General features: G+C 37.9%; 5 protein-coding genes and 1 long non-coding RNA gene across 6 annotated transcripts; 4 read left to right on the top strand and 2 right to left on the bottom strand.

The window, feature by feature from the left end:
• Positions 1-8818: 8818 nt before the first annotated feature.
• LOC126587076 (uncharacterized) lies at positions 8819-9565 on the bottom strand. Its single transcript, XR_007610981.1, has 2 exons — positions 9345-9565; positions 8819-9237 (listed from the first exon to the last, which is right to left on the bottom strand). It is a non-coding gene; the product is annotated as an uncharacterized LOC126587076 (long non-coding RNA).
• A 1645-nt stretch (positions 9566-11210) lies between these two features.
• On the top strand, positions 11211-12944 carry LOC126587031 (AAA-ATPase At2g18193-like). Its single transcript, XM_050252011.1, has one exon. The coding sequence runs from the start codon at positions 11330-11332 to the stop codon at positions 12818-12820; it is 1491 nt and encodes a 496-aa protein (XP_050107968.1). The 5' UTR covers positions 11211-11329; the 3' UTR covers positions 12821-12944.
• Positions 12945-27096: 14152 nt separating this feature from the next.
• On the top strand, positions 27097-28971 carry LOC126587049 (AAA-ATPase At2g18193-like). The gene is made up of 2 exons (XM_050252031.1): positions 27097-28133; positions 28323-28971. The coding sequence occupies exons 1-2, from the start codon at positions 27144-27146 to the stop codon at positions 28773-28775; spliced, it is 1443 nt and encodes a 480-aa protein (XP_050107988.1). The 5' UTR covers positions 27097-27143; the 3' UTR covers positions 28776-28971.
• A 3533-nt stretch (positions 28972-32504) lies between these two features.
• LOC126587059 (AAA-ATPase At2g18193-like) lies at positions 32505-36759 on the bottom strand. Its single transcript, XM_050252039.1, has 4 exons — positions 36289-36759; positions 35751-36040; positions 33644-35434; positions 32505-33105 (listed from the first exon to the last, which is right to left on the bottom strand). The coding sequence occupies exons 3-4, from the start codon at positions 34643-34645 to the stop codon at positions 32947-32949; spliced, it is 1161 nt and encodes a 386-aa protein (XP_050107996.1). The 5' UTR covers positions 34646-35434; positions 35751-36040; positions 36289-36759; the 3' UTR covers positions 32505-32946.
• A 3302-nt stretch (positions 36760-40061) lies between these two features.
• Positions 40062-44056, top strand: LOC126587024 (disease resistance RPP13-like protein 4). Its single transcript, XM_050251998.1, has 3 exons — positions 40062-40291; positions 40801-43380; positions 43921-44056. The coding sequence occupies exon 2, from the start codon at positions 40812-40814 to the stop codon at positions 43356-43358; it is 2547 nt and encodes an 848-aa protein (XP_050107955.1). The 5' UTR covers positions 40062-40291; positions 40801-40811; the 3' UTR covers positions 43359-43380; positions 43921-44056.
• A 599-nt stretch (positions 44057-44655) lies between these two features.
• On the top strand, positions 44656-50373 carry LOC126587068 (thioredoxin domain-containing protein PLP3A-like). Its single transcript, XM_050252048.1, has 7 exons — positions 44656-44962; positions 45071-45118; positions 45218-45360; positions 45440-45512; positions 49608-49669; positions 49920-50017; positions 50089-50373. Exons 1-7 carry the CDS (start codon positions 44804-44806, stop codon positions 50193-50195), a joined length of 690 nt encoding a protein of 229 aa, XP_050108005.1. The 5' UTR covers positions 44656-44803; the 3' UTR covers positions 50196-50373.
• Positions 50374-51039: the final 666 nt, after the last annotated feature.

Below are 51039 nucleotides of genomic sequence, written 5' to 3'. Positions count from 1 at the left end.
TTTGCTTTCATGTACTTCTGTCTCTTCAGGGGTATGTGTCTCATCAATGACATTTTCTTTTCTGAAAGTACAGAATCATGAATTGTGGATTTGTCATTCATTTTCTCTTCCTGAATGATTTCATTTGGATTCAGTTGTGCCCCGTCTTTCTCTTTCAAGGGGCTGAATCTTTTGAACCTGGGGGTTTACCATGCTTTAGGCGTGCACCAGATGAATCATTCGCTGCCACTTTATTTTGTCCAACAGGGACATCAATTCTTGCAAACTCATTTGCAGCTGGTATATGTGAATTTGTCACTTTTGTGGCATCATTAAATGCATCTGGCATTTGATTAGCAATACTTTTAAGATGAACAATCATTTTCACTTCATTTTCACATTGAATGCTTCATGGATCAAAATGAGATAAGGTGGATACAACCCATGTTAGCTCTTGCCGTTCTTCTGGAACGGTTTTTTCTCCTCCTAATGATGGGAAGACTGTCCCATCAAAGTGACAATTCACAAAACAAGCTGTAAACATATCACTTGTCAAGGGTTCTAAATATCTATAGATAGTGAATCAAAACCCACATAAATTCCCAGTTTGCATTGAGGTCCCATTTTAGTGCGTTGTGGCGGTGCAATAGGCACCTAAACAGCACAACCAAAAACTCGTAAATGTGAAATGTTTGGCTGATGCCCAAACACGAGTTGTACTGAGGAGTATTGGTGGTTGGCTATAGATCTCAATCGAACCAATGATGCAGCATGTAAGATGGCATGTCGCTATGCAAAGACTGACAATTTTGTTTTCATGAGTAGAGTGCGAGCTATTAATTGGAGCAGCTTGATAAACGTTTCTGCTAGACCATTTTGAGTATGGACATGAGAAACAGGGTGTTCAACATCAATGCCTAGTGTCATGCAGTAATCATCAAAGGTTTGAGACGTAAATTCACCAACGTTATCAAGTCGGATTGACTTAATGGGGTAATATGGGAACTGTGCTTGCAACTTAATTATCTGAGCAAGAAGTCTCGCAGAAGCTACATTTCGAGCAGAAAAGAGGCAAACATGTGACCATCAAGTAAATGCATCAACCAAAACCATAAAATATCAAAATGGTCCACAAGGTGGTTGAATAGGCCCACAAATATCCTCTTGAATTCTTTGCAAAAATGATGGGGATGCAACATCAATCTTTAGTTGTGATGGTCTAATTACCAACTTCCCTTGAGAACAAGCCTTGCGAGGGTTATCATTTGAGATAGTAATGTGTCTGCTCAATAATGGATGTTCATTAGAGTTAGTGATGATTCTATGCATCATGGTGGATCCTGGATGACCCAGATGGTTATGTTAAAGCATGTAAACTTTTGGTTCATGACAGTATATGCTTCAATTGTCTATGTATGTATAATACAATTCATTCGATAAACCATGTAACTTCTCCAATATACGCTTCTGGGTATCATTAGAGGTAATGCAATATTCCACATTTTCTGCATTTTTCATTTCAATGTGGTGTCCATTTAAACGTATGTCTTTAAAACTCAACAAATTTTGAGTAGATCGAGTAGCGTCAACGCATTTTGTATGGACAATATTGTTCCATTTGGTAACATGATTTGGGTTTTGCCTGAGCCTTCAATTATATCTGATTGGCCTGATATTGTCGTTACCTTTACTTTTGTAAGCATCAAGCTTCAGAAATATTTTCGATCTCGAAGTATTATATGCGTGGTTACGCTGTCTACAAAACAAATATCTCCGTCTTTGCTCTTGTTTTAAGAATAACCATAGTTTTTATCCATGCTCTCTGAGTAAGGGAATCACAGTTAAAAACAGTTTATTCATAATAAAATGAAATTTAAATGCTAATTTTATTGAATTAAAATGCAAGCGTTAGACTACAAGTTCAGAGTAATAAGAGTACATCAAACAAAAATGATTTTATCGAACCGATATACTTCATTCCCTCTTTCCATAATGAAGTCTGAGACATCGAGGTGGGTTGTGTTCAATTGCCCTGATAAATCGAACACTGGATCAGGTATATCCATTAGTTTAGCGTGGTCGAGGAAATTGGTTTCTACACCTTTCTCCTTGAGGGAGGCTTGATATAGGTCCACCAGATGTTTTGGGGTATGACATGTACGCGCCTAGTGTCCATTGCCACCATACATATGGCAAACTCCATCAGGATTTCTATGAGCGTTATTCATATGAGCTTTACCCTTGTGGCGATTTGCATTCTTGAACCTCATGCCTGAATTATGCCTTGGAACCTAGTTGTGAAACTGGACACCATTATTCTTGCCTTTCCTGTTCTACCAGTCTCACTTGTGACCACTTCCTCATTTGTAATTATTTCCACGAGATGATGTGGTGTTCACTTCAAGGGAAGCAGCATTCACTTCTAGGAATAGTGGCAATCCAGTAGTCGGGACTGATGATTCTTCATCAGAAGCTCATTGTTTTGTTCAACCACAAATAACATATATATTAGCTGGTTGTACTCAGTAAAACCTCACTCTCTATACTACTGCTGCAAGAGCACGTTAGAGGCATAAAAGGTGTTGAAAGTCTTTTCCAGCATATCTTCCTCAGTGATGGTCTCCCTACAAAACTTCATCTGGGAGCTAATTCTAAACATTGCAGAATTGTACTCAGCCACCGACTTTAAATCTTGGATCCTTATGTGTGTCCACTCATAATGAGCCCTTGGAAGAATCACCATTTTCTGGTGATTGTATCTATTTCTCAATGCCTTCTAGATAGCTAATGGATCTTCAATTGTTAGGTACTCGCTTTCAGTGCTTTATCAAGGTGGCGACGAATAAAGATCATGGCCTTCGTCTGATCTTGAGAGGATGCACTATTTTCCTCCTTGATGGTTTCTCCAAGATTATCTACCTCTAGATGAATCTTGGTGTCCACTACCCAGGTAAGGTAGTTCCAGGGCAACAAAATCAAGTTTTGTCAAGTTCGCCATTTTCTTTTCTAAAAGAAAAATGAGATGTGTAAGAACTTGCAATAATATGTATTCTGGAGGAATGTAGTGTTAGAACATCTGGTTCTTACAAATTTTTCATTTTGATCTTCAAGCCAAAATGATAAACACTCGAAACGTCAAGCTCAAGATTTACATAATTAATGAGGATGGCGATTGTACCATACCACTCTCATTGAAACAATATAGCATAGGATGAGCAATTCTTCCGCACCAGTCAAGCAGCATGAAAATTTAAATATGCAGAGCATGGTGGGTGATTATACAACACCACCTAAAGTTGCAGTAAAATTAAATCTGCAATTCAAGATGGGCGATGATACCACACCATCTTCTATTGCAGTAAGATTAACATAAATAAACACTAGGTTTGTAATCAGGAGTTACACCAAACAAGAAATCAAAGATATAAGTAATTGTTATATTGAGAACTAGAAGCAGGCATGGTGCTTGCAATTCTTCGCAAGGGCACATCAAGCAGAGGAGGAAGAATAACAAGAAAATCCTAGGAGGAAGCATTTTTCGGTGAAGGGAGATGATAATTGGTTAAGGTTAGAGAGTCGTGGTGATAACGTGTTATAAATATGCAAAAATTAGATAAATAACCTTTGCTGAGGATAGGAGCGAAACGGGTGTAAAATATCATACTATTTAGTTTCGTAACTATAACACAAAAGAATTGCAAGTAAAAAAGGAAGGGAGGGATACTGATGTTATTGCTTTCAGTTTTTTCTTTTGCAGTGTGTATTGATCACACACGGAGTACTCTATTTATAGAGCCACATTCGTGACAAACAAAAATGAGAAATCATTGCTCCTTTTGAAAACACCGCACCACCACTATTAATCTATTATTCTCAAGTCTCACTTACTGTGGGCATTCATTCATCCTCACAATTTTACAACACAAACAAACTTCAATACTCTAAAGTGAAAAGGAAATAACCCCCGAAAACTTCAAGGTGGACAAAAGACACAAGCGACAAGTCATGTGAATGACCATGTTGGGAGGGGTAAGGGAGAGAGAGATATATACGAGTTGTATTTCTCTATATGCTAACCTGAACAAGTCTGCTGGCTCGCCAACTTGCAGGCTAGTGGAAACATTACATTTAAACAATCGAACTCCACCATCTACAAGTGCACTACCGTTATCACAACAGTAAGCTCCAATAATTGATGAGCATTGAGGGCAGAAAAATTCAACCTACTCAACATCTACTGAAAGATTGGAGGACCTAACCATGAAATGGTTTTCAAGAAACCCATTCAGGAAAGATTTGTGGTGTTTCAGAATCTCAGTAATTTCAGTAGGTTTTTATGCTCTATAAAAGTTTCAGAAAAACGAAATCTGCAGCTGTCACCATCGTAATTTTGAACATGGCTTCCAGTATGATCACAACATTTTTAAAGAGTAATCTGATCCTGAGCAAATATCAGGTACATCTTCACTGTTACTTTCATCCTTAGTAACTTCACATTTAGAACCGGCAGCAATTTCTTTATGACTTTATCCTTAATTTCTGTGAACCTCAGTATCTCATTGCATGCAAGATTCCAAGATTAAGTTCTGACTCGGTAAAACCATTGTCACCACTTCCATCTGATTCACTATCGTATCTTTGACATTCACCCAAGTCAGGAATTCAAATCCAACAAGATCATTCTTTCATAGTGTGATACTTGGAGAGTTCACCAGGCAGACACCCTTTGCGCACGCGCGAGAATTTGCATACCTAGCAACCATCTTCTCACTAGTGCCTCCAAGTAAGTAGCAGCGAGCCCCAGCCCATTTATCAGCCACCTCTCGCCACCTGATTGAAGGCCTTTCCACAAACTGGCTACTGTTTGGACCTAAAGTGAACAGTCGGGCCTGACCAAGGTCCAACACTGTTTTAAACCTTGTTTTGCTCAATGGTCTTTGTTTGTGGCAGAAATGAACAGTGACTGGCCCAAGATTTAAAAGCACTCTTGACTTGGTAAAGTGGGCAGCAAGATTGCCTACGTTCACACTGGATGGAGCTTACTCAGCAAGTTTTTGCAGAAGAAAAGTGTTTTTCCGTGGCAAAACACTTAGAATTTTACGGCTTAAAAAACATTGTATTGCATAATAGACAATATATACAAGATACAATTCTTGTTCTATAAAGAAATAATAAGGACACACAACTATCCTTCTTAATAAAGATTTTTAATATTTACAATAGATTTACATACCCTTTTTAATACCAGTCACGTTAACACTCTCCCTCAAGTTGGAGCATAAATATCACACATGCCCAACTTGACAAGTGAGTCACCAAAAAATCTACTACACACGGCATGTGTGAGGATATCCGCAAGTTGCTCTTCCGAGTTCACAAACGGTATCGAAACAATTTTCTTCTCAAGCTTCTCCTTAATAAAATGACGATCAACTTCCACATGCTTTGTTCTGTCATGTTGTACCGGATTCTCTGCAATCTCCCGTGCGGATTTATTATCACAATACAAACTTGTCGCCTCTTTTGCTTTGAAACCTAGACCATCAAGTAACTTACGTAACCAAAGGACTTCACATATTCCATGTGCCATACCTCTGAATTCGGCCTCAGCTGACGATCTTGACACCACGTTTTGCTTCTTGCTCCTCCAAGTAACTAGATTTCCCCCAACAAACGTAAAGTATCCAGAAGTAGAGCGTCTATCAATTACATCACATGCCCAATCAACATCAGTAAATCCTTCAATCCTCAGATGACCAGAATTTTTATACAAAATTCCTTTTCCTGGAGCTGACTTCAAATAAGCTAAAATCCGCATAACAACTGTCATATGATCCACACTTGGCGAGTGCATAAATTGACTCACCACACTCACTGCATAGGCTATATTTGGACGGGTATGAGCTAAATAAATTAGTTTTCCTACCAGTCTCTGATATCTGCCTTTATCCACTGGTTCTTGATCCGGATAAATTCCTAAATAATGTTTCTCCACAATGGGAGTATCCACGAGTTTACACCCAAGCATCCCTGTTTCCTTCAATAAATCCAGGACATATTTACGTTGAGACAAGAAAATACCTCTAGATGACCGAGCAACTTCCACGCCAATAAAATATTTCAAATCTCCCAAATTCTTCATCTCGAACTCGGTGGCAAGGTGTTGTTCTAGCTTCGTCATCTCTTCCGAATCATCACCTGTTATTATCATGTCATCCATATAAATAATTAAGGCTATCACTTTACCACTTCCTCGTTTCACAAATAATGTATGATCTGAGTGACTTTGATAATACCCAATCCGCCTCATAACTTAGGTAAATCTACCAAACCACGCACGAGGTGATTGCTTAAGTCCATAGAGTGACTTTTGCAACCTACATACTCTGGTTTTCCTTCCGGCATCGTACCCTGGAAGAAAATCCATATATACCTCTTTTTTCAAGTGCCCATGAAGAAAAGCATTTTTCACATCAAACTGTTTTAGTGGCCAATTCAAATTTGCAGCTAAAGAAATCAGAACTCGTACTGTATTCATCTTCGCTACTAGAGAAAATGTCTCTTGATAATCAACACCATAAGTTTGAGTATAACCTTTTGCTACTAACCTTGCTTTATACCTGTCTACCGATCCGTCTGCCTTGTATTTGATCGTAAAGACCCATCTACACCCAACTGGTTTCTTTCCTTTAGGTAGCTCTATTACCTCCCATGTATCATTCTTATGTAATGCCATCATTTCCTCATCCATCGCAGTAGCCCATTTAGGATCCTTTAAGGCCTCCTCAACTCGGGTTGGTGCTTGGATTGCTTCCACATTGCTTACCCAGGCTTGACGTTCTGGTGTAAGGTTTGAGCATGACACATAATTAGCTATTGGATACTTCACTTTTCCTTCAGGAGAAAACCTGTCAGGAGGAACACCACGATTTTGCCTTGGCGGCAACTCATATGTACTCATAACATTATCTAGATTAGTTACATGAGTATCAGTAGTACTTATCTCAGGAATATTCAGAGAAGACATATTGGGTGACACTATTGAGCTTGAGAGAGAGGGGGTTGCAGGTTCGGTAGCTAATGGTTACTGGAACAGTGAAACTGGTTCGGCAACTCCCTGCTGACACTCTGCATCACACTCGACAACACATTGCAGAAGACTTAACTGGTTCAGTGCTACTTGGCTTACTGATACTCACATTCTCGGTAGTGTCTTGCCGAGATTCACTGTCTCCATTCTCGGCAGTGTCTTGCCGAGAGCTTTCACCATTTTTTTTTTCAATAAATACTCCCCCTGAGCTAAATTCACTGTCTCCATTCTTGGCAGTGTCTTGCCGAGAGCTTTCACAAATTTTTTTGTCAATAAATTCTTAGCAGTGTCTTGCCGGCAGTATCTATTCCTTAAATTTCAGGTAGACGGGCCATGGGCCCACTCCAACAACACCGATATTGTCCCCACTTGGCCACCTGCTCAATCAGTCAGGTGTGGGGTTTTAATACAAAGGGCCTCAGTATTAGTTGGAGTGGGATTAGGGTATTTAAACTCTTCTTTTTGTCATTGATACGGTCGATGTGGGACATTTTAATACGCCCCCTCACGTGGGACCCAATTAGCAAGTCACACATGGGAGATTCACACATCGACAACCACGTGGAGCCAAGGGGACTCACCCTACACGCGGGGCCAATGGACCCACCATCATCCGCGGGGCCAAGGGGACCCACCCATCAGTTGGCAATACGGTAAGGGCCTGCTCCCTGGCTCTAATACCAACTTGAATTTTACGGCTTAAAAAACATTGTATTGCATAATAGACAATATATACAAGATACAATCCTTGTTCTATAAGGAAACAATAAGGACACACAACTATCCTTCCTAATAAAGAATTTTAATATTTACAATATATTTACATATCCTTTTTAATACCAGTCACGTCAACAAAAACTTGTAACTCGGAGAGGATTTGAGTTTGAGTATCCAAGTAGGGGCTAATCCTCTGACAGACATCACATCACATCACATCACATCACATTGGAGGAGAGGGAATGAACCGAGTTTGAAGGACTTAATTCACAAGAAAAAAAAGCTTCTATAAAAGGCAGTAGAGGGATTAGAGAAAGGGACACTCAACTCAAACCAAGAGACTTCTTAAAAGCTATGCAGCTTACTTTTCAATTATTCCCCTTGTATCTCAAAAACTCCCTTGTATTTATAGATTTATTACTTCCTTTTATAGTATCAATTTCTGTTGTAGCCTTCAATAGAACATTACCCGCAATTGTAAGAACTTGTCCGACTAGGTCAAAACTTACCCGATGGCTTGTATTTGTCATTTATTTTCATATTACTATTGTTATGCTTTGATTATTAGTCATGTTATTAATGTTTCTTGAACATTTGCAAGTGTATTCCTTCGTTTATTCACTTTGCTTCACTTCCCTACATTTTCCCTTTACTCAAAGATTGCTGACTAGTTCAAAATCTCTTTTGATTAGTTTGTGATCCTTATTTTTGGTATTTAACACAAGAAAATTATAAAGTCCTTGTCTTCAAGGCATAGAAAAGAACCCAAGTGTGGATTTAACCCCTTCCAAAATAACAATCATTTGAGAAGAAGGCCAGTTTCTTGTCATGCAAGCAAATGGCTTATTAACAAGGGCGGAGCTACCTAAGGCCTAGAGGGGGCATCCGCCCCCACTCAGATTTTTGGGCGATGAAAAAAATTGTCATGACAATTAAAACAACAATTAAATTTTTGATTTTGGTTCCGAATATTCCACGTTTTCTAACTTAAATCAAACTCGATTGAACTGGGGGTTTCATAAATAGATTGGATTCAATCGATGAAGTATCATAACTTGATATAAAAAATTTACTCTGCAAAGTATTTTATATGAATTTACTTCATCCATTTGTTTGTGGCATTACAATTTAAAATTTAACTTTTTAATTTAGAGATTTTTCATTGTACCTGACCCTCAACAACTTAACACCCATTATTTTACTCGGTTGTTTTAGGACGCCCCCAGTCAAAAACATTTCTAGCTCCGTCCTTGCTTATTAAACAACTTAAAAGTTAAAACAAACAATATGTTGGCCTTGGACAATAGTGGCACGGCTGAACAAAATCACCATTTTTACAAGAGAGCCTAAGAGCCTATTCAAGGCTTGACGAAGGCACCTTGTGCTAACAAGAGTTCACCATTCGCTTTCATTTCAGGGGGAGGTTGTGAGAGGATCATGCATCCCAACAGCTACATTCATAAATAAAGATTGAAATTAATATCACAAAGAAACATGAAACTTTCAATAGTTAGGCAAGTACAATTTAACTAGCTCAAACAAGAAAACAAATTCTTACCTCAGGGGACTTGCAGTCAACTTGAATCAGCAATTTCTGCAGTAAAAGTGAACTCCTCTACACGATGACAGACTCTTTGCAGCAATTTTGTTTATAAAAACCACAAGAAAAGAAACTAACAGTCCCGGTTGACAAAAACAGAGGCACATCATTATACAGAAACCCAAAGAAAAGGCATTAACATAACAAAATGTGCACACTTTCCACATGATAATTCATGTACAATGGCCACCAACAATGTATTCGTCAACACTCACCAACAATGGCCAACTCATGAAGCACCGAAAAGACCACAACTTTGATACGACTTTGTTCAATCACTCCATAACTTTTGGCACTTGTGCTGTCTGCTGATAACTTTGGGCACCTATATATGCTGTGCTGTCTTCTGATAACTTTCGGCACCTGTGCTGTCCGCCGTGTATCTTCTCCTTTTGAGATAAATTTGAAGCTTCATCTCTTCCAGTTAGTGTTTTTGGTCCCATATAAGGGTAGTCTATTATATTATGTGTTAATGACTTAGAGAAGTTGGTTTATGATATTAAGTTCTATTATTTAATTAATCTATCATCTTATAAAGAATATTGCAATTATCAACCAAGAGCATCTCCATCGACGTGCTCAATCTAGCTATATATCTACACTTTCTTAACCATAATTCACAATTTCTATGCTCCAAGAGAAACAAATTAACCTTACGTGCCAGACCGACGTGCACAAGCTCTCTTTTTTGGGCTTTATGAAATTTAACCCACTTGAGTGAGGAAATAAATTGATATCGAATTTGTTATCCAAGAAATTTGCATTAAGTCATCTCACTTAAAATAAAAAATGAATATTACTATACTGTAATACTAAACGACCACTCGAGAGTAGTTGGACTTGGAGCATTTCTCAACTAGTCTTGAGAGGGATCAACTCTTTTTCTTTTTATGAAGGAAATGATTATGATATGTCAATTTCTTCCTTCTACACACTCATGTTTAATTTAATATGATGGTCAGAAATACAAACTTGTGGACGTATAAGAGAGGGAAAAAAAAGAAGCATGTGTGGCCATCATTTCCCGTTCTTTAAACTTTAAATTTTTTTATTTTTGGTTAAAACAACAATATTCTACTCTAGGATACTGGATTGTGCCAAGTCACATAATGAGCCATGGAATTCAACAAAAATATTTATGTTATGGTCATTGCCATATGTACACATCTAGTGGCTATATATCATATTCATAGATTGGACAAGTTGACCTTAGTTTTTGCTTTCGAGTTCTTTTGGTTTGAGGACCCATCAAATTTAAATGAATAGATTCTCTTTGAAGCTTGTATTTTTTTCTTAATGTTCTAATAAAATCATATTTGAATGTTAAAGAAACAAAATGCAAGCTTCAAAGAGAACATTATTGATTTAAATCTCAAGGGTCCTTAAACCAAATGGAAAAAGGAATATAATTATTAATTAGGTTATAATTATTTGAAATTATTCCTTAGTTTTGATTAATTAGAGAATAATTGAAAAATGTTATAATTAGTGTGATTGTGTAACCCTAAATAGAGATTGCAAGTAAGTTGTAGTTCAGTTGGTCTAATGCAATTGAGGCCGCAACCGAAATAATACATCACACGAGCCTTCTCTCTCTCTGCCGTCCTTCCTCTCTCTCTCTAAAATCTAGGCCGCAAAAGAAATACTACATCACACGAGTCACACCCATACCTTGTTTGTCCAGTCTAGGCTATAAACAATATTAGGGCAAATTGAGGAGGAGAAAGTAATCAGAAGAGTGAAATTGCTTCTAAACTAAGCAACTAGAGAACTTAGCCGCGTCTAAATAATCAGAAGAGAGAAATTGCTTCGAAACTAAGCAAAAAAAGGTGCAGACTTTTTTCCATATTTGCTTCACAAAATTTAATTTTGTCTCTCATACTTCTCACTACAAATTAAAACGCCTCATTACTTCAATTTTCTGCACATCTTGGAAAAACAAAATGTTTACATCTCTCAATCTCAAAGAAATGCCAACAAACGCGTCCTCCTTGTTCTCAGCCTATGCCTCCTTCGCTGCATTCATGATGTTGGTCCGCACCGCGGCCAACGAACTCATGAACCTTGTACCCGACAGGGTCCGGGCGTACATAGAATCGGTCCTTCTCCATCTAGTCACCCCTCTCTCGGCTTCCCATGATCTAACTCTGGTCATTGACGAGAACGCCGGCATGACAAGAAACCAAATCTATGAGGCCGCGGACGTCTACCTTCAAACCAAGATCAGTCCCTTAAACGAACGTCTTCGGGTCAGCAAAACACCACGACAGAAAACCATCAGCCTCGCCATCGAAAAAGGCCAAGAAGTCATCGATACCTTCGATAACATTGTCCTAAAATGGCGTTACGTCTGCATTGAATCCGATAATAATCCTGGTCGTGATCAAAAGCGTCAATTCGAGGTAATATTCCACAAGAGGCACAAGGACAAAGTTGTCCTCTCCTACTTGCCTTACGTGCTTGATCGAGCCAATGCAATTAAAGAACAAGACAGAGTTGTGAAAATTTATACACGAAATTCATATCCGAACTACGATGATGATGACAATCATGATTGGGGTTCGATAAGTCTGGAGCACCCGGCTACGTTTGAAACAATGGCAATGGACCCCGAGCTTAAGACCATGATGAAAAATGATTTGGACAGGTTTGTGAGACGGAGGGAGTTCTATAAGAAGGTGGGGAAGGCTTGGAAAAGAGGCTACTTGCTGTACGGTCCTCCCGGCACTGGAAAATCTAGCTTGATCGCGGCCATGGCAAATTATCTTCATTTCAACATTTATGATTTGGAGCTTTCTAGTATTTACAGAGACTCGGAATTGAAGAGGGTATTGTTGTCTACTACAAATCGTTCGATTTTAGTAATTGAGGACATTGATTGCAGCATTGATGTCGAAAATCGTGAATCGGAAGAGCAGCAACAATCATCTCAAACCAAATTGACGCTTTCGGGCCTATTGAACTTTATTGATGGTTTGTGGTCAAGCTGCGGTGACGAGAGAATTATCGTGTTCACTACCAACCACAAGGATCGATTAGACCCTGCATTGTTGCGTCCAGGACGAATGGACGTGCACATTCACTTATCGTACTGCACTGCAAGTGGATTCAAGGTCTTGGCCTCGAACTACCTTGGCATTGGTGACGAAAACCATCATCGGCTTTATGGGGAAATTGAAGGGTTGATAGAGAGCGCGGAGGTGACCCCTGCAGAGGTTGCTGAGGAGCTCATGAAGAGCGATGACGCTGATGTGGTGCTCGTAGGACTTGTTGATTTCCTCAAATGTAAGAAGGCCGAGAGGCAACGAAAAAAGGAGGAAGAGAGTAACCAAATTAAAGATCAGGAAGCAGCAATGCAGAAAACGGATGTTGAGGACAATATTAACGACGAAGGCAAGGGCTCGCTGCATTCGAAAACCTTGAATATGATGTAATGGCTTGCTTAACTTGAATGATACAGAATATGTTAGGTTTTGTTCTGCCCTCTTTGGCCAAATGAATGACTTATGCCGGACAATGAATCTGTCTTCTTATGAGAATTTTTAGAGATTCAAATTACTCAACTGGTTTTCTAAACTAGACAGATGAATAATTTCATTCGCATTTTGATTTTCAGCAGCTCAAGTGATAAGAGTTTTTACTCCTGCACATCATTTCCATTTCTTTTTTAGGGAACTTTAACGAAAAACTCCCGCTACTGTTCATTTTAACGAAAAACCATATTTTTACACTAAAAAGTTAACTCTGATACTATTCACTTTACCCTTTATTTTGTCTTTATCGTTAAAATTCAAAGTTTTCAAGTCTTTTTCATTAGTTTTCTTTTTTTTTATTATTATTATCTATCCTATCAAACAATAGAAAAATAAAACAAGCCTCAATCTACTTAGTATCGTCGACTGATATTTCTTTTCATTTATAAGTTAGATGTTAAGTTCAGATATCATCAACAGTGAGTTTGTAACCAATTTATTCGGCTCATATAAACTTAAAAATCTTTGATAGGAAATAGGTTATTGGGGATTTGGGCTTTCTTATTGTCCCTATCCTGTTTACATTTTGGGCCTCACCCTCATTGATTCGAACGACCCCGCATTAACCACACACGTAAATCACGGCTATCGGCCCCTCATCAACCATAAGCGTTCAAAGGCTCAATACATCTTCCATTTTACATCTCAATTGTACTTAAGAAAATAACCACACACTTATCTTTTATAAGGTTCTAAAAGACGTTAGATGCTAGTAGGACGATGGTATGGGGCTTAACGCTTAGGTGATTAGGCAGGGTCTAGGCATATTTAAGTAAATTTAATAGATATCGTATATATAAATATCTGCTTGTACTTTCTAATTGCACTGTGATACATAAATTAAAAAGTAGAATGACATATAGTTTATAAGGTATTAGAACATAATAGAAAGTGAAAGTTATCTATTTTCTGTCTAAGTGAGAGTCGTGATCTAGGAGACTGTCATTTCTTAATTTTCAAATGCTTATGAACTAATCGGAGGCAATTATATTGAATAAATCAAATTCAAACTACGAACATGATAAAGGGAGAAAAACAACGCATTGTTATCGTTTTCCTTGTACATATACCCTAATTTTCATTTCATACCTAACTGGTCTTCATTCATATAAGAAATGCTAATATTAATTGTGCGTAAGTTGATCATAACTATTCTTGCTTGGAGGACCTACAAAACCATGAACGAATTGAATCGACCCACATCCACCCTAAACCTGCTGACTAGTTATATATGTGATCATACTTCATAAACAAGTTTAATGTGTCTTCAACAAAATTGACACAACTCAAATTAAGTGCGACAAAAATTGATATTCATATATTAGGTGAAATAAATTCAGTTTTGAGCGAAAACTAAAACTAAAATCATGTTTGAAGAAAATAGTAAAAGATTAAGGCTATACATAATATTAGTAACCCTTGGGTTCACAGCTAGCATGAGGTGAAGGAGAGACTTTTTAATGTGGTTGGAACATAGAATGGTACACTACATGTCACTATACAAATGGTATGATATGTGCGTTAAAATGTTAATAACTTAAAAAAATAAAAACTTTCACTACTTACATAAAAAGACATTGTATACCACTCATATTCCTGTTACAATACAAAATACTGAGATGAAGGTGACAGTCTGATAGGTGCATCAAAATTTAGAGGGTCCCAAATCAAACTTCTAAGGCCATCTCCAACCGATCCGGCTAGAGGGTCATATGGTCGAAAATAGCCCGAAAGGACACGAAAACCATCTCCAACCGAAGGCTAGGCCAAAGGGCTCGTGGGTCCCATCGGGCCATAATTGGAGAATCGGGCCAACCGGTTGGCCCATAACAGCCAACCCTGGCCAGTCCAGCATTTTGAATCCCAACAACTACTTGCTGATGTCAACTAGCCATTAAATTTGTTTTTTTTTTTTTACAATTTTTTTTTACAAAATTAAAAAATAAAAAATCTATTTTTTTCCTATAACTACTTAAGCATTAAACAACATTAAATAACATTAAGTTACATTAAACAACATTAAACAATATTAAATAACATTAAACAACATTAAAAAACGTTTAACAACATGAAACTTAAACAACATTAAAAAAAAACATTTAACAACATAAAACTTAAACGCCTATTCCATGCTTCTTTTGGCCCAAAGATGTACAACAAGATCCTATTGTAGGTACTTGTTTGTGGCGCATAAACTTATCATCCAATGGCGCCTCATGTACTCATTTAAAGAGATATTACCAGTTCTTGAATTCAAAGGCAAATTAGGCTCATCGTATATTTTTGCACGAGCCCTTCTTGACCTATTTGGATCCTCTTAGTCGTCATCAAACTCTCCATCAATATACCCATCTCGCTCATCTTCCACAATCATGTTGTGTAATATGATGCACAACATCATGATGGAGTTCAAATTTTCTCGACTCATCATTTTGCCGGTTCCTTAATGATCTTCCATCGTGCTTATAGAATACCGAAAGCTCTCTCAACATCTTTTCAGTATGCCTCTTGGTGTAAGGTAAACCACCTTTCGACGTCATCCACATGGTTTGCAATTGCTTGGACAAGTGTCACCCACTTTGGGTAGATGTCATCTGCCAAGTAATACCCCATGTTGTACTGACGCCCGTTGACGTAGTAGTCCAGTTGAGGTGATTTACCCTCCGTCAGGTTATTGAAGAGGGGTGAACGCCCAAGAACTGTAATATCATTTTGGGATCTTGAGACTCCAAAGAAAGCATGTCAGATCCATGTGTCAAATGATGCAACCGCCCCTAGCATAATAATTGGTTTTCTTGATCTTCCGCTAAAGCCTTCTTGCCATTCGGTGTGACACGCCCCGACCCTGATATTCCCCGAATACCAGGATAGACACGTGCTAAGTGACGAAAACCATTAGTTGATACAAAAGCTAAGAATAAGAAATAAATAAGGGTTATGAATTTAAAATACAATGAATTAATAAATTAGGAACGTGTTCAGAGCATACAACTAACTAGAGTTCTAAAAGAATTAATGTATAAATTAATAAATAAAAGGATGTGGGTCCTACACCGAGAGGACTCGAATATGCCAATGTGAAAGCGTTGACGTCGGGATCGTATGCCTCGATTCTAAATCCTGAAAAGGGGTGCAAAACAAGGGTGAGTGGACCAAGTTCATATATATATATATATATATATATATATATATATATATATATATACACACATACATAATACGAAAACAGTTATGAACATACTAACCCTCAGGTTTATATATAATGAAAACTACTAGCATAATAAGTGATAGGTTTTTTTATACTCTAGCATGCCATAAAACATCTCAACAGGTATAATGCGGAAAAACATCATGTAAATCATCGCGTGTATCGTCTCGTAAGCATGGTGTACTGTTAGTAAAATCACTAAAATAATTATAACTCCCGACCCTATGCCAGCATCATGGTAGAATTATTGAGATTTTAACTTGAAAAATTATTGAGGTAGTTTAATTTAAGTAACCATATTAATTTAATTAAAATAATAAATTATGTTTGACCCTACGGCCCTTTGGCCCCCTCATTTGGAGATGATTTTTTGTCACAAGGCTATGTTTGGCCTATGGCCATCTGGCCTTTCGGTTAGAGATGGTAAGAAATATGGTCTAACATTGTTCATTAAAATATTAATTTCTTAGAAGACTATAGGGCTAAAATGAGTCATTTAGCCATTCTTCGGTTGGAGATGGCCTAAGAACATGACAGTGACCGTTTTACTTTTACTCCACATTTCCTTTGGCCATAAGAAACCGCAGCTACAACATCAGCCCAATAACCCAACTTAATTACAAAACAGTCCATACCATTCTTCTCTTAGCGAAAAAATCATCACATATATAAAAAATTTTAAAACTCTACATCGAATCCGGATTCTCACCAAATCCTCTTTGTGAGGATCTTGAAGATCCGTAAATCATATTCGTTCATCGTATATTGTGCGGTCAAAATTTATTTTAAATATTTTTATTTTAAATTAAATACAAACAGTACCTAACAAAAACTAACCGCACAATATACGATGAACGAACACGATTTATGAATTCTCAAGATCCTCACCAAAATGATCCTGAGAGGATCCTGTTGGCTCTGCATCAAAGCACCTGTCTCAAATTCTGAAAACAAACTTTCCCTCTGCTTCCATACCTAGCTCCATAAATTACAAAATGTTGTGGTATATTTTATCTGACAAGGAGAGAGAAGGCCTGCGGCAAAAAGAATAGAGAGAGATATATGTTTTTGTAGAATTGTAGAGGAATGTGTGTTGTTATCCCTCCTACATTATGCCTTTATTTATAGTAGTAAAATGAGATAAGATATTCCTTCATCCCCAAGGAATACATGATACAATAGGAAATGATAACTAGATTAAATCTAATCTAGGATTTACACAATCACACTTAAACTAGGAATGTTTACAACACTCCCCTTTAAGTGTGTAAATACTCAAGGTAGATTTAGCATTATGCAGAAGTTGAGGAAGTCGACTCATTGGCACTGATTCTACGGAACAACGCTTATTCTCAATAAGGTAGGAACTTGCATAAGTAGTAAGTCTCACTAAAAAAACCCTAAGGCTATGGCAAAAATCTGAGTATGGACAAAATCCATAGTCTAAGGAAAAATGCATGAGAATTGCAAAGTCAAAAGAAACGTCTACAGGACGTCATCAGGGATATGACCAACCCAAGGTGGGTGCCTCGTTAAAACCTATTTAGGTAACAAAAACCCAATGGAAAAAATGCTCCTAATCATAGGAAAAAAAAGTACATTAAGATCAAACAAGTATTTACAGGATACTCCCCCTGAGTTTGACATAATTCTAAAGAGAAATAGCAAAGTTACAACTCAAAAAGTTTACGCATACCAATTCCATGAACAAGCTTCTGAAACATCGTCTTCGACAGTGATTTGGTGAAGAGGTTGGCCAGATTGTCTTGTGAACGGATTTGCGTGACTTTAATCTTCCGATGCTCTTATTGTTGATGTGAAAAGAAAAACTTCGACGTAATGTGCTTGGTATTGTCTCCTTTGATATAACCATTTTTGAGTTGTTCGATGCATGCTGCATTGTCTTCAAAGATCGTCGTCGGGACATCAACGGCGGGATAAAGATAGCAGGAGCTTCGAATATGGCCCACTACTACTTTCAACCAAAAGCATTCCCGAGTTGCTTCATGTAAGGTGAGAATTTCAGCATGGTTAGACAAAGTGGCAACTAAGCTCTGTTTAGTTGACCTCCAAGAGATTGCGATGCCTCAAACGGTAAAGACATAACCCGTTTGAGAATGTACCTTATGCGGATTAGACAAGTATCCTGCGTCGGCATAACCAACAAGGCAAGAATCAACTCGAAGAGCATAGGGTATGGCATCATTCGAGGATTCGTAAGGATAGGACAAGCCCAAATCCGTAGTATCCTTAAGGTAACAAAAGATGTCTTTCACGCTAGTCTAGTGTCTGTGTGTAGGTGCATTATTGTATCTTGCCAAAAGATTAACAGCGAAAGAGATGTCAAGTCTAATGCATTGAGCTCAGTACAATAAAACGCCTATCACACTTAGATAAGGAACTTCAGGCTCCAAAATCTCTTCATCATCCTTCTTCGAACATAAGGGATCTCGTTTTGCATCTAGCGATTGAATGACCATAGGAATATTTGAAAGCTTCGCTTTATCCTCATTAAAATGACGCAACACTTTCTGGGTATAGTTCGATTGATGTACTAGGATTCCATCTGAACAATGCTCTATCTCGAGACCGAGACAATATCAAGTTTTACCTAGATCTTTCATCTCAAATTCTGACTTCAGGTGTGCGGCAATTCTCGCAAGCTCTTCAGGAGTTCCGATAAAGTGCATGTCATCAACATATACTGCAACAATCGCAAATCCAGAATGTGACTTCTTAATGAACACACAAGGGCATAGTTTATTGTTCACATAGCCCTGACTAGTCAAATACTCATTCGAACAGTTATACCACATTCTTCTGGATTGTTTCAAACCGTAGAGTGAATGCCTCAGCCTAATTGAGAGCGTGTTCCGGGGTTTAGAAATATTTGAACCAATCAATGTAAGTCATTCGGGAACTTTCATATAAATTTTCGTATCAAGATCCTCATAAAGATACGCGGTTACTACGTCCATCAGCTACATATCCAGTTTTTCGAAAACTACCAAACTGATAAGGTAGCGAAAAGTAATCACATCCATAATGGGTGAGTAAGTTTCGTCATAGTCAATCACGGGGCATTGTTAGAAGCCTCGTGTAACAAGACGAGCTTTGTAACGCACAATTTCATTATTCTCATTACGCTTCCGAACGAAAACTCATTTGTAGCCAACGGGCTTCACATGTGGAGGAGTAGGAGCTACATGTCCAAACACCTTACGTTTCGCAAGCGAATCGAGTTCGACTTAGATTGCTTGTTTCCAGTTTAACCAATCAGTTCTACGTTAACATTCATGATCTTAGTAGCTACTGCATATGTTAATGCATAATAGAATTTCTATGCCACACATCATCTAAGCTAGCATAATAGACCGAAATCTCTCGATTCTCATTAGGAAGATTCACCTTTTCAAGGACGCTTCCATAATCTAGAATTTTCTCATGAGTTGGATAGAATGAGTAAGTGATATTCAAATTCACAGTAAGCTCTACAGGACCTTGTGTCGTGGGTTTCCGCTTCTGGGGGTGTAAATCATTTAAACCAAGAGGTCTGCCGTGCTTTTGTGTAAGGGGCAGATGATTGGTTAGCCGCTAATGTACGTGAATCACCAGATTTGGCGTCCCGAGCCTCCAGGAGGGAAGTATATCGTACATTTAATACATCCATCTTTGTAGGCATATTCGCAGCTGGAATGTGTGATCTTGTCACGCGCGTTATATCGGTGAAAACATCTGGCATGCTCTGAGCTATGCTCTGGAGATCTAATATGCGCTGCACTTCAGTTTCAGACTGAGCGGTGCGGGGATCTAAATGAGACAAAGTGGGAGTCGTCCACGATAATTCGCGTCATTCTTCAGAAACGTTGATGTTTTTATCTCCCACTAATGACGGAAAGACTGTCTCATAGAAGTGATAATCCACAAAACGAATGGTAAACAGATCACCTGTCAAAGGTTCTAAGTAACGAATGATCAAAAGAGAATCATATCCGACATAGATTCTCATCCTTCGCTGATGCTCTAATTTTGTACGTAAGGACAGCTAAATCGGCAAATATACCACATAACAAAAAAGGCACAGATGCAATATGTCGGGTTCGTATCCGATAACCAATTGAAGGGCACTAAATGGTTGTGTCGCAATAGGCTCCAAGCAGACCAACTTTGCTGCGTGCAATATTGCATGGCCCCTAACAGCGATCGGGAGTTTGGTATGTATAACCAAAGATCGAGCAATCATTTATAAACGCTTAATGAAAGCCTCTGCCAGGCCATTCTGGGTGTGAACATGGGGTACAAGATGTTCATCTTTAACCCCAACCGACATGCAATAGTCATCAAAAGATTTGGATGTGAATTCTCCAACATTATCCAATCGAATAGATTTGATCAGATAATCAGGGTGGTGAGCCCTGAGCTTGATAACCTGAGCCAATAGTTTGGAGAATGCAATGTTCCTTGTGGACAACAAGCACACGTGTGATAAGATTTCTCAAGGATGGTGAATCGGTCCACAAATGTCCCCCTAAATTCGTTGTAGAAAAATGGGAGGATTCGAACGAATCTTGCCATAAGAAGGCTTAGTAATAAGATTTCTCATTGAACATGTTTGACATGCGATTCCATAGATCGAACCTAAGCTTCGGGTTAGTGGATACCCGTGTGATGATTTGAGGATACGACGCATCGCTATTCGTCCAGGATATCTCAAATGATCATACCAAAGTGTAATTTCGTGCGCAGTCCCAGTAGTAGGATTGGCCACATAATGGCATTTTATGGGGCGTATGGTCGTAGTATATAGACCACTCGGGATAAGCTCCATCTTCTCTAGAATACGCTTCTGGCCATATTCGTAGGAAGTTATGCACATAAATTCAACTTCATTTTCTGCGTGGGTTTCAACATGGTAATTGTTATCTCTAATGTCCTTGAAACTCAACAACATTCTTCCGGAACGTGGAGAATAGAGTGCCTTAGAAATGATCAAGATTGTACCATTAGACAACATAATATGTGTCTTACTGTATCCTTCTATCAGGTTGGATGGGCCTGATAAGGTTGTTAGAGGTGCATTCTTAGGTATGAAGTTAGTGAAATATATGCGTTCACGCAAAACTGTGTGCGTAGTTGCACTATCTGCCAGACAACTAACTTTCCCACTAGTCATACCTAGAATGAAAAATTAATTTGAATTGGTCACATGCATAAAAGTTTTGAAAAACAAATATCAATTCAAAATAATTTCATTTATTCAAGGATAGTAATTAATTAAAGGGTAAATTACATTGTACCCCCTTAGGTTTGGGGTCTATTACAATCGCATACAACATCTTCAAAACATTTCACTTTCATACCTCAACTACTATTTTATTTCTGTTGGTACCACACATAATGGGCCTTAGACTTTGATACATTGGGCCTCATTACCCAGCCCATGTGATTATGTAAAAGGCTATAAAAGAGGACTCCTCCCCCCTCACAAATCGGACTCAAGGAACCCAACAGAGGGCAATACCCTCACAGACACAACAACACTCTCTTTCTCTGGGGACTCCTCCTCACCCTTGTAATCCATACATACAGTCAGAGAAATACAATCAGTGTGGACGTAGCCCAAACATTGGGGTGAACCACGATACATCTTGTGTTATTTACTTTCTTGCAGATTCACGGTCGGATTTACGTTGTTCCAAGACCTCTGGTTTTGTGCATCAACAATTTCAATATAGTACCTCCATTACATTTCTCATCCATTGATCCGCTAAAAGCTGACGTGGCTGCCAAATGTGTGCCATGTGGCAAAAAAAAATTTTTATTCATTTAAAATATTATAATAATCTACCTTTAAAAAAAAAAAACCAAATTAAAACCTACCTCCGCGCAACCCCCTCCACCCCTGCAAACAAACCCAGAAACATTCCCCCCTCGACCCACCACCCTCTCCTCCCATCACCACCATAGCCTTTCCCTATCACCATCGCAACCCCCAGACCACTCATCCCTCTTCACCTTCCCGACCCACCTTCTCCCTCCTCCACTCTCTTCATCTCCCCTTATCTGGTCGAGACCCACTGCCGAAGGCGACGCCGAACCGGAACCCAAATCCTTCTGTCCGAACCATTTATGGAGGTGGGTTTCAATTTGGATTTATTATTATTATTATTATTATTATTATTAAGGTAAATTATTATAATATTTTAAATGAATTAAAAAAAATTGCCATGTGGCACACATTTGGCAGCCACGTGGCACAACTGTGGGCGCCAAGTCAACTCTTAACGGATCAATGGATGGAAAATGTAATGGATGTACTATATTGAAATAAAATAGTAGGTAAGGTATGAAAGTGAAATGTTTTGAAGATGTTACATGCGATTGTAGTATACCTCAAACTTGAGGGAGTACAATGTAATTTACCCTTAATTAAAACTTAATATCCAAAAAACAAATCACCAACAAATAATCCAAGCATAAAGGAAAATTTGTTCAAAAATCAACCAAAAACAAAGGGGGTTCGGCCTAGGGGTGCGCACAGGCCGGGCCGGGCCCAATTTTGGAGGAACCGGACCTTACCCGTTTTAAATAGTAACGGGGTGGGACGGGCCAGGTAGAGGGATTTTGAGTTTAGGAACCGGACCTAACCCGGCCCGTTTGAAACGAGCTGATTCGGGACAGGTCCACAAGTCCAACTCTTTTTTTTTTTTTTTTTTTTTTTGTAATTTATATACTGCCCAGCAATAGAGACATGTTTTAGAAGATTACAAGATCTGTTTCACAAGCTTCTACACACATGAGCTGTTTTTTAAAATTAAGGATGTGCTGCACATCAATTCTTATATATTCTTATACACACACACATATTAATAAACCAGATATGGGAACTCGGCAAGTATCATTATCAGTCACCAATAAGGCACTGAACTCAAGACTATATAAATCCTTATGTAATGGACTGTACAAATTCACTGAATTTCTAAATCCTTAGCAACTTCATCTTTTCAACTAGTGAAAGAGTACAACCATACTATTGTTTGGCATCATATAGAGACTAAGAAAAGAGGAAAAAAATGAAAACAAAACATTTTCCTTTAATAATAACAATATTTGGTATTACAATAGCACGAGGTTTAACCCCTTGCAATTTCTCTGAAACCTTGCCCAATTTTTGGTCACCTCCTCGAAGCAAACTCCGACAAGTTTGTGGGTTCTAGAGCTCTTACTCAATTCGGCAATGCGGTGGTGGTCACGAGGAGGAGGGATTGGGGAGAGTCGTCATCGCCGCCGCCCATCCACCGTGAGACGACGATGTCATTCAAGAACCATGAAGGTTGAGAGAGAGAAAGGGAAGTCCCGTCCACCACGTGGCAGATGTCACCGTCGCCCTAACGTCAGCCCACGTCAGACTGCCTTCAGGCGCTCAGGCAGGCACGAATCGATGGGAAGAGCAGTGCCCTACCTACTCTGTACTCAAGTTCAAATCCTCTTCTTTGTAGTTTAGCGTACCGTCTTAAAACTTTGTGGTAGGTTGATTAGAAAACACTATTTATAAGGAAAATTCTTCTTATTGGAGGTGGCTTTAGGACAAAGTGGGTGTTGGTGAATGTTTTATCGTCTAATAGGAGACCAGTTATTAATACAGTCTAGTAGTATTTTTCTTTTGCCTTCTCAAGTTCGATTCACACGAATGGACTAAGACGTGTAATATTTATTGGTCAATGTCAATGGATGTGCAAATTTCTCATGGAGTGTATTTGGGTGTCCTTTGCACTCACGGTGGCCGCTGATTAGGTTGCTTAATAAGCAGATGATTTATTTTATTTGTTTGTTGTGACGAGGGATCAAATAAAATTTATAGAATAAAATTTATTTTATTTTTAGGTTGCTTAATAATCATCTGCTTATTCACAAATTCTATAGAATAAAATTTCATTATTTAAATTTCCGTCATTTTAAAATTCCTTAGTAATTTTAAATTTCTTCATCCAAACAAAGTGTTACACCCAAATAAATAAAATAAATCATCTGCTTATTAAGCAACCTAATCATCTTGCATAAAATCTAATTTGTTGCTTGATGAGTAAATAACCTTTCATTGGTGTCATCATCCATCTACCTAACACACCAATCTGAAATTACCAAAATGTTTTTGTTTGATCTAAAAAATCTGCACACAGTAGCATTCTCCCTGTTCTCAGCCTATGTCTGCGTTGCAGGATGTTGGATATTTATCACCAAGAAGAAAAAGAAGTCCGGCGAAAGTTCGAAGCGCCAGTTCTTTGAGCTGACATTTCACAAAAAACACAAAGTGACGGACACCTTCTTGCCTTCGGGCGAATGCCATTAAAGAAGGTTGTGAAGGTTTGCTCTCGTCATTTATGTTCGTACGATGATGGCGACAATGGTACATGGGGCTCGATAAACCTAGAGCACCCGGACATGAAGAAAATGATTGTTGAGGATTTGCATTTGTGAGGAGGCCGGAGGGAGTTTTATAAGAAGGTGGGGAAGCCTTGGAAAAGAGACTACTTGTATTTGTAAAACTTTGCTTGAATGACAATGAGATTACAACTGGACTACTTGGGTGGCGCTTAACTAGTTATACTGGTTATGTGAAACACAAGGAGTCTGAGGGTCTTAGTACGATAAGAGTCGTGGAGTTTTATATATTGTAGCTGTTCTATTTTGATCCTTATCAAATATATATACTAGTATATAGAGTCATGATGGGACTAAAACTTATTAAGAGATAGAGATCATCACTCTTTCTGATAATAGGCTGGACCGAGTGAATCTCTAGCCATATGAATGGTTGTATAAATAGTTGAAGTCCATGCTTCCACACGTACGCTTCTTTGATATCTAAACCCCTATTCACTTAGAGAGGAGTATTTCGTGTGTTGGAAGTAGAAGACTTCTTCTGTTGTTTCTCAAAGGCGATACCTCCAGGTAAGTTGATCTCACAGATTACAAGTTGCTGCTTTTCCAGTTATTGAGAATCTGATATTCTGTGGTAATCCTAGTGTTGTGTTGGTTTGCTACGTTGCAGTAGTTCACTTATTCATATACTGCTTACAGTATTGTCCTCTCGGCACTGGAAAATCGAGCTTGATCGCTGCCATGGCTAGTTATCTCAAGTTTGATGTGTATGATTTCGAGAATAGTAATCCTTCCACTGACCATATATTGAAGAGGGTGTTGTTGTCTACTACATATCGTTCGATTTTGGTATCGAGGACTGGGGATCGATTGCTGCAGCGTTGATATACAAAACAGGCAATGAGAGAAACAAAATCCAACTTCTAACACCAAGGTTTGCTTCAATTCCTGCGGTCGGAAAATGATCAGGCCGAGTGTTCATCTTAATCGTTAATGGTTAAGACTGAAGAGTTGGTAGGCTGGGCGTATTAGTTGTATCACTCGGTAACTTACGTGTGGCGCTCAGTGATGAAGCCTCTCGGGTTGATGTTGTGGGCCTTGTGACCCGGCCCATCTTTCTTTTGGATGTTTGTGGATCAAGAGTAAAAAACCATGTGTTATTTTTAATGAGACCAAAAGGGTCATGTGTGAAATGGACTTGTATTGACGTTTTGTGTGAAAAATTAAAAAGATATGCGGTAGCTTTCTTTTACGTGTCATTGTATTATTAACGTGACAAATAAGTTAAATAACCATGATAATGTATATATATCATACAAGTTTGCTTTCATTGGTCCAACTTGCACTTCAAAGATCTGTGAGGAAAATTCCCTTTTATTTATACGATTCAAATCATGTGGACATAACAATATTGTGCTCTTTATTATTGAGTAATACTACACTCATCACATTTTTATACTACATTTGTATTATCTTTTTAATAAAATAAGACACATCAACACATGTGGGTCTATCTCTATTATAGAGATGGTAATGAATGTGGTGTGAAAAAAAATATGATAAGAGTAATGCTTTTACGATTTCAAGTATTACCACATTTTTTAGGAGGTAAAAGACCTAGATTAGTGACAGTATAAAAAAAATAAAAAAATAAAGCATTTTGTTTTTATTTTATTTTTTGTCTGGTCAATTTATCACGCGTTTTAAGGCAAGGAAAGGTTGGCATATTTGTCTGGAAAACTCCTTCTCTTGGAAAAAAATTGACTACATCTAACTGCTCTCTCTCTCTCTCTCTCTCTCTCTCTCTCTGTGCAATTCTGAAACTCTGAAAAAAAAAACAGACAGAAAAAAGATATCACTCTGCTTGGAGATTAAGCAACCTCCAATAATTAGTTGATAAATATAAATTGAGTAAATTGTAGCAATGGTCTTTTAATGTTAACTTAATTGGAATACGGATTCCTTAACTAAAAATCTATTACCATTAATCTCTTACATCATCAAAACGTGCAGCTATGGTCCCTCAACTAAAAATCAATTATTATTGGTCCCTCAACATTTATCCAACTAGAGAAATTGTCTCTCAGTTTTAACTCAATTAGATTAATAGAGCCTCAACTTTAACCCAATTGTAGCAATGATCCTCCTAACATAACTCATTTTGATAAAATTCTGATGAAGTTGACGAAAATGACCATAGTTACAAGTTTTGATGAGTTAATGGATCCCAATTGTAACCATGATCCTTCCAACATAACTTATTTTGACAAAATTCTGACAAAGTTGACGAAAATAATCATAGCTACACATTTTGATGAGTTAAGGGATCAATGGTAACAAATTTTTAGTTAAAGGTCATTGCTCCAAATTAATTAAAGTTAAATGATCATTTCTAAAATTTACCCATATAAATTAGGGAACTTTAACGAAAAGCACCCGGTACTGTTCACTTTAACGAAAAACCACATTTTTACACTAAAAAGTCAATCTTGGTACTATTCACTTTACCCTTTATTTTGTCCTTATCATTAAAACTCAAAATTTTCAAATCATTTTAATTAGTTTTTTTATAAATTATACTCTCGAGTTCTAAACTTCTTAAGACACCACTTTGTAAGAAGAAGATTACAACACATGTTTTCTCTCAATAATCTGAAAGAAATGCCCCCCACAGCGTCGTCTCTGTTCTCAGCCTACGCCTCCGTCGCCGGATCCATGATGCTGGTCCGCTCCATGGCCAACGACCTCCTCCCGCCGCCCCTCCGCTCATACATTTCCTCCAAACTCTCTTACCTTTTCACCCCCCTCTCCTCCATAACTCTTGTCATCGAAGAGTACTCCGGCGCTGCCTGCAACCAGGTCTACCAGGCCGCCGAGGTCTACCTTCCGACCATCAACATCAGCCCTTCTACCAAAAGCTTCCGTGTCCGAAAAACAAACCGGCAGAGGAGCATCAGCCGCGCCATGGACAAAAACCAGCAAGTCGCCGACACCTTCGAGAACGTCGATCTGACATGGCAGTACACGGTGACGGAGAATAAAAAGCACGGGAACACACATCAGTTCGAGCTCAGCTTCCACAGGAAGCACAGGGACAAAGTGATAGGGTCCTACTTGCCGTACGTGCTTGCTAGGGCTGACGCCATCAAAGAAGAGGAAAAGGTTGTGAAGCTTTACTCCAGCCATTTGTGCTCCGAGTACGATCGTTCGTACAGCAAGAGGAAATGGGGTTCGGTGAATCTGGAGCACCCGTCGACGTTCGACACGGTGGCGATGGAACCGGAGATGAAGAAGATGATTGTGGAGGATTTGGACAGGTTTGTGAGGAGGAAGGAGTTTTATAAGAAGGTTGGGAAGGCTTGGAAAAGGGGTTACTTGCTGTACGGTCCACCGGGAACGGGAAAATCGAGCTTGATCGCCGCCATGGCTAATTATCTCAGGTTTGATGTGTATGATTTGGAGCTCAGTGGCGTTCAGAACAACAGTGATTTGAGGAAGCTGTTGTTGTCCACCACGAATCGTTCGATTTTGGTGATTGAGGATATCGATTGCACTGTGGATTTGCAGAACCGGGATAACTGGGAGGATAAGTCTCAAGACCCTACACGTTCTACTTCTAACAAGGTCAGTCTCTACTTGTTTTTTTTTTTTTTTTTGTAATCGCTTATATCTAATCCGATTTTTATTTCATACTTTGGTAATTTGTACATATTAAAGCCTAGCTATGTTAGATTTTTGTCTCTCAACTCTTTGTTAGATGATTTCGGATTAGATGATGTTCATTTGTTAATCCTGAAAAATTGGCTGCCGCAGTTGACGCTTTCGGGGCTACTGAATTTCATCGATGGTTTGTGGTCGAGTTGTGGCGACGAGAGAATTATCGTGTTTACGACCAACCACAAGGATCGGTTAGACCCTGCATTGTTACGTCCGGGGCGAATGGACGTGCACATTCACATGTCATACTGCACTCCAAGTGGATTCAAGGTCTTGGCTTCTAATTACCTCGATATTCATGAGGACAACCTTCATAGTCTTTGCGGGGAAGTCGAAGGGTTGATCAAGAGCACAGAGGTGACCCCTGCAGAGGTTGCTGAAGAGCTCATGAAAAGCGACGATGCTGATGTTGCCCTCGGAGGACTTGTCAATTTTCTCAAACGTAAGAGGATCGAGAGCGAAAAAAGAAAGGAGGAGGAGGAGGCCAGAAAAGCGAAGAGGCCGAAAACGGATCACAATGCCAGTGATGAAGGTGAAGCAGTAGAGTAACAGCTTGTTCAACTTGGTTTCTAAATTACTAAAAAGAATCAAAGTACAACGACATGCAGTGAACTTGAAGGTTGTTAATTAGATATATAGTTAGTAATTGAGAACTACTTAATTAAGCTAATTGATTGGGTTTGATATATGCTTTTTGGTATGCAGTTTGAAACTGGAAATAGTAGTAAACGTGGTAATTGGTTTACTTTAACTTAGTCAATTTCTAGTCCTTTTCTTGTTGGAACTACCATTATTGTTTGTTGAGCTGGAAGGAGCTGTTGTGGTGCGATGCACATTGCACAGGCACAGTCCAATTTGGTCTGGAGGTTTGACTCACCTCTAATATTTGGAGGACATGGATCCTCTCCCGATTCAGTTGTTCTAATCTATCAAATCATCCGGACTATTGAAATTTGATACGACGGTTACAAATTAAAATTCACTTTAAAAGTTATAATAATTTTAGCCGGGCCATTGAAATTTGATTCAACTGCTACAAACAGGAGCTCACTTTAAAAGTTATAATAATTTTAGCCGTTTGATCAAATTTCAATGGCCTGGATGATTTGACTAGGTGGATTATGACAACTGGATCCGAAGAGGATCCATGTCCATATTTGGAAGTTGCACATTGCACATGCAACCTTTGGAGAGATTTTTCAATGTGACCGGTAACACGAGATGATACATTACGTGTCACTATACAAATGGTATAATATATGTGTTAAATTTAATAACTTAAAAAATAAAATTTCCCACTACTTCTATAAAAACATGCAGTGTACCACCCATATTTCCGTCATAACGAAAAATTTATCTAACCTTTAGAAGTTATTTTTGGGCTGTGGGTTATAATATTGGGGTGTGTTATCCACACACCCCATTTTACTTCTTACACACCCATTGTTAATTTCTACCTGTTGATTTTCTTCAATTCATCTGATTCGATGGCTGAAAATTAGAAGGGTGTGTGAAAAGTAAAATAGGGTATGTGAATATCACACCCCATAATATTATGGGCTCAAAAGTTTTGTTTTTGTTCTTGTTGGTTGAATAGGAAATTATGAAAATTCACTTCTTCTTTTTTTCGCGAGTGAATAGTTGAGATTTAACTAAATGAGCTTTAATTTAATCTTGGGCGCTTTGTTGATAAAAAAAATAAAAAAATAAAAAAATAACAAAAAATCTTGGTCATTCTCTTTTATGAAATAAATGCGCAGGAGAGCAAGGCTTTAGAAATTGATATCCTACTTGTGGAGGTTTAGTTGGGGTTGAGCATGATTCAGTTCAGTTTGAATTTCTTTGAACATTTTAAATATGGGAACTTTAACGAAAAACACCCGGTACTGTTCACTTTAACGAAAAACCATATTTTTACACTAAAAAGTCAATCATGGTACTATTCACTTTACCCTTTATTTTGTCCTTATCATTAAAACTCAAAGTTTTCAAGCATTTTTCATTAGTTTTCCTTTTAAATATCAAGCCCTATATTTAATCGGATAGGGACATTTGATCTTCCACAAGAATGACCGTATCAATTTGATCAACTGAACCAATATAAAAATGGTTTGATTTGGTTTGGTTTGGCTCACATTTATTAGACTTTTGAGAAATTGGGTTTAATATCTCTTGTACAAACCCACCAATCGGGAATATCCTTGCTCCCTTCAGATTTGTCAACCGTTGCTCCCTCAACCTCTGTTTTGTTTTTTTTGTTTGTTTGTTTGTTAAAAGTTTAGAGGGAGATTGGTTACTCTTACCACCAACATCATGGTATATTCACAATTTTGAGCTGAAAGCTTATGCGTGGCATCTAATTGCCAGTTGCCACTGTAATGGATTTACTTAGAAATTTATAGATCGCACACCCACAAAAATTGCTTGCAAAAGGACTCAAACTTTGATGGGGCGACACACAACCAACTGAGGCAACCTTCGTTGGCTTGAGCATTTTCATCATGATCAATTCTATAAGATTCACTGTAGAATCAAGCATCAAGAATTAGACATGTAGAAAATAAAATTAACAAAATAAAAATAAGACAAACCGGTCTACTTAATTTCATATTAGATTAATTAGCCAAGAATCATAAACCAACCCGATTATATCCGGTTCGGTTTGATTTTGAAAGGTTATAGCATTTTCAATGGGAGTCCCTGTTCCCACCACCACCTTTGATAACATAAAAAGAATCTTTGTGTCCTCAAGGGATATTGCCTCGAATAGTAGAATTCTTATAGTAGAAGTCTTAAATTTGAAGTTTTTACAATTTCATGTGATAATTTGATTTGGTACATATTTTTTATTTATGTTAATTTTTTCTTGAATTAATTTACCGTTACGTTGTTGTAAAATATTTTTATAAACATTTTAATTAAAAAAATTCAAATCTGACACCAATTGTTTTTCGCTTGTCGACGAAGTTTCCAAAAACACTAGCATTTAAAACCAAGATTTCTTTTTTGGTCATCATTCAAAACCTATATTTATGCTTGTCCTTTTACCGCAACTTGAAAAATGATTGCGAAATACCAAACAAGCCCTTGAGAAATAATCCACAACGTTTGAAATTTTAAGGGGAAACGTCGGTCATCACTCATGTTTGTGGTTTTCATGCTTGCAAAAGGCCATGTGCGCTGGGGGTTTAGGACAGCGGCGATCAAGTTGTGGGGCCAGCTGCAGGCGAATCCAGCAGCAGCTGGAGAGATTTTTCAATGACCGACACATAGGATGGTACATCAAGTGTAACTATATAAATAGTGAGATATGTATGTTAAAAAGTTAATAACTTAAAAAATAAAATTTCCAACCATTTACATAAAAATACGTGGTATACCACCTATACTCCCGTCACAATAAAAAATTTCTCCAACGAGAGTCGGAGGCGATTGAACTCCAACCACACAACAGAAACCAAGGTTGTCGGTCTTGTTTTTCAATGAAGGTTGTGTAAGACATATTCTGAAATCACAACAACAAGACATTAGGATCACGAATAAATCAAATCAATATATAAAATAAAAATCGACTAATTATATTAAACTTATCTGTAGAATACGGAAGACATGGTTATGAAGATGAAGTCATTGATCCTTGCGAACAAAGTGAACAAAGAAGAAGTAGTCTTCTGCTTCCAGTACCTCTCAATGAACTCTATTATCGAAATAAGCTTGTAGTTTTCGTGATATTCAGTTAGTATGGAAACTGCTTTTAAGTTATATAGCTAGGGTTTCAACCAATTCCTCCCTATTATTGGAAAAGATATCAACCCAAATCATATCTAATCAATTAGAGTCTCATCATGACTCTTATTCCTTATATTTACTTAATAAAGACCCTTAATTGATTACATAGAATTAGGACTCCAATATGTTTAGTTCCTTAAGGCACCAAGAGTCCTAGAAATTTCATTAACTTGATTGTCAAGTCAACTATTCCCTCAATTATTCTCGGCATAATTCATTGTCATTCACAAAATGGTTTTACAGGTTGAGCCCCTATGAAGTCTTTATATATAGATACATACACCAAGTATTCGGTGAGTCCTCTATATTTTAGGAACTCACTTTCTGATTCATTAGAGATTCATTTTGTCTTTATATTTGTTTTATACTCATTTTATAAGGTGGTTATTCTTACTTTGGGACTCCGCTGGATGGATCGAGTTTGAGCTGGAATTCATGCGGACATATACATGACTGTTGTGCTTACTAACAAGTATGCGAACTTAAGAATAAAAGTAAACAACCTCATGATTAACTTTTGGTTAGCTTAATTAAATTCAAACGAACTAACCAAATTAACGGGCACATATGAGCAACAGATGGATTACTAATCCCAAGTTCAAACTGATACGACATGAAATTAACGTTGATGTCTATAAAAGCATAGATGAAATAAAACTAGCTTAGTTAATTACTCCTCTGAACCTGAACTCCTTGCTTTCCCTTAATCCTCCGTTTCATTGCTTTTGGCGGCCTTCTTACATTTGAGCAGATTGACAAGTCCTTCAAGAGCCACATTAACATCATCACTCTTCATCAGTTCCTCAGCAACCTCTGCCGGGGTAATCTCTGTGCTCTCTATCAGCGCTTCAATTTCTCCGCAGAGGCGATGACGGTTGTTTTCTTGAATGCCAAGGTAGTTGGCGGCCAAGATCCTGTACCCAGCTTCGGTTCAATAGGACATGTAAATGTGCAGGTCCATTCGACCTGGACGCAACAATGCAGGGTCTAGCTGTTCCTTGTGGTTTGTTGTGAACACGATAATTCTCTCGTCGCCGCAGCTCGACCACAGCCCATCGGTGAAATTCAGTAGGCCTGAAAGTGTCAACTGCTATATCCAATTTGTCATAACATGTCAATGCATCATCATTAGGGGTGGGTTCGAAAAACAAACACAAAAAAGCAGCCAAACTGAGGCAAAAAAAAAAAAAAAAAAAGGAAAAATCGTATAAAAAGAAATCCTAATCGAATCGAACCAAAATGAACGTAATATAATATCATCTCACCTAGCTTTATATGCGCAGTGCAAGTCTTGTCCCAATGCATACAACATTTTGTGCCTCTCAACCAATTGATTTGTTTCAAAATTTTTACTTTAATCTACTGTATTAGAGCGTGCAAATTTGTTACTTAATGTTACTCAATGTAATTGAGCTACGTTAGATAAACATGTCGATGACTCTGATACCATGTTAAATTGAGTTATAGCATCTATTCCAGAGCCATCTAGCTAACAAGGAGTTACAAACAACAAGATTTGACGATAGTAAACTACTATTCATCTAAGATTATGGATTGAAGGTTAGTTAAATGTCCACTAAAAATTAGATTAGACTAAAAAAATTACGAGAACTAATGGGGACTCTAACCTTGTTAGAAGCAGATCGTTGAGAGATATCTTGAGACCTTTTATTCGATTCCCCGTTCTGTATATCCACAGAGCAATCGATATCCTCAATCACCAAAATCGAACGATTTGTCATGGACAACAAAACCCTCCTCAGCTCATTGTTGTTTTGAATGCTAGTGAGCTCCAAATCATACACATCAAACTTGAGATAATTAGCCATGGCGGCAATCAAGCTGGATTTTCCGGTCCCGGGAGAACCATACAGCAAGTAGCCTCTTTTCCAAGCCTTCCCCACCTTCTTGTAAAACTCCCTCCTCCTTACAAACCTCTCTAAATCCTCCACAATCATCCTCTTCGTCACGGGGTCCATCGCCATCATGTCGAACGTAGACGGGTGCTCCAGATTCACCGAACCCCATGTGCACCTGCCTTTGAAATCAGTATCAGACATTAAATGGCGGGAATAAAGCTGCACAACCCTTTGCTCTTCTTTGATGGCGTCAGCCCTAGCAAGCACGTAGGGGAAGTAGGACTCCATCACTTTGTCTTTGTGTTTTTTGTGGAAGCTCAGCTCGAACTGACGCTGTTCAGCACCAGACTTTTCCTTCCTCACCTTGAAACGCCACGTCAGATTCACATTGTCAAAGGCGTCTTCGAGCTGTCCGCTGTTGTCAAGGGCGAGGCTGACTGTCTTTTGCCGGATATTTTTTCCGACACAGAGGCGGTGAGTGGAAGGAGTAATGTTGTTGATGGTCCGGAGGTAGACCTCGGCGGCGGCGTAGACCTGGTTGCGTGCGGCGCCGGAGAACTCTTCTATGACGAGAGTTATGGAGGAGAAAGGGGTACTGAAAAGGCGAGAGAGTTTTGAGAAAATGTATGAGCTGAGGGGCTGTGGGAAGAGGTCTCTGGCAATGGAACGGACCAGCATCATGGATCCGGCGAAGGAGGCGTAGGCTGAGAACAAAGACGACACCGTTGTGGGCATTTCTCTGGGATTGTTGAGAGAAAACATTGTCTTCATCTTACAAAAAGGTGTGTCTTGTGGAGAAGTTGAGCAAATTGTATATTTAAATTTTTAAATTTTAATTTTAATTCTTATAGGCAGCTTAGTGTCCAAGCAGTGATCTCTTTCTTCTGTCTCTGTTCTTAGAAAGATTCAGAGAGATGCAGATAAAAGTTTGAATTGGTACTCATTCTTAGTAAAGTACACAACACTAGAAGAAAAAAGCTCATCTACCACGGTGGATGCCCGTTGTAAAGTGCAATCTACCATGGACATCGTGCCCGTTAGTATTCTGGATGTGATAAAAAGTCTTTGCTTTTACCAGGACTATGCACATTGTCAAATGCAATGTAACCACGGATTGTGCCCATGGTAGATTGGGATCTAACATTACGTGCTATGGCCATTGTGGATTACAAATTGACCACGGCTAATGCCCGTTATAAAAAGATTTCCAAAAATTAAAAAAAAATTATTTAATAAATAAACAAGTAATATATATATATATATATATATATAAAGATATTTATATACAAAATTGCAAATTTACTCTATAAAAATTCACATATTCAAATATTACACCAAAAATAACAACAAAATGAGTAGTTATATATATATATATATATATATATATTAAGAAATACCAAAATCACCAAAACATGTAGAGGCTTTATTTCACACTATAAAACAAAACTCAAGTCCTAGTTCCAACCTTCGTCCTCCAATGATGATCTTCTTCTCTTCAATCGTTTCTTCCAGAAGACACACATCTCCAGCAAGCCAATCACACTTTAAGTTTGCAAGTGCCTGCAAAACACCAACACTTTTTATCAAGAAAGAAAAATAAGGTCTTTTTTATTATTTTGTGCATAATTAAAACATTCGAACGCATGGTACATAGTGTCGAATTTGGTAGTTCTTCATATGTTACTGAACATAACCACCAAATCAACAAAAATAATCATTTTCATATCAAGGTATGAAAGAAATTAAAAATACATTTCCATCTGATTCCATCTGATATAGATATACTTGAAGATAAAAATGATCATGCTACGTATTACAAAGAGAAGTTAGATATGTAGGATAGTACGTGACCCGTCCTCTTAAGATAGTCACTAACCTCTCCTCTCTACACTCCTCCACAACTGTTACCTCGCTATGCACAAATTTCTTTCAGGTCTGCAGACTTCACTGCAAAGACACTTGCAAAGAAACCAAATGGAAAGAAACAAAAGTAAAAAGAAAGGAACAAACTGATTGTTGCATTCAAACCATGTAAAATAGATTACGCAAACAAATAAACTCAAGTAAATCTAAACTGATGGGTTTAAGAAAAAAATGCCATTGTCAAGCACAAATTGGTCTCGACAATTTGCTGCTTCATTTCTGTAAGCTTCTTGTGATTGTTACCTACAATACCAACATTCACAAAGGAAAAATTAAATTAGTTACGGAAAAAAAAATTATATGAAATCACCGGTGTAAAATTTGTTGATATTTCCATCACCTAAGATTCCCCTGCTTCATAATTTAACAATCATTGTAGCAACTGACAAAAAGATATTGAGAAAAAAAAGTACAAAAGAAAAACTGAATTTAAATAACACAGAGAGTTTAAAGTTCAAACAGGTCCTTGAAGATTTAGTGAAGAAACTTACCAGGGGCAGAGAAATATTCCGAAGAGACTGGATAGAACATTGATAGGATTAACATACAACACACCATTGTAGCAGATGCAAATTAAATTATGGGAAATCGGGGAGAGACAAATTATGATGTTTTTTTTTTTTGTTTTAAGAAACCGAAGCGGTTGAGCTTTGGAAAAACGTGGGAGCGTAGTTGAAAGGGGGTAGAATTTGTTTTTGTTTTTGGAAAAGGGAAAGGAAGATAAAGTGGAAGAGATGGACATGGAAAGGAGATAGAGCAAAAAGTGGATTTGTCAAAAAAATTTGAAATTTCAACAAAAGATGTCTAAAATTTTGCAAAATTTTGGTGTCCCGCCTCCTCCAAATATGTGAATTTATGATTCTATCACACATTATGCTTGTGGTAGATAATAAAAAGACATTGTGGATACTAACAATATTGACCACGAGCATTGTCCGTAGTTACTTAGAATATTTATAATGTGCAACTTTGCGCGTGATTATTAACTACTATTTTATAACGGGCTAAGATTTACCCGTGGTAAAAAATTATTATTCATCACGCACTTACTATGTCTGTGGTAAATTTATACTTTTTACAACGAGCTGATAAAACCCGTGGTAGATGAACTGTTGTCTTGTAGTGCAAGCAAAAATGGCAAGACATATAGAGAGTACGAGCATACAAATTTCAGTGTCTAAACAAAATATCTTGCCTAATATGTTGTCCAAAAATATTCTCAATCACGTGAAGAATCGGTACATGCTGTACCACAGTGGTTTGAATTTTGACTATGGGAATTGTGAGTCGGACCGAGAGATACAACATGCGTGTCATGAGTTTATACATGTTTATGTGTTATTGAGATGGGACACCACCGTAACGTTGAATTTGTGTCATACAAGTTGTTCTCTACATCTAAAGTGAAAGAGAGAAGTGTTAGGTTTTATGTCTTGCATGCGCACAACCCACTTGCAGTGTTGCGTAACATCAAAACATGAGTAACTTAAAACCAAACATGATCTTCCCATGACATCAAAAAAATAAAATTTTCATATAAGTTTTACCACGAGCTGTAGATGCATTATACAGGGAATATGATTAGGGTTAAAGACGACAACCCTAAATTTATGTTTAAAAGTGAAACCGCATACTTTTCTATGTATTTATTGCATGCTAATTTATAAAAATTATATTAATATACATACATAATCGGATCGGATTTGGTTGGGAAATAAAAATACCAGCATCGCTTTATATCCGACTCAATTTTTTTTTTCAAATATCCAAACCCGACCCATACCCGTTTATTGTCCTGAACTTGCCGTTAACTCTTCCAGCCCCTCGTCAGTTTATGTGGTTTAATGATGTCGGTATTGTCGATCCATAAAACGTGTGGTTCCTTGTGTGTAGTATAGGTGAACAATTATACAAAATGTGTGTGTAAGCTACTTGTTCTATCTTGTTTAGATTAACATATTTTCTCCACTGCACAACAAAACTACACAATAATTTGCAATTGAATAAAAAGTGTTAAATTAATTGATCTAGATGTACTCTTCAGTTCCTGTAAATTGGTCTGGATAGTGGACTCCAAGGACATTTTCAGCTGGTTTTAGGTTCTTAAGTATATTCTCTCTTTTATTTTTGCTTATGACTTTTTGACAAATAATAGGATAATTACATTAAATTTATCTAAAATATGAGAAGGGAGATTCAAACTTGAGTGCAAAAGGTAGAGCATAATGCTCTAGCAACCTTGGTTAAATCTTGTTTGCATGCATCATGCATGATAACTTTTTTAGAGTGCTAATAACAGCTCTAAATTGTTTTGTTTTAAATCTTTAAACTATTGTGTACTTACAAGAATATTAGAAGATGGCACCTCACTTACTTTTTGCAGATGTTCAAGGTGCCAAGCATTGAAAAAACTGCGTGTGCCTTTGGATTTTGAAACCATTTTCCCTCTATAAAAACCTTTTTTGCCCTTGACGTCGATTTGAAGTATCTTTATCTCTTTCATTACTGTCAAAACACTGCACTTTCCTTGTTTCCTTGTTTCCTTGATTTTCTCTGCTTCATCGAACTACCTTGGGTATTCACAACGGCAATCGGCATCATCTTTGCATATACATAGAAAATGAAGGGTTGATACTCGATAGGGAACTGACGCTGCAGAGGTTTGTGAGGAGCGCATGAGGAGAGATGACGTTGATGCTGTTCTTGAAGGCCTCGTCAAATTTCTCAAATGTAAGAAGGTTGAAGGGACTAATAAAACTGAAACTACTGATCGAGAAGCAAAAATGCAGGAAACGTGTCGCTTTCATGTTGATGATCAGGATAGTGAGAACTCGTTGAACTAACATGAGCTGGGCTAGGGCAGAGAATAACTAATTATATTCGGATAGTTTTCGGTTCCTTTCTTGGCCTCAGACTCTCACAAGCACCCTGATCATGGTCCGTTCCTAAGATTTTTGAGGTCCAGGACGATGCCAAAAAATGTGCCCTAACTTTATTATATAAGGAAAATTATTTGTTCACATATGACTTCGATAAAATTATATTTAAAAAACCACTTCAAACTCAATATTTTAGAAATACAGAAAAACTTTGTGTCAAGAGAAGGGAACCAAAAAACCCCCGAGATTACAAGTAAATAGATGATAAGTGAAGTTGAAAAAAATAAACATGCACATAGCATTTTGAACTCATGACCTCTCGTTAATTTTAAACAAAAAAAAAACATTGTTTCTGATTAAACCTCTTGATAATTTAGCCAAATTTCATAAATTTAAACTCTTATGAAAAGAAATTTGTAAAAGTTGGAAATTAAAAAACACACCGTGTTTCGAACATGAGACCTCCTTATTAATTTTAAACAAAATAAACACCGCTTATGGTCAAACTTTTTGAACATTTGGCCAAATTTTATATATTTATACTCTTAGTAAAAGAATTTTTGTAAATATTGGAAGGTAAATAAACACACATGATGTTTTGTACCCAAGACCTCCTAATTTATTTCCAACAACAAAAACCACTAGTTCTAGTTAAATTCTTTGTCATTTAATCAAATATAAAAAACTTATACTCTTATGAAAACATATACGAATATACCACTCTAATAATTTTGATGCTCCTAATTTTTTTTGAGCTTGAACGATCGCCCAGCTCGCACTGAGCCTGGGCTGGCACTGTTCGGACTCACTCGTGACAAGATCATGCTCATGCACTGTTTTTGGTTATATCAAAAAGTCATGAGGCATCTTAGCTTGAGGAAAAAAAAAGAACTTTAACGAAAAGTTCTCCATACTATTCACTTTAACGAAAAACCACATTTTTACATTAAAAAATCAATCATGGTACTATTTACTTTACCTTTATTTTGTCCTTATCGTTAAAACTCAAAATTTTCAAACTCTTTTCATTAGTTTTCCTTAAAAAAAAAAAAAAGAATGAAATTGCTAAATGTTCTTAGTTTGATATGTGCCCTTTAAGTGTCATAATAAATATATAGATTCGATTTTTATATGACAAATTATATATATATATATATATATATATATATATATATATATGTATTTTATTTAGCCGTTCAAATACTAATACATCCTGTCACAGGGGTAGAGTAGAAAATCCTCATAATGTTAGAAGAACTAAGGAGGATGCAAGAGGGATGGAGAGTAAGGAAATTCCCTCCCTATAATGTCCCCATTGAGTTGGCAAAATACATTGCAAACAGGGATGTCTTTGGTCTACAAGTAAGGCACTAAGAAGCTTCGTCAAACATGAAGAGTTGACTTTTACGCGTTAACAAGGACTGTTGAACGGAATTACCATCTTGCCTTTCTGAAATTCGAAACCCACGGATTGCTGGTCTACCTAACGAGGATAGTTTTGTAAAATTCGTTGTTGAACTTGAACCTGTTAAGCAGATCATAGAAGCACAAAGGATTGCAGCATCAAGTTGTCATAAGCAGATAGAATCACAAAGGATTGTTCAGAACTTGAGTTGTAAGTTCCCCTTTGATCCTAAGTTTTGTTAATAATTAACTCTTGGATTTTGCTTCATTATTTTTAATTATTCATTTATTGCCTTTATTTTGCTCTAATTAGTATTAATCTCATGGTCTGCAGAGAATATTAACAAAGTGAATAAAACCCAATTGATGCAACTTTTAATTTCCTTGATTTAACATTACAATTTCTTCTTCTTGCATTATAATTCGCTAGTGCGATTGAATTCTCTTTCTAAATGGCCGTTTGATAACCATTTTGTTTATTTTTTCAGAAAAATTAATTGAACGCTGAAATGGTCATCAAACGAGCCTAATTTTTATAGGTTTTAACATGTCGTGGTTGTTGTTCAAATGTATAAAGGGATTGGAAACTGTTAATGTTAAGGAGGCAATTAATATTAGGAAAAAGAACTGTAAAATATGATTGATAATCTACTAAATTGCAAGATTGTATATTCTCAAATGTTCAAAATTCATGACATATTTTTCTTTTAATCTTATTAGATTTCTGCAAGATGGTGGATGCAGTAGTAACTGTGTTCTTGGAGAAGTTGCTAGGAGCTCTATCGGAGGAGAGCCGAATTTTTAGCGAATTCAGGGGCCAATTCGAAACATTACAATCCGAACTCCAACTAATGCAAAGCTTTCTCAAACATGCAGAGCGGCTCAAGAGGAAGAACGAGACCGTTCGCAGCATCATGGCGACTTTGCGAGAATTGATTTATGAAGCCGAAGACATACTAGCAGATTGTCAACTTCACCCGAGAGATGATGGTCTGCTTTCGAGTGGTTGGTTCATGTGCATCTACCCTTCGAAAATTCCATTCCAATATCAAACCGGGAAGAGCCTTGCAGAAATCAACCGGAAAATTGGTAACATTAAGCAGAACATTACGTCGTATCTTGGAGTTCCACTTTTGAATCAAGTGGAGCCATTGGATGCACAAAATGAACTATTGCCTAGATGGAGCGGTCCTGTGTATGACCATACGCAGGTCGTTGGTTTGGAAGGTGATGCGAGTAAGATCAAACAATGGTTATTTGAGGCTGACAAGGGCATACTAGCTATTGGAGTTGTGGGAATGGGTGGACTTGGCAAGACTACTATTGCTCAAAAAGTATTTAATGACAGGAAAATTGAGGAGCGCTTCGAAAGGAGAATTTGGGTATCGGTTTCTCAAAAATTCGATGAAGAACAAATCATGAGAAGTATTTTACGGAACTTGGGAGATGCTAGCGTAGGAGACGACAAGGGTGAATTATTGAAGAAGATAAATGAATATCTTTTAGGCAAGAGGTATTTGATTGTGATGGATGATGTGTGGAGCTTGGATGTTACTTGGTGGCTCAGAATTTATGAAGCATTGCCAAAAGGAAATGGAAGTAGTGTCATCATTACTACGAGGATAGAGAAGGTTGCACAGAAGATGGGAGTGAAGGAAGCAAGATCACATTGGCCCAAATGCCTCAGCAAAGATGACAGTTGGCTGCTATTTCGGAAGATTGCATTTGCGGAAAATGGAGGTGAGTGTATGTATCCAGAGCTAGAAAATGTTGGAAAGGAGATTGTTGAGAAGTGTAAGGGCCTTCCACTAGCAATCAAGGCCGTTGGAGGAATAATGCTTTGTAAACCATCGCGCTATCATGAGTGGAGGAGAATTGCAGACCATTTTCGTGATGAGTTAGCAGAAAATGATAACTCGGTTATGGCTTCTCTACAATTGAGTTACGATGAACTTCCATCTTACTTGAAGTCATGCTTCCTCTGCTTGTCACTTTACCCGGAGGATTGCATCATAGTCAAAGACCAGTTGGTCCATTGGTGGCTTGGAGAAGGTTTTATTCCTTTGAGAAGTGGTAGATCAGCAATTGCAGCAGGGGAAGATTGCTTCTCAGGGCTAACAAATCGATGTTTGCTAGAAGTGGTCAACAAGACTTATCATGGAACAATCTCCACATGTAAAATTCATGACATGGTACGCGATGTGGTGATAAAAATGGCGGAAGATGATGCATTTTTCAGACCGGATGGTAGAAATTGCCGCCATTTGGGCATTACAGGTAGTATGCTTCAGAAGGACAATCATAAGTTGAGAGCATTGTTGTCTACAACTAAGACCGGTGAAGTGAACAAGATTGGTTCACACACTGCAAAGAAATTTTGCGAGTCTAGATACCTTCGCGCAATGGATATTTCAAGGTCAATCTTCAGTATGCCTCTCTCTAGTCTTTTAAATCAGATTGGATTTTTGCAACACCTAACATACCTTAACTTAAGCAACACGCATCCATTGGTTCAACTCCCACCTTCGCTCGACAAGCTTAACAACCTTCAGATATTGGATGTCAGCTACTGTCAAAACTTAAAAACATTGCCTCCCTGCATTGTGACATTCAAGAAGTTAAGGGTTTTAGACATAAGCAATTGCGGTTCACTCAAATATCTACCTAAAGGCTTAGGAAGGCTTTCAAATCTTGAAGTGTTATCAGGATTCAGACCCGCCAAATCAAGCCAGTTAGAAGGTTGCAGGATCGGCGAGATCAGAAATTTAATTCGACTTAGGACACTCGGGCTTCAACTAACCTGCTCCGATGAGATTGGAGATACTGAGGTCAATGTGTTGATAAATCTACAAGAACTGCAGCATCTGTCAATAAGTTGTTTCGATAGTCACCACAATGATGATCTCGTCACCAAGCTTGACAAGTTGTTCCCTCCTCAGCAGCTCCATGAGCTGAGTCTAAAGTTTTATCCCGGAAAGATTAGTCCAGTCTGGCTCAATCCCATCTCGCTTCCTATTTTGAGGTACCTTTCGATATCATCAGGCAATCTTGAGAAGATGAATGAAAGGTTCTGGGGGCTTAATGACAATGCTGTTTGGAAAATTGAGGGCTTAATGTTGGAATCTCTTTCGGATTTCCACGAAGAATGGGCGAGGGTTGGACAAGTTATGCCGGCGTTAAGAGTTGTGATTGTAAGTTGGTGTCCGGAGTTGGTGTCCTTTCCGATTGAGGATGTCGGGTTTAAAGGTGGTGTCTGGAAGGAAGAAACGAAAACATGAAAACTCCATGTGCCATTGTTGAGTTCTAGTCTATGATGCACGGATACTTCTGTTTGGTCCCGTATTTCGTATCCGATACTTGATCGGATACGATACTTACCCGATACTCTCGGATACTCATCCGACACATATCCTGGTTGATGGACACGAATTTGACATGATGGATATGCGTATCCTACATTTAGGATACACGCATCCCACTTTTAAGATACATTTACACTTTCAAAAAAAGGTAATGAGGAAGAGAAAATTAATAGGAGACATCTATAATTGAAATTTGCTAAATAAAAAGAGCTTCACTATAATTAAAACCATGAATACGACTCTCACACTTCTTCTACTGTATAAAGAGGATTAGATTTCGAATTTTCCTTCTTTAACAACTCAAATGTACTTGAATTTGAATGATGAATTATGTTTTAAAATGTATATTTTTGTTGCTATATACATTTTTATTTGCCGTATCCATAGCGTATCGTATCTTAATTTTTAGAGATTTTCCATATCACCGTGTCGTATCGTATCGTATCGCCGTATCCGTATCCGTATCCATGCTTCATAGGTTCTAGTAAATGTTCAGTTCAGTTTTCCTTCTTGTGAATAATCATATGAGGCTATGAACATAACTTCGTGGTATATGTTGCATTGATGTCATTGTTCATTTGTTACATTGTGTAAATCGTTTGGTTTTCTGTTCATCTTCATGGTTCTCTTTTATCTACGACGGAACTTGACCTAAAAGATTATAAAGACTCGCATTTACGACACGGCACCTCAAGGACATCAACTCAAAGACAACGAGCGATCAATTTACAAGGATACCAGCCATATGGGTAATGGCTCATTTGAGATTTGTTTTATAGGGCTCGTTTGAAAATACATTTAAATGAAGTGTTTTTAGAAAAAATGTGTTTGAATTCCGTGCACTTCAAGTGTTTTTCCAATATTCTCTTACATTTTCACTAAGGATTAGTTCCATAAACATTTCACCAAAAGTATTTTCAGTCATTTTAAAAGCACTTTCAAATGAGTACTAAACATATATATACATGCTCATAAGCGTTTTTGGAAAAGAAAAAAAAAAGAAGCTTGAAAGTGCCTTTATGGCTCATAAGAAGTAAAAATAATTTCTTCAAAAAGGGTTGAGTGGTAAGCGAAATTGGGTGTTTTGATTGAATTGTGAGTGCAATCTAGAAAACCTACGGTAGGGAAAGGTGCGCTGAAAATAGTATTATTTGGGCCCAAGCCCAGGCCCAATCATATACTCTCACCCGAACACCGAGTCTTTTTTATCAAGAGTCTTCTTCTCCAGAACCAAAACCTCCCCTCAGTGGTAGTTCGCGCTTGAATTAAACCCTTAACTCTAGATCTGTAATTCTCCATCGATCACTGAAGCACAGTACAATCAGCTTCCAAATTCGAAGAATTTTCAATTTTCAGGAATCATGGATCCCGATTCAGTGAAATCCACTCTCCAAAATCTAGCCTTTGGAAATGTAATGGCCGCAGCGGCCCGCAATTACCAAAAGGAATTGCTCTCCAACGAGAAGGCGGCCGCCACGAGCTCCGCCAACCAGGAGGTCGACCTTGACGAGTTGATGGATGTAAGTTCCGAGTTTAGGTTCGATTTGATTCAATTCTGCATCTTTCATGTACATTTCAAGTTCCCAATTTGCAAAGCGATGATTTGTGTGATTATTTTGGATGGGTAGGATCCGGAGCTTGAAAAACTGCACGCGGATCGGATTAATGCTCTAAAGGTTCGATTTTTTTCGTGTTTGATTGATTTGGGGATGTGAGGTTCTTGGATTTGTGTTTTTGTTCGGAGGGTTTGGTTTAAATTTTTTAATTTTGGATAGAAAGAAGCTGAGAAGCGAGAAGCTTTGAAGAGGAAAGGGCATGGAGAGTACAGGGATATAACTGAGGGGGATTTTTTGGGTGAAGTTACCGGAACCGAAAAGGTCATCTGCCATTTTTATCACCGGGAGTTCTACAGATGCAAGTAGGTGCATTTTGGTCTGGAAAATTATGACATGAATTAGTGAGTGTGTTTCGAACTTACGTTGCTTCGTTGTTTCTAGGATAATGGATAAGCATTTGAAGACGCTTGCCTTGAAGCATGTGGATTCTAAGTTCATCAGGCTGGATGCAGAGGTTGGTGTGTGTTGAGAAAAATTAGAGTACACAGTATAAGTGTTGGAGCGATAAACAAGTAAACAAATTACTTGTATTACACTCACAAAATATTACAACATTTTACCTTTTTCTGTTGTATCCCACAAAGATGCATCTGACTGCCTTCTTGTCAAACTTGCTATGTAGATGACTAGGAACAAACGTAGCACACGCAGCTAAATACTCGAAAGTAGCTACCTATAGGTTTCATATCCCACAGTTTCTCAAAGGGCAATACAAATTCTAACCTTGGTTGAGGAAGCTTGTTGATCACATAAGCGGCAGTTCTAGTGGCTTCATCCCAAAACCTTTCTGGTGCATTTTTCCCATGTAGCATACACTGGCATATCTCTACAAGATGTCAGTTCTTCCTTTCTGCTACACCATTTTGTTGTGGTGTGTTGGCACATGCGAATTGGTGGCGTATTCTACATTCCCGTAGAAAAACTCATTCAAGGTATATTCTCCTCCATTATATGTGCGTAGGCAACGAATCTTCTTTCCCACTTCTCCTTCAACTGCCTCCCTAAACTCTTTAAACTTTGAAAATTTGTCTTAATTTTTCTTACATGAAGAAAACTCACACGTACCTGGAGAAGTCATCAATGAACGTCACCAAGTATTGCATCCCACTTATTAATGGTTGCTTGACAGGCCCAAACACATCGTAGAAAACCAACTCTAATGGTTCTTTTGCTTTGAACTTCGACTCCTCGTATGGTAGTTGATGAGTTTTACCATATTGACATCTTGCACAAACTGTGTTTGTTCTTACATCAAGCTGAGCTAGCCCCTTAAGCATTGACTTCATCATCATCACATTTAGCTTGTGATAGCTAACGTGATCAATCTTATGTGCCATAAATTTGTTGTATTTTTCTTCCTTGTCTTGTTTACCTATGCAGTTTCTGCTGACATTACATAGACTGACTGTAGTTGCCGTCCCTGAGATCTTAAGGTGCCGATACACCTTCACATCTTGTGGACCAAACAAGACATAATTTCCTAGTGATGTCAAGTGTGGCATTGAAAGCAGATTTTTCTTCGTACCTAGAACATGGTAGACGTCTTGAAGCGGCACCTGGTTAGTGTTGTACTAGGACACAATTATCGTCCTACCGATATGAGCAGTCGGTAACCTCGAGTCAATGGTTGTCACCACCAAGCGGCCTCCCTTGTACTTAGATTATGCAACTTCTCGTTATCATCCGTCATGTGATTTGAAAAGCCTTAATTGACGATCCAATCATTGTTGTGGTCAATCGATTATGGACTTCTTGTTGTGCTAACTCCTGATCCATCATAGCGAACGATGCTTCGCTTTTCTCCTTTGGTCTGGAAGTCTGGAAGTAGCAGCATTGTTCTCTGCATGCCTTTTAAACCAACAATCCTTCGTCGTGTGGCCCTTCTTTCCACAATTGAAGTACATGCCCTCAAACCTTTTATTATTTTGGGACTGGCCATGGTTGCCGTGATATTTTAAAGCTCCATCTGCTAAGAACTTTCACCTCCTTAATGACCTTTCGCCTTGTTATCATTTCTTTTAGATCCACCATCAGCATGTTGCTTAAAGCTTTCTTTACTTTTGTCGGTGTAGAGTGCTTCTTCCTCACCTCTTGACGAGACCCCGCCCATTTGCTTAGCCAAGGCTTCTTGATCGGCAAGCAAATTTTCAAACTTAACAAGTGATGGTCTGGTTGGCCATCTTTGTACAGGGGCAACAAAGCCTCGGTATTCGGGTCTCAACCTATGGATAATTATTCTTTCTATCCTGGATTCCACAATGGCAATAGTAGGATCTAATTCAAAAATTTCACAGCATTGACTTTACCACTCTTATACCTGTTGAGAAATATTAGAGTAAACAACTCTAATATAAGTATTGGAGAGACAAAACAAGTAAACAAATTACTTGTATTAAAAAATAACAACACAAATTCTCAAGATAGTTTGAAGTTATGACACTCTTTCAGTTTCTAAAGACATACTTTAGAACACTCACTTTTCTTACTTCTCACTTGCTTCTCTTCTTACTTTCTTTTTTTCTTAATTCGTTACACAACGACACACACCTATTTATAGGTGAGTTTGCCGACTTAAACCATTGTCCACCGACTTAGACTTTTGCTAATGACTACACAAGTTGCTAGCTTCTAGGTCATTTTAACAAACAAACCTATATTATATTATAGCTAGAACTTTCTAGCTTGCTAATCAAATATGCATGCTTCACCGACATAACCTGCTAGAATTATCTAGCATATCCAATATGTGTGCACCACCATTTTTATTGCTAGATTATCTAGCAAAATCTTATGCATGAATCTTCTAGAACACCAAGAGACTTCCATGATGGATGGTTGAGGAAAGCACTCTACGGTCTGAAACAAACACCAAAGGTGTGGTACGTTAAGATTGCAGAATTTCTCACACAAAGTGGTTACTCTGTGACAAATGCATATTCTGGCTTATTCGTTAAAGCTAATAGAAGAAAGTTAGATGTCGTATTGATGTACGTGGATGACCTAATCATCACTAGTGATGACGAAACATAAATTTGTCAAACAAAGGAGAATTTGTCAGTTCGGTTCAATGAAAGAACTTGGACAACTCAAGCACTTTCTTGGACTAGAGGTTGATCGAACACAAGAAGGGATATTTCTATGTCAACAAAGTATGCAAAAGATTTGTTGCAGAAGTTTGGGATGCTTAATTGCAAGCCCATCTCTAACATCGACGGATTTGAAGGCCAAGATGTACGCACATGAAAAGGACTTGGAAGATGCAACAATGGATGGACAATTGGTAGGTAGTTTGATCCACCTGACTCTAACTCAACCTAACATTTCTTATGCAACTGGTGTGGTGAGTCGTAAATGCAAAATTTAAAAAAGCCTCGTCTAGAAGTGGTTTGACTATGGTCTCTTGTACAAAAAAAGAGAAGGCTATAAGTTGGTTGGCTATTGTGACACAGATTTTGCAAGAGATCAACCACTAGGTATGCCTTCAGAATTGGTTTTGGAGTAGTTTCGTGGTGCAATAAGAGACAGCCAACGATATCTTTGTCAACCACGGAAGCAAAGCGTAGGGCGACAGTGGTGGCAACTCAGGAAATTATGTGGTTGAAGCAACTAATGAATGATATGTGTGGATTATGAAGTGTCATTATATTGCGACAATCAATCAACAATTTGTTTAGAAGAAAGTCCGGTTTTTCATGAGAGAACTAAGCATGTGGAGATACATATTTTATCAGAGAGAGTTCTACAACAAATTGAGATGTGCCTAATTAAGACAAACAATCAAGTTGCGAACTTGTCCACAAAAGGTTTGAGTACCAGCAAGTTCGAAAACTTTCGTCATCAACTCAACATGGATAAAAGAATGAGCTAGTGTTGATGGGGAGTGTTAAAGATCAACGCTAGCCCATTAAGCCAGCCTATCATGGAAGTCCTTGGTGTTTTAGAATGCATAAGATTTTGCTAGATAATTCTAGTAATGGAAATGGCAGTTGATGCATATTGAATGCGCTAGATAATTCTAGCAGGTTATGTCGGTGGATCATACATATTTGATTAGCAAGCTAGAAAGTTCTAGCTATAATATTGTTTGCTAGAATGATCTAGAAGCTAAAACTTGTGTGGTCATTAGCAAAAGCCCAAGTCGGTGGGCAATGGTTTAAATCGGCAAACTCACTTATAAATAAGTGTGTGTTGTTATGTAACGAATTAAGAAGAGAAGAAAGCAAGTGAGAAGTAAGAGGGTGAGCGTTCTAGAGTGTTGTCTCTAGAAAGTGAGTATCATAGCTTCTAAATTCTGTCTTTGAGAGTGTTTAAATTTTTTAATACAAGTAATTTGTTTGCTTGGTTTATCTTTCCAGCACTTATATTAGAGTTGTGTGCTCTAATTTTTTCTCAACAGTGTGAACTTCATTCCCCCATTTTGTGTTATAGTTGATGCAACTTTTCGTGTTTACTCGGATTGAGCTTTCTTGATTGCAACCTTCCGTTTTTTAGTCGTTTACTTTTTAAAGGGTTTAGAATTGGGAATTGAGTATTTGATGATGAACTGCAGAATGCGCCGTTCTTCGTCACCAAGCTGGGAATCAAAACTTTGCCTTGTGTCATACTCTTCAGGTCAGGCAATCTCTGTATTAATTACTGTAATTATGTATCCATGTTCATTTCGAGCATTAAAGAGGCATACCAGCATACACCATTTCGCTGTTGTATGAAAAGGCAATTGAGCAACGAAAGCTGGAAATATAGTAATACCGCAATGATTTGAATTTGCCACAAGAGCATGTGAAATCCGTCATGCTAATTTCATCATACACTTGGATCTTCATTGAAATTATTTACGGATTCAAAGGCTTGGCGTTTGCAGAAAAGGAGTTGCTGTGGATAGGTTGGTTGGATTTCAAGAAGTGGGAACGAAAGATGATTTCAGCACAAGGGCGCTCGAGGTTGCACTAATCAAGAAAGGTAATGGCTTTGTCAAGCGTGTTTTCCAATTCACATCCTGTTGCGGAGTCTCTAAACTGCCAATTTAACAGGTATAATTAGTGAGAAGAAAGAAGACGATGATGAAGATGATGGATATCTTGAAGGCGGTCGTAGGATAGTGAGGTCGTCTGTGAATCTTGATTCGGATTCAGACTGAAACCGGATCATGAGTTTTCAAATGCGTTGTACGCTTGTACACTTGTGACATCTGATTTATGTTACCATATGATTGGGATCGGTTTTGTTTTCTCTTTTCGTGGAACACATTTGCAGTGGAAATATTTTCTTCCAGGCATTCATTTTGTTATTTATGTTAAGTCAGTCACTGTATCTAATCCTCTTTCTTAAATTGTGTACCACACGTTGGTTTGTCGTGAACAAACTACGCTAGCATAGTAAACCAATTGCATAGAAATACGATTTTATTGCTAAACCCTCAGTTTGAGATAAACTTTACTTGATATATACTCTGTTTACATGCAAGTTCTTCTCCTTGGTAAATGGTAAATGTAAGCCGGTTCTGAGATTTCCGTGTGCCTAGGGCGACAACGAAAAAGAGCTGAATTAGGAAATTCGGTATCCAAATATTTTGTACAGAGCACGAAATAATCAACCCAAATCCTGGTTTTTAAAGAAAGTTCAGAAAAAAAAAATCTGATTTGTTGAAAATACTGGTGGGTAGGGAATGCCCACATTACTTTGGCAGAAGTTTTCAATGTCCATAAAAATGGAAATTGACTTTGGATGCAGGAGATCATACTTTTCTAAAGGTATGCTGTAAATTTTCAAAGTGTAAGAAGATATTCATATGGAGTTGCTCTATAAATAGAGCACTCCTACTGTCATCGATGTACATACAGAGAGAATATACAAAAAGAAAGAAAGCTTAATAATATCATATATTCATCCCTCTTTTATTTGTCATCCCCTAGTGCTATAATTTCAATGTGACATTTTACACTTGCTTCGTTCTATTCACTAAAAAGGTTATCCATCTAACT

The sequence above is a fragment of the Malus sylvestris genome, chromosome 2 (assembly GCF_916048215.2).
Source record: "Malus sylvestris chromosome 2, drMalSylv7.2, whole genome shotgun sequence".
NCBI classification, from domain to species: domain Eukaryota; kingdom Viridiplantae; phylum Streptophyta; class Magnoliopsida; order Rosales; family Rosaceae; genus Malus; species Malus sylvestris.
This window is presented reverse-complemented; position numbering and strand designations above follow the sequence as displayed.

What these genes read in the sequence shown, in the direction of transcription:
- LOC126587068 (XM_050252048.1), top strand. Translation starts at nt 44,804, where the DNA reads ATGGATCCCGATTCAGTGAAATCCACTCTCCAAAATCTAGCCTTTGGA. An exon ending in ACCTTGACGAGTTGATGGAT is followed by an intron (nt 44,963 to 45,070) that starts GTAAGTTCCGAG and finishes TTGGATGGGTAG; the next exon opens with GATCCGGAGCTTGAAAAACT. An exon ending in TCATCAGGCTGGATGCAGAG is followed by an intron (nt 45,513 to 49,607) that starts GTTGGTGTGTGT and finishes GATGAACTGCAG; the next exon opens with AATGCGCCGTTCTTCGTCAC.
- LOC126587024 (XM_050251998.1), top strand. Translation starts at nt 40,812, where the DNA reads ATGGTGGATGCAGTAGTAACTGTGTTCTTGGAGAAGTTGCTAGGAGCT.
- LOC126587049 (XM_050252031.1), top strand. Translation starts at nt 27,144, where the DNA reads ATGTTTTCTCTCAATAATCTGAAAGAAATGCCCCCCACAGCGTCGTCT. An exon ending in CACGTTCTACTTCTAACAAG is followed by an intron (nt 28,134 to 28,322) that starts GTCAGTCTCTAC and finishes TGGCTGCCGCAG; the next exon opens with TTGACGCTTTCGGGGCTACT.
- LOC126587059 (XM_050252039.1), bottom strand. Translation starts at nt 34,645, where the DNA reads ATGAAGACAATGTTTTCTCTCAACAATCCCAGAGAAATGCCCACAACG. An exon ending in AACGATCTGCTTCTAACAAG is followed by an intron (nt 33,106 to 33,643) that starts GTTAGAGTCCCC and finishes AATTGGATATAG; the next exon opens with CAGTTGACACTTTCAGGCCT.
- LOC126587031 (XM_050252011.1), top strand. Translation starts at nt 11,330, where the DNA reads ATGTTTACATCTCTCAATCTCAAAGAAATGCCAACAAACGCGTCCTCC.